We start from the raw sequence: 71,564 nt of genomic DNA, 5'->3' as shown, positions 1-71,564 counted from the left end.
CTTTGGATGCTTCACAAGCAGCCACATATTCTGCTTCCATTGTGGAGTCAGCAATGCAAGATTGCTTAATACTCCTCCACACAACAGCTCCACCATTAAGGATGGACACAGATCCCGAAGTGGATTTCCTGAAATCCTAATCCGCTTGAAAATCGGAGTCGGTATATCCCATCATAGTCAGGTCAGTACCTGAGTATGTAAGCATCAAGTTCCTAGTTCTTCGAAGATACTTAAGAACATGCTTAACACCAATCCAGTGCTCGGGTCCAGGGTTGGATTGGAAATGGCTAACTACGCCAACGGCGAAACAGATGTCAGGTCTAGTGCAAAGCATAGCATACATGAGGATTCCCACGGCAGAGGCGTAAGGAATTTTCCTCATGTCTTCAATCTCTTGTGCAGTCTTGGGAGACTGGTCCTTAGAGAGTGAAACTCCATGCCTAAAGGGTGTTTGACCCTTCTTGGAGTCTTGCATCGAGAAGCGATCCATCACCTTATCAATATAAAATGCTAGAGAGAGCGACAGGGTCCGGGTTTTCCTATCTCAAAAGATTGGATCCCCAGAATGTACGCTGCTTCTCCTAGATCCTTCATATCGAATTGCTTTGCTAGCCAGACCTTAACCTCAAATAACTTACCCACGTCATTACCAATGAGTAGTATATCATCGACATATAGTACCAGAAACACAATTTTGCCTTCGTGTATTAACTTGTAAACACAAGGCTCATCTATTGACTGTTCAAAGCCAAAGCTCTTTACAGTTTCATCGAATCTAATATTCCATGACCTAGATGCTTGCTTTAATCCATAAATGGACTTAAGTAATTCACAAACCTTGGTCTCTTGACCTTCGTCCACGAAACCGTCTGGTTGAGCCATGTAAATGCGCTCATCAAGATTGCCATTCAGGAAGGCTGTCTTGACATCCATTTGCCAGATCTCATAGTCGAGAGCTGCAGCTATGGATAGGAGTATGCGGATAGTCAATCCCTTCTTGTTGGATATAACCCTTCGCCACAAGTCGTGCTTTGAACGTCTCGACGTTCCCATCAGGACCCCTTTTCTTCTTGTATATCCACTTACACCCTATGGGTTTAATCCCTTCAGGAAGGTCTACAAGTTTCCAGACTTTGTTATCATACATCGAGTGCATCTCAACTTTCATGGCGTTAAGACAAAGGTTTGATTCAGAACAAGCCATCGCTTGGCTATAGGAAACATGATCATCCATGTCAGAGACGGCTACGAGAGAGTCTCCATAGGACATGTACCTGTCAGGCTTTTGAGTAGCCCGCCCACTACGTCGAAGTACTACTTGACGAGATTCTGATGAGTTAGGTTGTGTTTCAGTTGGGGTAAGAACAGTTCTTACAAATGAGGTAGAAGCTTCCTCACCCAACTTTTCTTCAAGCACAATTTTGCTTCTAGGTTTTGCATCTTTCATAAAGTCCTCCTCAATGAAACGAGCATTTGTGCTAACGAAAGTCTTATCATCCTCGGGACTATAGAAGATGAAACCCTTGGTTTCCTTTGGATATCCCACAAACAAGCACAATTCTGATCTACTAGCCAACTTGCTAGTCTTTTGCCTTAGCACATGTGCAGGGCAACCCCAAATTCGGATGTCGCCCAAACTTACTTTACGGCTAGTCCATCTTTCATAAGGAGTACCAGGAACCGTTTTAGACGGAACTTGGTTCAGAATATAAGCGGCTATTTCGAGGGCATATCCCCAAAAGGAAAGAGGGAGTGATGAGTAACTCATCATTGATCTAACCATCTCCATAAGAGTTCGGTTTCTTCTCTCTGACACTCCGTTTTGTTGAGGTGTTCCAGGTGCGGTAAGCTGAGAAGCGATACCTTCTTTTTTAAGAAAGTCATCGAACTCTCTAGACATATACTTACCACCTCGATCATATCGAAGGGTTTTGATCACTTTGCCAGTTTGCTTTTCCACTAAAGCCCTAAAGACCTTAAATACGTTAAAGGTCTCGGATTTGTGTTTGAGCAAATAGACAAACCCATATCGTGAGTAATCATCGGTGAAGGTAACGAAGTATTCGTATCCTCCACGTGCCTGTTGGTTGAGCGGACCACATACATCAGAATGTACTAGTTCCAGCAACTCAGTGGCTCTTCGACCCTTATCGGAGAAAGGTCGCTTAGTCATTTTTACTTCTATGCAGGATTCACAAGTAGGTAGTGAACCTATTGCTAAGTCTTGGAGTGGACCGTCCCTCACAAGTCTCTTAATCACATCTAGACTGATATGACCAAGTCTCAAGTGCCAGAGATATGTTGATTTTGTTAGATCGGAGGATTCAGAAAGTTTGATCCTCTTTGGCTCCCTAATTAGATCATTATCTATTTCGGTGGCTAAAATAGAAGGTTGAGTGGGATAGATGTAAAAAAGAGCATTCTTCATACATGCATCAGTGACAAAAGAATTATCAGGAAACGAAATACGAATTCCATTCTGAATGAACTTTAAACAATAATCTTGCTCAAGAAGACGAGGAACAGATATTAAGTTCTTCCCAAAGGTAGGAACAAAATAAACATTATTCAAGTTTAAAGTGCGGTCTTCAAAAGACAGCGTCACGGATCCCACAGCCTTTGCAGACACCAGGCTCCCATCACCCCATTTGAAACAGAACTCGCCTTCCTCTAAGCTTTTGGTTTTCTTTAAACCATTCAAGGAACAACAAATATGGTTAGTAGCAGCGGAGTCAAGAATCCACGTTGATACATTATCAGCTACTAAGCATGCTTCAGTAACTAGTACAATATTATGTTCCTTTGCTTTGAGATAGGCAGGACAGTTCTTTTTATCGGCCTTGTAAGGTCTCTTCACAGTTACAGAGGTGGAGGCTTTTTGCTCAGTAGCATGTGCCTCTCCTTGATTCCTCTTTCTCGTAGTGAGACCTACAGCAGTGTGAAGTTCCTCCATAAGCTTGGTAACAGTGTACTAGCTTGTTAATGGAGTAGTTCATCTTGGAGGTATCAAGAGATGCGGGGAGAGTTTCTAAGATCGCATCTCTGACATTCTTCCCATCAATCTCAGATCCTAGGATTTCCATTTTACTCATATGACTAATGATCAATATCATAAAGTCTTCAACAGGAGTCCTAGCCTTCATGCGATAGTTCATAAATTGTCGGACTGCTTTTTGCCTTCCTTGACGCATTTGCCCTCCAAACATCTCATGGAGATTGGTGAGCATGTCGACGGCAGTCTCGATGTCACGATGTTGTTCTTGCAACACATTTTTCATTGATGCTAAGATATAGCACCTCACAATCTCATAGGAGCAGAGCCAGGCCGTCAAGGCGTCTTTGTCCTCTTGAGTTGAATCATTATTCGTCAGAGGAGGACACGGGGTGGTGAGTACCCATTTGTGCTTGGTAAGGATTATGTCGAGGTTATGTTTCGAATCTACGTTGTTTTCGTTTTCGAGTTTGTTCGAGGAAAGGATGAACGAGAGATGTTTGAGAGACATGTTGCTTATTTAAGTTGAAACAAGTTTATGATTAGTCTTTGGTTTAGGATTTAAGTTTTATTTAAGACTTTGATAAAATCCAAAGGTGTTATAAACCAAACGATAATTTTCTCCCTCAAGAGAAGGCCGCAAAAAATCTCCATTTATAAGTAAATGACACATCATTAATGCTCACCCAAGATGTCAATACATCATTTTTGACTAGCCACCTTGTAAATTGGTTTGATCACTCACATCCTTTCGCAGGGCCTCGAGGGAGGATTACTAGGGATTAAGCCTAAGTGTGCAACCAACCACTTAGTCCAAAAGATTAACTTTGAAAAACAATCCCCCATGGGGAGGCCTTGTCATCATCGTCTCACTCTCGGACGTAGCTCATTGAGCAATGATCGAAGCAAGAACGCCTTGGAGTACTCCCATTTAAGTGAGGGTCGCAAGAGCGGCTCTTAGTCCCACGTTAATTGCTTCTTTCATTAGTGTTGGGGATCACGGGTTACAAACAACAAATATAACCCTCCCACTTAGTTTTTGGAGTTGGTACATCGACTCTTATAAGTTCGGAAACAGATTTCCTAGTTAAAGAGCGACAGAGCGGACAACTAGAAGAGAATCCTAGATCGACATGTTCAGAGCAGTATTAGTGCATAAAGGCACAAGGTACATACTCGATCTTTTCCTATTTTCTATTTCGGGAAAGTGAATGAGGGAAGTGTGAACTTCAACTCACTCGAACACTTGAAAGTTTGAGATTACACATCTTTTTATTTTTCGGCTTGTCTACAAGGACACCTCCCACTCAAATTTTCAAGACCATATAGATTTTGAACATATGTGATATAGATATAGTTTTGAAAATATTTTGAAAATTTATTTGATTTGGATGACAAAATATTTTCCAAGTTTGAAAGTGAAAACGGTTTTTCAAAATTCAAACTAGTTTTGTAAAAACTCAATTTCAATTAATCTTTCAAAAATAAAAACTTTTTAATCTTACACATCATGTTTATAATCTCATAAAAAAAACAATTTTGCTCAAGAAAATTTTCATTAGAGTTCTATAACTCATGGTAGTGGAGCTGAAAATCCGGAATTCTAAAAAACTGGAGTTTCGGAACAGCCACGCACCATGGAGTAAAATCACCATAACTGGTGGCTCCGATGTCCTTTTGACCTGAAACCGGTGGAATTGGACAGAGGACAGACAGAGCTTTAAGTTGTTTTAAGAATCATTAAATTTAGATTTCTGAGCAGAGAGTTATGCCACTTTTAATGCGGGTTTACTCCAGCTCGAAGAAAAAGAAATAATTAAAGCTTGGTCCTTTTTAGGTGCGAAAAAGAATCGAGTGTAACGGAACGTTTTATGAAGGTTGTTAAAGCTTTTATTTGTGTTTTATTAACAAGGTAATAACAAGGCATAAAAGAAATAACAACAAGCATAAAAAGATTCAAGTAAAAATAAGAAACTAGTAAGACAAGAAAACTAGTCACAAAATTTTACTCGAAATTTCTCAAACCTTTACAACACGTTTTTCAATATAAAAAATTAAAAACATTTAGAACTGATTCTAATGTGTTTTAAAAACATCCCAATCTCATAGAAAAACAACATGATATTTAATTTAAAGGCAAGAGCAATAAATTAAAAAAAATCTAATATAACAATTCTAATTTCTCACAAAATTAGTAAACTTTCGAAAACGATTTTCAAGCTCATATTTTTAAATACATGTACATGCTAATCTTTGACCATAGCTCTGATACCATTTGTTGGAATTGATCTAGGGTTTAAGAAAAAGTTTAACGCTTCGCAAAGCGGCGGAATTTTAAAAATTTTCTTTTCAAGTAAAAACGGTTTTTACTAACCTAGACAAAGAGCAAGTACATATAAATAAAAACTATTATGAGCTAAGAAGTTTACTAACCTTTCTTGAAGCTTGAACTTTGAGAAGCTTTTGAAAAGTTGCAAGGCTCGTCTCCCTCGCAGCACGTCTCTCTTTCTTTTCTCGGCAACTCGAGCAACCACGATAGTTTCTATCACTAAATCACTCGAAATAAAAGGAATCAGTGAGTGGGCACTTTTAAACACTACGACTTAAGAACGATTCTTGAAGTCGCAGAGCTAAACTCTAGGTCAAATGAGGACCTAGGTTCCAAAACAATAAAACGAAATTGACTAGAGAGAGAGACGAGAGGGGCGGCCACAAGTTCTAGAGAGAGAGACTCTTAATCTCTAACTTATGTGGAATGAATAGAATGAGAGGAATGAGGGTCCTATTTATAGGAGAAGGGTTGGCCTTGGAAAGAAGTAGTATCCTCTTATTTTCCAAGCCTTAATGAGCAATCTTTTATTTCCCATTCCCATCCAAGATAGGCGCCCACCTCAAGCAGATCCCCAAGGGATTAGTTTCCTCTTTTGTTCTCTCTTGGTTGCCTTGGCCGAAATTCCCTATACAAGTATAGGAAATTTGTTTACTCTTTTCTTTTGGCAAGTATCTTGATACATTTATGCACAAAATATTCTCTCTTCCTATGGGTATGTTGGGCGCCCAAATGGTCTCTACAAGGAGCTTCTAGAAGCTTCTTCATTTGTTCATGACAACATGAGAAAGGCCCGTTAAGAATTTTCAATAAAATTCTTATGAAATGAAATTAATTAACAAGGCCCAATAATCAAGTCATGGCCGAGTGACATTAAGTCATCAAATGAACTTGTTAAAAAAATTTTGACATTCATTTCATCATATGTCTCAAAAGACAAAAATACCCTTTTGACATTTTTCGTTCTTGTTTTGACTTAGCTTCCAGTTTAACTATTCCTACTCGATGTGATTCGTGAAAGTTGTTGTCGGTCCGTTCCGGGTCGACGGCGCCCGCGGGCGTCCGCAGGGTCCCATGGCCAAGGGGCCAAAGATCGGCCTGACGAGCTCGACCTCTGCCTCAGCTCGACCTCAGCCCGACCTCGGCTGGCGGCCTCGACCTCGCCCTCAACTCGACCTCGGCCTCAGCTCGACCTCGGCCTGACGAGCTCGGCCTGGGCCTCAGTTCGACCTCGGCCTGGCGAGCTCGACCTCGGCCTCAGCTCGACCTCGGCTGGCGGCCTCGACCTCGCCCTCAGCTCGACCTCGACCTCAGCCCGACCGTTCGGCCTCGGCCTCACGACCGACCTCGGCCTCACATGCCTATCCTCGGCCCTATGCCATCCTCGGCCGAGCTTATGTTATCCTCGGCCAAGGGGCCCACCAATGACGCCAGCCCATGTTGTCCTCAGCCCAGGGGGACGCCAATGACGCCACCATATGTTATCCTCGGTCAGGGGGCATGTCAATAGCATCAGTCTATGTTATCCCCTGCCGAGCCCATGCTGTCCCCAGCCGAGGGGCCCACCAGTGACGCCGCCCTACACTATCCTTGGCCAATGGCTATCCTTGGCCATGAGCTATCCTTGGCCAATGGCTATCCTCGGCCATGGGCCATCCTCGGCCATGGGCTATCCTCGGCCAATGGCTATACTCGGCCATGGGCCATCCTCGGCCATGGGCTATCCTCGGCCAATGGCTATCCTCGGCCATGGACTGTCCTCGGCCATTTGCTTCACTCGGCCAAGGGGCCCACCAATGACCCCTTGGTCGCCTATAAATACGAGAGGCCCACTCTCTTCAAAAGGTAGTCCATTCTTGAGTACTGAAATGCTGCCGAGCTCGTACCTCGCTCGTTTCTCTCAAGTCTCGGCCTCTAAACACCTAAACCCTCTATATTCCACCTCAATCCCACTAATGTTGAGCGTCGGAGAGGTAAACAGAGGCACCCCCTCTGTTTCCCCTTTTTAGCTCACGGTTCTCTCATCCTTTCCAGGTACCCCGGCGAGCTCAGACACCACCGACAGCCAAGGGAAGACCTGGGCAACCAGGTCCGACACGCTCAAGCCCAGGCGAGGCCACTTGGTCCGGCCTTGGGTCTAACCGCCTGTGGCTTCTTAATCGTTGTCCAAAAAATGGCGACCAGATTTTGGCGCTAGAAGGAGAGGATCTCTTGACCTTGGCGACGCATTCCCTCTACCACTCTTCTTCATCCTTCAACGGCAAAACTCTCGAGAGATGAGTCAATTGCCCGTCACCTCCATGGGCGCCCGAGCGACTAGCTCGAGGCACAACCCCCAAAGTTCTGCGCGCCGTCTCGAAGGGCAACCTCATGATAATGAGAGCCAGCCCCGAGACCCGGAAAATGACCCCGAGGCCGCAGTCCGAGAGGACGCGGCTCGAAGGCTCGCCGAGCTCCTAGACCGCCCCGGCGTCACCGGCGCGCTCGTCGCCGACCTCCTCGACTACAACGACGTCGACGACGTCAACCACGAGGCCAACCTAAACCACGCTGTTCACAAAAGGGGACGCTCGCGCACGCTTCCAAGGGGACACCCTCGGGCGACCTCGCCGAGACGTCAACTTTCTGATGAGCACGCGCACGCGCCCTCGAGGGGACACCCTCGGGCGACCACGCCAAGGTGTCAAAGCTCACGCAATACCCGAGGACGCTCAGTCTCGAGGTCCCGAAAGGGACGTTCCAAGCTCACCATCCGCATCCAAAACCCTTGCGAAGATGACAACGTCGATGGTCGCGGCCTCCATCAAGGGCGTCGCCTGAATAACACGCCCTTGCCAAGGGTGATAGGGACGGCTTCCGGAGACTTGAGAGACCGCATCAGTTCTCAAAGAGAAGGTCACAAGTTCGACTTGAGAGAAAAACTCAACGGCCGACGCGAGATCGCGAGCAAGGCACCCAAAGTGAAATGCGCCGCCACACTCGCCGCATCGGCCGTCGCTCCCAGCTCGCGAAGGAAGAGACGTAGAAAAGGTCGAGCCCCTAATGGCCTTCCCATCCCAATCCCGAAGCAATCCTTCGCCCCTCTCAACACGACGCCCGACCGGATCCTGAGCTTACACCAGGAAAAGCTAGGATCCCCGGCCCCGCTAAAGACGGATCCCGCGACACGGGACATAAGCAAGCAATGTGACTATCACCAAGATCACGGACACGCAACCACTGAATGCTACCAACTTAGGGAGCAAATTGATTCCCTGATTCGAGGTGGGGATCTCAAGGAATTCGTCGCATCTGCTAGCAAGCCATGATTGTCGTTACTTCGACCCTTAAACTCACGACCGAGCTCCATCGACCTCGTGATCGCTTTTATTTCAAAAATATAATTTTCTTTTTTCTGAAAAGAAGGCCAAGTGCCGTGACTACCTGTAACGATCCCCTTTATTGCAGTAAAGAGTTATTGTAACGCACACTTTTGTATACCTCTAACACGAGAGTTTCTTGGCCTTCGTCTCACAAACGCAAGAAACTCGGGGGGCTAACAGGGATCAATGCTAAATAAAAAACAACTCAAAAACAAAAACAAAAGTATAACAAAGTCTCAAGGGGCCGATGGTTAGGCCGGAGGTCCCAAGGAAAGACTTATCACGTAACTCCTCGTGCAGACTCCACGAGTCCTCGAGTTGAGTAACGGATTGTTGGGATTTCGAGCTCGTCACTTCGCCAATTCGAGCTCGCCAGTTCGCCATGTCGAGCTACTCAGTTCGCCGAGCTCGTCAGTTCGCCTAGTCGAGCTCGTCACTTCGCCAATTCGAGCTCGCCAGTTCGCCATGTTGAGCTAGTCAGTTCGCCGAGCTCGTCAGTTCGCCTAGTAGAGCTCGTCACTTCGCCAATTCTAGCTCGCCTCTTCGTCAAGTCGAGCTCGTCAGTTCGCCAAGTCGAGCTCGCCAGTTCGCCATGTCGAGCCCGTCAGTTCGCCAAGTCGAGCTCGTCAGTTCGCTGAGCTCGTCAGTTCGCCTAGTCGAGCTCGCAACTCCTTGTGCAGACCCAACGTGAGTCCTCGAGCTTAGTCCGAGTCCACGAGTTGACCGATACTCCTCGTGTCGATTCTTCATGTAACTCCTCATGCAGGCTCCACGAGTCCTCGAGTTGAGTAACGGATTGTTGGGATTTCGAGCTCGTCACTTCGCCAAGTCGAGCTCGTCAGTTCGCCAAGTTGAGCTCGTCAGTTCGCCTAGTAGAGCTCGTCACTTCGCCAATTCGAGCTCGCCCTTTCGCCAAGTCGAGCTCGTCAGTTCGCCTAGTCGAGCTCGTCACTTCGCCAATTCGAGCTCACCCCTTCGCCACGTCGATCTCGTCAGTTCGCCAAGTCGAGCTCGCCAGTTCGCCATGTCGAGCTCGTTAGTTCGCCAACTCGAGCTCGTCAGTTCGCCGAGCTCTCCAGTTCGCCTGGTCGAGCTCGTCAGTTTGCCTAGTCGAGCTCGCAACTCCTCGTGCAGGCCCAACGTGAGTCCTCGAGTTGAGTCCGAGTCCACGAGTTGACCGATACTCCTCGTGCCGATTCTTCACGTAACTCCTCGTGCAGGCTCCACGAGTCCTCGAGTTGAGTAACGGATTGTTGGGATTTCGAGCTCGTCACTTCGCCAAGTCGAGCTCGTCACTTCGCCAAGTCGAGCTCGCCAGTTCGCCATGTCGAGCTCGTCAGTTCACCGAGCTCGTCAGTTCGCCTAGTCGAGCTTGTCACTTCGCCAATTCGAGCTCGCCAGTTCGCCATGTCGAGCTAGTCAGTTCGTCGAGCTCGTCAGTTCACCTAGTAGAGCTCAGCACTTCGCCAATTCTAGCTCGCCCTTTCGCCAAGTCGAGCTCGTCAGTTCGCCAACTCCTCATGCAGGCCCTTACACGAGTCCTCGAGTCGAGCTCCGAGTCCGCGAGGCGACTGATACTCCTCGCCGACTCTTCATGCAAGCCCTCGAGTCGAGCTCGCTCCTCGAGTCCAGTTCGCTCCTCGAGTTGAGCTCGCTCCTCGAGTCTAGTTCGCTCCTCGAGTCGAGCTCAGAGTTCGCGAGTCGACTGATACTCCTCGCTGACTCTTCACGCAAGTCCTCGAGTCGAGCTCGCTCCTCGAGTCTAGTTCGCTCCTCGAGTCCAATTCGCTCCTCGAGTCGAGATCCGAGTCCGCGAGTCGACGGATACTCCTCGCCGACTCTTGACGCAAGTCCTCGAGTCGAGCTCGCTCCTCGAGTCCAGTTCGCTCCTCGAGTCGAGCTCGCTACTCGGGTCGAGCTCGCTCCTCGAGTCCAGTTCGCTCCTCGAGTCGAGCTCCGAGTCCGCGAGTCGACTGATACTCCTCGCCGACTCTTCACGCAAGTCCTCGAGTCGAGCTCGCTCCTCGAGTCCATTTCGCTCCTCGAGTCGAGCTCGCTCCTCGGGTTGAGCTCGCTCCTCGAGTCGAGCTCTGAGTCTGCGAGTCGACTAATACTCCTCGCCGACTCTTCACGCAAGTCCTCGAGTCGAACTCGCTCCTTGAGTCCGGTTCGCTCCTCGAGTCGAGCTCGCTCCTCGGGTCGAGCTCGCTCCTCGAGTCGAGCTTCAAGTCCGCGAGTCGACTGATAATCCTCGCCGACTCTCCACGCAAGTCCTCGAGTCGAGATCCGAGTCCGCGAGTCGACTGATACTCCTCGCCGACTCTTCACGCAAGTCCTCGAGTCGAGCTCGCTCCTCGAGTCCAGTTCGCTCCTCGAGTCGAGCTCGCTCCTCGAGTCCAGTTCGCTCCTCGAGTCGAGTTCGGAGCCCGCGAGTCGACTGATACTCCTCGCGGACTCTTCACGCAAGTCCTCGAGTCGATCTCGCTCCTCGAGTCCGGTTCGCTCCTCGAGTCGAGCTCGCTCCTCGGGGCGAGCTCGCTCCTCGAGTCGAACTCCGAGTCCGCGAGTCGACTGATACTCCTCGCCGACTCTTCACGCAAGTCCTCGAGTCGAGCTCGCTCCTCGAGTCCAGTTCGCTCCTCGAGTCGAGCTCGCTCCTCGGGTCGAGCTCGCTCCTCGAGTCCAGCTCTGAGTCCGCGAGTCGACTGATACTCCTCGCCGACTCTTCACGCAAGTCCTCGAGTCGAGCTCGCTCCTCGAGTCCGGTTCGCTCCTCGAGTCGAGCTCGCTCCTCGGGTCGAGCTCGCTCCTCGAGTCGAGCTTCGAGTCTGCGGGTTAACTGATACTCCTCGCTGACTCTCCACGCAAGTCCTCGAGTCGAGCTCGCTCCTCCAGTCCAGCTCGCTCCTCGAGTCCAGTTCGCTCCTCGAGTCCAATTCGCTCCTCGAGTCGAGCTCCGAGTCCGCGAATCGACTGATACTCCTCGCCGACTCTTCACGCAAGTCCTCGAGTCGAGATCCGAGTCCGCGAGTCAACTGATACTCCTCGCCGACTCTTCACGCAAGTCCTCGTGTCGATCTCGCTCCTCGAGTCCAGTTCGCTCCTCGAGTCGAGCTCGCTCCTCGGGTCGAGCTCGCTCCTCGAGTCCAGTTCGCTCCTCGAGTCGATCTCCGAGTCCGCGAGTCGACTGATACTCCTCGCCGACTCTTCACGCAAGTTCTCGAGTCGAGCTCGCTCCTCGTGTCCGGTTCGCTCCTCGAGTCGAGCTCGCTCCTCGGGTCGAGCTCGCTCCTCGAGTCGAGCTCCAACTCCGCGAGTCGACTGATACTCCTCGCCGACTCTCCACGCAATTCCTCGAGTCCAGCTCCATCCTATAGTCTAGTTTGCTCCTCGAGTCCAATTCGCTCCTCGAGTCGAGCTCCGAGTCCGCGAGTCGACTGATACTCCTCGCCGACTCTTCACGCAAGTCCTCGAGTCGAGCTCGCTCCTCGAGTCCAGCTCGCTCCTATAGTCCAGTTCGCTCCTCGAGTCCAATTCGCTCCTCGAGTAGAGCTCTGAGTCCGCGAGTCGACTGATACTCCTCGCCGACTCTTCACGCAAGTCCTCGAGTCGAGCTCGCTCCTCGAGTCCAGTTCGCTCCTTGAGTCCAATTAGCTCCTGGAGTCGAGCTCCGAGTCCGCGAGTCGACTGATACTCCTCGCCGACTCTTCACGCAAGTCCTCGAGTCGAGCTCGCTCCTCGAGTCCAGTTCGCTCCTCGAGTCGAGCTCGCTCCTCGGGTCGAGATCGCTCTCGAGTCCAGTTCGCTCCTCGAGTCGAGCTCTGAGTCCGCGAGTCGACTGATACTTCTCGCCGACTCTTCACGCAATTCCTCGAGTCGAGCTCGCTCCTCGAGTCAAGCTCGCTCCTATAGTCCAGTTCGCTCCTCGAGTCCAATTCGCTCCTCGAGTTGAGCTCCGAGTCCGCGAGTCGACTGCTACTCCTCGCCGACTCTTCACGCAAGTCCTCGAGTCGAGCTTGCTCCTCGAGTCCAGTTCGCTCCTTGAGTCCAATTCGCTCCTCGAGTCGAGTTCCGAGTCCGCGAGTCGACTGATACTCCTCGCCGACTCTTCACGCAAGCCCTCGTGTCGAGCTCGCTCCTCGAGTCCAGTTCGCTCCTCGAGCTGAGCTCGCTCCTCGGGTCGAGCTCGCTCCTCGAGTCCAGTTCGCTCCTCGAGTCGAGCTCCGAGTCCGCGAGTTAACTGATACTCCTCGCCAACTCTTCACGGAAGTCCTCGAGTCGAACTCGCTCCTCGGGTCGAGCTCGCTCCTCGAGTCTAGCTCTGAGTCCGCGAGTCAACTGATACTCCTCGCCGACTCTTCACGCAAGTCCTCGAGTCGAGCTCGCTCCTCGAGTCCAGTTCGCTCCTCGAGTCGATCTCGCTCCTCGGGTCGAGCTCGCTCCTCGAGTCCAGTTCGCTCCTCGATACGAGATCCGAGTCCGTGAGTCGACTGATACTCCTCGCCGACTCTTCACGCAATTCCTAGAGTCGAGCTCGCTCCTCGAGTCCAGCTCGCTCCTATAGTCCAGTTCGCTCCTCGAGTCCAATTCGCTCCTCGAGTCGAGCTCTGAGTCCGCGAATCGACTGATACTCCTCGCCGACTCTTCACGCAAGTCCTCGAGTCGAGCTCGCTCCTCCAGTCCAGTTCGCTCCTTGAGTCCAATTCGCCCCCTCGAGTCGAGCTCCGAGTCCGCGAGTCGACTGATACTCCTCGCCGACTCTCCACGCAATTCCTCGAGTCGAGCTCGCTCCTCGAGTCCAGCTCTCTCCTATAGTCCAGTTCGCTCCTCGAGTCCAATTCGCTCCTCGAGTCGAGCTCCGAGTCCGCGAGTCGACTGATACTCCTCGCCGACTCTTCACGCAAGTCCTCGAGTCGAGCTAGCTCCTCGAGTCCAGTTCGCTCCTCGAGTCGAGCTTCGAGTCCGCGAGTCGACTGATACTCCTCGCCGACTCTTCACGCAAGTCCTCGAGTCGAGCTCGCTCCTCGAGTCCAGTTCGCTCCTCGAGTCGAGCTCGCTCCTCGGGTCGAGCTCGCTCCTCGAGTCGAGCTCTGAGTCCTCGCCGACTCTTCACGCAAGTCCTCGAGTCGAGCTCGCTCCTCGAGTCCGGTTCGCTCCTATAGTCCAGTTCGCTCCTCGGGTCGAGCTCGCTCCTCGAATCAAGCTTCGAGTCCGCGAGTCGACTGATAATCCTCGCCGACTCTCCACCCAAGTCCTCGAGTCGAGATCCGAGTCCGCGAGTCGACTGATACTCATCGCCGACTCTTCACGCAAGTCCTCGAGTCGAGCTCGCTCCTCGAGTCCAGTTCGCTCCTCGAGTCGAGCTCGCTCCTCGGGTCGAGCTCGCTCCTCGAGTCCAGTTCGCTCCTCGAGTCGAGCTCCGAGTCCGCGAATCGACTGATACTCCTCGCCGACTCTTCACGCAAGTCATCGAGTCGATCTCGCTCCTCGAGTCCGGTTCGCTCCTCGAGTCGAGCTCGCTCCTCGGGTCGAGCTCGCTCCTCGAGTCGAGCTCCGAGTCCGCGAGTCGACTGATACTCCTCGCCGACTCTTCACGCAAGTCCTCGAGTCGAGCTCGCTCCTCGAGTCCAGTTCGCTCCTCGGGTCGAGCTCGCTCCTCGAGTCTAGCTCTGAGTCCGCGAGTCGACTGATACTCCTCGCCGACTCTTCACGCAAGTCCTCGAGTCGAGCTCGCTCCTCGAGTCCGGTTCTCTCCTCGAGTCGAGCTCGCTCATCGGGTCGAGCTCGCTGCTCGAGTCGAGCTTCGAGTCCGCGAGTCAACTGATACTCCTCGCCGACTCTCCACGCAAGTCCTCGAGTCGAGCTCACTCCTCCAGTCCAGCTCGCTCCTCGAGTCCAGTTCGCTCCTCGAGTCCAATTCACTCCTCGAGTCGATCTCCGAGTCCGCGAATCGACTGATACTCCTCGCCGACTCTTCACGCAAGTCCTCGAGTCGAGATCCGAGTCCGCGAGTCAACTGATACTCCTCGCCGACTCTTCACGCAAGTCCTCGTGCCGAGCTCGCTCCTCGAGTCCAGTTCGCTCTTCGAGTCGAGCTCGCTCCTCGGGTCGAGCTCACTCCTCGAGTCCAGTTCGCTCCTCGAGTCGATCTCCGAGTCCGCGAGTCGACTGATACTCCTCGCCGACTCTTCACGCAAGTCCTCGAGTCGAGCTCGCTCCTCGAGTCCGGTTCGCTCCTCGAGTCGAGCTCGCTCCTCGGCTCGAGCTCGCTCCTCGAGTCGAGCTCTGAGTCCGCGAGTCGACTGATACTCCTCGCCGACTCTCCACGCAATTCCTCGAGTCGAGCTCGCTCCTCGAGTCCAGCTCGCTCCTATAGTCCAGTTCACTCCTCGAGTCCAATTCGCTCCTCGAGTAGAGCTCCGAGTCCGCGAGTCGACTGATACTCCTCGCCGACTCTCCACGCAATTCCTCGAGTCGAGCTCGCTCCTTGAGTCCAGCTCGCTCCTATAGTCCAGTTCGCTCCTCGAGTCCAATTCGCTCCTCGAATAGAGCTCCGAGTCCGCGAGTCGACTGATACTCCTCGCCGACTCTTCACGCAAGTCCTCGAGTCGAGCTCGCTCCTCGAGTCCAGTTCGCTCCTTGAGTCAAATTAGCTCCTGGAGTCGAGCTCCGAGTCCGCGAGTCGACTGATACTCCTCGCCGACTCTTCACGCAAGTCCTCGAGTCGAGCTCGCTCCTCGAGTACAGTTTGCTCCTCGAGTCGAGCTCGCTCCTCGGGTCGAGCTCGCTCCTCGAGTCCAGTTCGCTCCTCGAGTCGAGCTCTGAGTCCGCGAGTCGACTGATACTTCTCGCCGACTCTTCACGCAATTCCTCGAGTCGAGCTCGCTCCTCGAGTCAAGCTCGCTCCTATAGTCCAGTTCGCTTCTCGAGTACAATTTGCTCCTCGTGTCGAGTTACGAGTCCGCGAATCGACTGATACTCCTCGCCGACTCTTCACGCAAGTCATCGAGTCGATCTCGCTCCTCGAGTCCGGTTCGCTCCTCGAGTCGAGCTAGCTCCTCGGGTCGAGCTCGCTCCTCGAGTCGAGCTCTGAGTCCGCGAGTCGACTGATACTCCTCGCCGACTCTCCACGCAATTCCTCGAGTCGAGCTCGCTCCTTGAGTCCAGCTCGCTCCTATAGTCCAGTTCGCTCCTCGAGTCCAATTCGCTCCTCGAATAGAGCTCCGAGTCCGCGAGTCGACTGATACTCCTCGCCGACTCTTCACGCAAGTCCTCGAGTCGAGCTCGCTCCTCGAGTCCAGTTCGCTCCTTGAGTCAAATTAGCTCCTGGAGTCGAGCTCCGAGTCCGCGAGTCGACTGATACTCCTCGCCGACTCTTCACGCAAGTCCTCGAGTCGAGCTCGCTCCTCGAGTACAGTTTGCTCCTCGAGTCGAGCTCGCTCCTCGGGTCGAGCTCGCTCCTCGAGTCCAGTTCGCTCCTCGAGTCGAGCTCTGAGTCCGCGAGTCGACTGATACTTCTCGCCGACTCTTCACGCAATTCCTCGAGTCGAGCTCGCTCCTCGAGTCAAGCTCGCTCCTATAGTCCAGTTCGCTTCTCGAGTACAATTTGCTCCTCGTGTCGAGTTACGAGTCCGCGAGTCGACTGATACTCCTCGCCGATTCTTCACGCAAGCCCTCGAGTCGAGCTCGCTCCTCGAGTCCAGTTCGCTCCTCGAGTTGAGCTAGCTCCTCGGGTCGAGCTCGCTCCTCGAGTCCAGTTCGCTCCTCGAGTCGAGCTCCGAGTCCGCGAGTCAACTGATACTCCTCGCCAACTCTTCACGGAAGTCCTCGAGTCGAGCTCGCTCCTCGGGTCGAGCTCGCTCCTCGAGTCTAGCTCTGAGTCCGCGAGTCGACTGATACTCCTCGCCGAATCTTCACGCAAGTCCTCGAGTCGAGCTCGCTCCTCGAGTCCAGTTCGCTCCTCGAGTCGAGCTCGCTCCTCGGGTCGAGCTCGCTCCTCGAGTCCAGTTCGCTCCTCGAGTCGAGCTCCTAGTCCGCGAGTCGACTGATACTCCTCCCCGACTCTTCACGCAATTCCTTGACTCGAGCTCGCTCCTCGAGTCCAGCTCGCTCCTATAGTCCAGTTCGCTCCTCGAGTCCAATTCGCTCCTCGAGTCGAGCTCCGAGTTCGCGAGTCGACTGATACTCCTCGCCGACTCTTCACGCAAGTCCTCGAGTCGAGCTCGCTCCTCCAGTCCAGTTCGCTCCTTGAGTCCAATTCGCTCCTCGTGTCGAGCTCCGAGTCCGCGAGTCGACTGATACTCCTCGCCGACTCTCCACGCAATTCCTCGAGTCGAGCTCGCTCCTCGAGTCCAGCTCTCTCTTATAGTCCTGTTCGCTCCTCGAGTCCAATTCGCTCCTCGAGTCGAGCTCCGAGTCCGCGAGTCGACTGATACTCCTCACCGACTCTTCACGCAAGTCCTCGAGTCGACCTCGCTCCTCGAGTCCAGTTCGCTCCTCGAGTCGAGCTCGCTCCTCGGGTCGAACTCGCTCCTCGAGTCCAGCTCTGAGTCCGCGAGTCGACTGATACTCCTCGCCGACTCTTCACGCAAGTCCTCGAGTCGAGCTCGCTCCTCGAGTCCGGTTCGCTCCTCGAGTCGAGCTCGCTCCTCGGGTCGAGCTCGCTCCTCGAGTCGAGCTTCGAGTCCGCGAGTCAACTGATACTCCTCGCCGACTCTCCACGCAAGTCCTCGAGTCGAGCTCGCTCCTCGAGTCCAGCTCGCTCCTCGAGTCCAATTCGCTCCTCGAGTCGAGCTCCGAGTCCGCGAATCGACTGATACTCCTCGCCGACTCTTCACGCAAGTCCTCGAGTCGAGATCCGAGTCCGCGAGTCAACTGATACTCCTCGCCGACTCTTCACGCAAGTCCTCGTGTCGAGCTCGCTCCTCGAGTCCAGTTCGCTCCTCGAGTCGAGCTCGCTCCTCGGGTCGAGCTCGCTCCTCGAGTCCAGTTCGCTCCTCGAGTCGATCTCCGAGTCCGCGAGTCGACTGATACTCCTCGCCGACGCTTCACGCAAGTCCTCGAGTCGAGCTCGCTCCTCGAGTCCGGTTCGCTCCTCGAGTCGAGCTCGCTCCTCGGGTCGAGCTCGCTCCTCTAGTCGAGCTCCGAGTCCGCGAGTCGACTGATACTCCTCGCCGACTCTCCACGCAATTCCTCGAGTCGAGCTCGCTCCTCGAGTCCAGCTCGCTCCTATAGTCCAGTTCACTCCTCGAGTCCAATTCGCTCCTCGAGTAGAGCTCCGAGTCCGCGAGTCGACTGATACTCCTCGCCGACTCTTCACGCAAGTCCTCGAGTGGAGCTCGCTCCTCGAGTCCAGTTCGCTCCTTGAGTCCTATTAGCTCCTGGAGTCGAGCTCCGAGTCCGCGAGTCGACTGATACTCCTCGCCGACTCTTCACGCAAGTCCTCGAGTCGAGCTCGCTCCTCGAGTCCAGTTCGCTCCTTGAGTCCAATTCGCTCCTCGAGTCGAGTTCCGGGTCCGCGAGTCGACTGATACTCCTCGCCGACTCTTCACGCAAGCCCTCGAGTTGAGCTCGCTCCTCGAGTCCAGTTCGTTCCTCGAGTTGAGCTCGCTCCTCGGGTCGAGCTCGCTCCTCGAGTCCAGTTCGCTCCTCGAGTCGAGCTCCGAGTCCGCGAGTCAACTGATACTCCTCGCCGACTCTTCACGCAATTCCTCGAGTCGAGCTCGCTCCTCGAGTCCAGTTCGCTCCTTGAGTCCAATTCGCTCCTTGAGTCCAGTTCGCTCCTCGAGTCGAGCTCCGAGTCCGCAAGTCGACTGATACTCCTCGCCGACTCTTCACGCAATTCCTCGAGTCGAGCTCGCTCCTCGAGTCCAGCTCGCTCCTATAGTCCAGTTCGCTCCTCGAGTCCAATTCGCTCCTCGAGTCGAGCTCTGAGTCCGCGAGTCGACTGATATTCCTCGCCGACTCTTCACGCAAGTCCTCGAGTCAAGCTCGCTCCTCGAGTCCAGTTCGCTCCTTGAGTCCAATTCGCTCCTCGAGTTGAGTTCCGAGTCCGCGAGTCGACTGATACTCCTCGCCGACTCTTCACGCAAGCCCTCGAGTCGAGCTCGCTCCTCGAGTCCAGTTCGCTCCTCGAGTCGAGCTCCGAGTCCGCGAGTCAACTGATACTCCTCGCCAACTCTTCACGCAAGTCCTCGAGTTGAGCTCGCTCATCAAGTCCAGTTCGCTCCCCGAGTCGAGCCCGCTCCACGAATCCAATTTGCTCCGCGAGTCGAGCTCGCTCCTCGAATCCAATTTGCTCCTCGTGTCGAGCTCCGAGCCCGTGAGTCGACTAATACTCCTCGTGCCGTCTTTTCACACAGCACCTCGAGTCGAGCTCGCCCCTCGAGTCCAGTTCGCTCCTCGAGTCGAGCTCGCTCCTCGAGCCTAGTTCGGTCCTCGAGTCGAGCTCACTCCTCGAGACGAACTCATTCCTCGAGTTGGGTCCAAGTCCACGAGTCGACCGATACTCCTCATCACGATCCTTCACGTAACTCCTCGTGCAGGCTCTACATGAGTCCTCGAGTTGAGTCCCGAGATCACGCTCGCCGCCCAGCTCGTGCACCGATAGGCAGCAAGTCACAAATGGGTTCCAGAGGCTTGCGCCCGCCGGACGTATCTGGTCTAGCCAGCGTCCACGAGAAACCTCGCCACATGTCTCCTCGTGCAGACTCTACATTAGTCCTCGAGTCGAGTCCCGAATGTGGCACCGCGCTCGCCGCCCAGCTCGTGAGCCGGAAGGCAGCGAGTTACAAATGGTTTCAAAGGTTTGCGCCCGCCGGACGTATCTTGTCTAGCCAGCGTCCACGAGACACCTCGCCACATGTCTCCTCGTCTAGACTCAACATAAGTCCTCGAGTCGAGTCCCGAATGTGGCACCGCGCTCGCCGCCCAGCTCGTGAGTCGGAAGGCAGCGAGTTACAAATGGGTTTCAAAGGCTTGCGTCCACCGGACGTATCTGGTCTAGCCAGCGTCCACGGGAAACCTCGCCACACGAATGTGGCACCACGCTCGCCGCCCAACTCGTGCGCCGATAGGCAGCGAGTTACGAATGGGTTTCAAAGGCCTGCGTCCACCGGACGTAACTGGTCTAGCCAGCGTCCGCGGGAAACCCGGTCACACAAACGTTACGCCAAGGCCCCCCGAGGCCCAAGTCGTGCAAATCGATCACGCCTTCAATGGTAGGTTGAGAAAATAAGCCGCGCACAATAAAGTCGTGCTAATCGATCACGCCTTCATTGGTAGGTCGAGAAAATAAGCCGCGCACAATAAAGCCGTGCAAATCGATCACGCCTTCATTGGTAGGTCGAGAAAATAAGCCACGCACAATAAAGTCGTGCTAATCGATCACGCCTTCATTGGTAGGTCGAGAAAATAAGCCACGCACAATAAAGTCGTGCTAATCGATCACGCCTTCATTGGTAGGACGAGAAAATAAGCCACGCACAATAAAGTCGTGCTAATCGATCACGCCTTCATTGGTAGGTCGAGAAAATAAGCCACGCACAGTAAAGTCGTGCAAATCGATCACGCCTTCATTGGTAAGTCGAGAAAATAAGCCACGCACGATCAACCCAAAACAAAGGCCGTCCCTCGCGACGCACAAAGGCTTTCCCACGCGATGCATTAAAGGCCTTTTTTGCGCCACACTCGCAAACCCGAGAGCGTTCGTCCCGCGTCCACACGGCGGCGTAAGCATTGAGTTTCCACTCGACCTACGCTCGACCGCAAACTCGGGGGGCTAATGTTGTCAGTCCGTTCCGGGTCGACGGCGCCCGCGGGCGTCCGCGGGGTCCCATGGCCAAGGGGCCAAAGATCGGCCTGACGAGCTCGACCTCTGCCTCAGCTCGACCTCAGCCCGACCTCGGCCTGACGAGCTCGGCCTCGGCCTCGGCTCGACCCCGGCCTTAGCTCGACCTCGGCTGGCGGCCTCGACCTCGCCCTCAGCTCGACCTCGGCCTGACGAGCTCGGCCTCGGCCTCTGTTCGACCTCGGCCTGGCGAGCTCGACCTCGGCTGGCGGCCTCGACCTTGCCCTGAGCTCGACGTCGGCCTCAGCCCGACCGTTCGACCACGGCCTCACGAGGTACCTCGGCCTCACAGGCCTATCCTCGGCCCTATGCCATCCTCTGTCGAGCTTATGTTATCCTCGGCCAAGGGGCCCACCAATGACGCCAGCCCATGTTGTCCTCAGCCCAGGGGCACGCCAATGATGCCACCCTATGTTATCCTCGGTCAGGGGGCACATCAATAGCGTCAGTCTATGTTATCCCCTGCCGAGCCCATGCTGTCTCCAGCCGAGGGGCACACCAGTGACGCCGCCCTACACTATCCTCGGCCAATGGCTATCCTCGGCCATGAGCTATCCTCGGCCAATGGCTATCCTCGGCCATGGGCCATCCTCGGTCATGGGCTATCCTCGGCCAATGGCTATCCTCGGCCATGGGCCATCCTCGGCCATGGGCTATCCTCGGCCAATGGCTATCCTCGGCCATTTGCTTCACTCGGCCAAGGGGCCCACCAATGACCCCTTGGTCGCCTATAAATACGAGAGGCCCACTCTCTTCAAAAGGTAGTCCATTCTTGAGTACTGAAACGCTGCCGAGCTCGTACCCCGCTCGTTTCTCTCAAGTCTCGACCTCTAAACACCTAAACCCTCTATATTCCACCTCAATCCCACTAATGTTGAGCGTCGGAGAGGTAAACAGAGGCACCCCCTCTGTTTCCCCTTTTTAGCTCACGGTTCTCTCATCCTTTCCAGGTACCCCGGCGAGCTCAGACACCACCGACAGCCAAGGGAAGACCTGGGCAACCAGGTCCGACACGCTCAAGCCCAGGCGAGGCTACTTGGTCCGGCCTTGGGTCTAACCGCCTGTGGCTTCTAAATCGTTGTCCGAAAAATGGCGACAACAACAGTGACCTCATGGACCCAAATGAACAAAGCTTGAGCTAAACACTTGGACTCAAAAGATCACAAACCTTTTCCAAGTTTAGCTTAATGCCAACTGACTCCACTAAAGAGTTGACACTGAAAATCTCTAGGTTCAAATGAATTTATTTTCTACTCAAGAATTCAACCTAATTATGATGAGCGGATCCACTGAATATTATCTATGTTTACCCTTCATGAATGTTATCAGCTAGTCGGGATTTACTAAATTACATTTTACCCTTCTAGCTGTTATTTCCTCAACTCCTTTGTCGCTTGTGAATAAGTTAGAAACAATGTATTGACAAGGAGCTAACAAGTCACATTGTTTCATCCAAAAGGGTCAGGACTCAATTTGGACACTGGCCAGTTCATTTATTCACACTCCAAGGAACAAAGCTTTAGGTGACGTACATTGCATTTCAGCAATCTTGTACATGAATTCCATATCTATGAGAACTTCACAAAGTTACTCATGACATTCTCACAACTTAGTACTTCACCAATAGGCCCTGTTTGGAATCACATAGTGAGTCCGAACTCTGCCTTTCTCAAATGAGAATACTAAGGTGTGAAATGACATGTCTCATTTCAGGATTAAAGTAAGCACGATGCAATTCATACGTAGTGACTTCGAGACATAAGAGGTTAAATGGTTTGTTCTTATCTTGTCTCTAGAAGTGCACTGGTCAATTCAGTACCTTCGGAAGATACCTAGAAGAACTATAGAGTCTCCAACTCTCAATGCCCCATAACCAGACATCATAGATTCTCCTAACAATCATACTGAGGTCAATAGTCCTTTGACCCTTAGATTGCGAATATATCGTTTTAAGGAAACTACGAAGAGTTTGTTCATGCAAATCTACATTTGTCTCTTCGTAAGTTGTTTAGTTTGTTTATGGACTAAAGACTAATGTTTTATCATAAAGCTTCAAACAAGGAAGATTGAATGAACGTTTCAACTTTTTATTAGTGAATAAGCAATCACAAGCAAGAGTCTTCATGATGTTGGAATCAATCTAGGGTTTGAGAAAATAATTAACGCTTCGGTAAGCGGCGGAATTTTAAAAAAATTTCTTTTACAAGTAAAACAGTTTTACTAACCTAGACAAGTGCAAGTACATGTAATTAAAAACCAATATGAGCTAAGAGTTTACTAACCTTTCTTGAAGCTTGAACTTTGAAGAAGCTTTTGGAAAGTTCGCAACGCTCGTCTCCCCTCGCAGCACGTCTCTCTTTCTTTCCTCGGCACCTCGAGAAACCCCGAAAGTTTCTATCACTAAATCACTCGAAAAGAAGGAATCAGTGAGTGGGCACTTTTAAACACTACGACTTAAGAACGAGTCTCGAAGTCGCAGAGCTAAACACTAGGTCGAGTGATGACCTAGGTGCCAAAACAAGAAAAATCGAAAATAAACTAGAAAGAGAGAGAGAGAGGAGTTCGGCCAACAATGTCTAGAGAGAGAGTCTCTCAATCTCTAACTTATGTTGAATGAATAAAATGAAGGGAATGAGGGTCCTATTTATAGGAGAGGGGTTGGCCTTGGAAAGAAGTAGTTTCCTCTTATTTTCCAAGCCTTTATGAGCAATCTTTTATTACCCATACCTATCAAAATAGGTGCCCATCTCATACAATCCACAAGGGATTAGTTTCCTCTTTTGTTTCCCTTCTTGGTTGCCTTGGCCGATTCTCCTTGTTTCCTCATAGAGGAAATTTGTTTCCTCTTTTTCTTTTGGCAAGTATCTTGATACATTTATGCACAAAATAATCTCTTTCTCTTGGGTATTTTGGGCGCCTATCTCTCATCTAGAAGGAGCTTCTAGAAGCTTCTTCATTTGTTCATGACAACATGAGAAAAGCCCATTAAAAATTTTCAATAAAATTCTTATGAAATGAAATTAATCCACAAGGCCCAATAAACAAGTTATGGCCGAGTGACATTAAGTCATCAAATGAACTTGTCAAAAATTTATTGACATTCATTTCATCCTTTTGTCTTAAAAGACAAAAATACCCTTTTAACTATTTTCGTTCTTGTTTTGACTTAGCTTCCAGTTTAACTATTCATATCGATGTGATTAGTGACAGTGACCTCATGGACCCAAATGAACAAAGCTTGAGCTAAACACTTCGACTCAAAAGTTCACAAACCTTTTCCAAGTTTAGCTTAATGACAACTGACTCCACTAAAGAGCTGACACTGAAAATCTCTCGGTTCAAATGAATTTATTTTCTACTCAAGAATTCGACCTAATTATGATGAGCGGATCCACTGAATATTATCTATGTTTACCCTTCATGAATGTCATCAGCTAGTCGGGATTTACTAAATTACCATTTTACCCTTCTAGCTGTTATTTCCTCAACTTTGCCTTCGTGTATTAACTTGTAAACACAAGGCTCATCTATTGACACTGTTCAAAGCCGAAGCTCTTTACAGTTTCATCGAATCTAATATTCCATGACCTAGATGCTTGCTTTAGTCCATAAATGGATTTAAACAACTCACAAACCTTGGTCTATTGACCTTTATCCACGAAACCGTCTGGTTGAGCCATGTAAATGCGCTCGTCAAGATTGCCATTCAGAAAGGCTGTCTTGACATCCATTTGCCAGATCTCATAGTCGAGAGCTGCAGCTATGGATAGGAGTATGCGGATGGATTTAAGCATCGCGACTGGCGAGAAGGTTTCTTCATAGTCAATCCCTTCTTGTTGGGTATAACCCTTCGCCACAAGTCGTGCTTTGAACGTCTCGACGTTCCCATCAGGACCCCTTTTCTTCTTGTATATCCACTTACACCCTACGGGTTTAATCCCTTCAGGAAGGTCTACAAGTTTCCAGACTTTGTTGACATACATCGAGTGCATTTCAACTTTCATGGCGTCAAGCCAAAGGTTTGATTCAGAACAAGCCATCGCTTGGCTATAGGAAACAGGGTCATCCATGTCGGAGACGGCTACAAGAGAGTCTCCATAGGACATGTACCTGTCAGGCTTTTGAGTAGCCCTCCCACTACGTCTAAGTACTACTTGACGAGATTCTGATGAGTTAGGTTGTGTTTCAGTTGGGGTAAGAACAGTTCTTACAGATGAGGTAAAAGCTTCCTCACCCAACTTTTCTTCAAGCACAATTTTGCTTCTAGGTTTTGCATCTTTCATAAAGTCCTCCTCGAGGAAACGAGCATTCGTGCTAACGAAAGTCTTATCGTCCTCGGGACTATAGAAAGTAAAACCTTTGGTTTCCTTCGGATATCCTACAAACAGGCACAATTCTGACCTACTAGTAAACTTGCTAGTCTTTTGCCTCAGCACGTGTGCAGGGCAACCCCAAATTCGGATGCGGCCAAGATTCACTTTACGGCCAGTCCATCGTTCATAAGGAGTACCAGGAACCGTTTTAGACGGGACTTGGTTCAGAATGTAAGCGGCTGTTTCAAGGGCATATCCCCAAAAGGAAGGAGGGAGTGATGAGTAACTCATCATTGATCTAACCATCTCCATTAGAGTTCTGTTCCTTCTCTCTGACACTCCGTTTTGTTGGGGTGTGCCAGGTGCGGTAAGCTGAGAAGCGATACCTTCTTCTTTAAGAAAGTCATCGAACTCTCCAGACATATACTCACCACCTCGATCGGATCGAAGGGTTTTGATCACTTTGCCAGTTTACTTTTCAACTAAAGCCCTAAAGACCTTAAATACGTTAAAGGTCTCGGATTTGTGTTTGAGCAAATAGACAAACCCATATCTTGAGTAATCATCAGTGAAGGTAACGAAGTATTCGTATCCTCCACGTGCCTGTTGGTTGAGCGGACCACATACATCAGAATGTATTAGTTCCAGCAACTCAGTGGCTCTTCGACCCTTATCGGAGAAAGGTCGCTTAGTCATTTTTCCTTCTATACAGGATTCACAAGTAGGTAGTGAACCTATTGCAGAGGCTTGGAGTGGACCATCCCTCACACGTCTCTTAATCCTATCTAGACTGATATGACCAAGTCTTAAGTGCCAGAGGTATGTTGATTTTGTTAGATCGGAGGATTCAGAAAGTTTGATCCTCTTTGGCTCCCTAATTAGATCGTTATCTATTTCGGTGTCTAAAAGAGAAGGTTGAGTGGGATAGATGTAAAAAAGACCATTCTTCATAGATGCATCAGTGACAAAAGAATTAGAAAAAGAAATACGAATTCCATTCTTTATAAACTTTAAATAATAATCTTGCTCGAAAAGTTGATCAACAGATACTAGGTTTTTCCCAAAGGAAGGAACATAATAAACATTATTCAAATTTAAAGTTCGATCTTCAAAAGATAGCGTCACGGATCCCACAGCCTTCGCAGACACCACGCTCTCATCACCCCACTTGAAGCAGAAGTCGCCATCCTCTAAGCTTTTGCTTTTCCTAAAACCAGTCAAGGAGCAGCAAATATGGTTAGTAGCAGCGGAGTCAATAATCCACGATGATACATTATCAGCTACTAAACAGGCTTCAGTAACAAGTACAATACCTTTTGCTTTGGTTTTGAGGTAGGCAGGACAGTTCCTACGCCAGTGACCAGGCTCGTTGCAGTGGTGGCACTTGTCGTTAGACTTGTCCACCTTCGGAGCCTTTGGCGCCTTCTTCTTCGTGTGAACCTTAGGTTGGTTCTTCTTCTCGGCGTTGCGAGGTCTCTTCTTAGATCCAGAGGTGGAGGTAGTAGCATGTACTTCTCCTTGAGCCCTCTTTTTCTTAGTGAGTGCCTCAGCGGTTTGAAGTTCCTTCATGAGCTCGGTAACAGTGTACTCCAGCTTGTTCATGGAATAATTCAACTTAAAGGGATCAAAGGTTTCGGGGAGAGTTTCCAAGATCATATCTATTTTAGTCTCCCCATCAATCTCAGATCCAAGAATCTCCATTTCGTTTAGATAGCTAATGATCAGCATCATATGATCTCTAACGGGAGTTCCAGCCTTCATACGACAGTTCATGAATTGTCGGACCGCTTGTTGCCTAGCTTGACGTCCTTGCCCTCCAAACATCTCATGGAGATTGTAGAGCATATCGGTGGCAGTTTCATAATCACGATGTTGTTGTTGCAACACATTGTTCATCGATGCCAAAATATAGCATCTCGCAATCTCATCGGATCGAAGCCAGGCCGCCAGGGCGTCTTTCTCCTCTTGCGTCGAATCTTCATTCATTTGAGGACAGGGGGTGGTGAGAACCCATTTGTGCTTGTCGACAGTAAGGACTATGTCGAGGTTACGTTTCCAGTCGACGTAATTGTCGCCTTCGAGTTTATTCGAGGAAAGAATTGTAGAGAGAGGGTTGAGAGACATATTGCCTATAAAAGTTGAAACAAGTTTATGATTAGTCTTTGGTTTAGGATTTAAGTTTTATTAAGACTTTTGTAAAATCCAAAGGTGTTATAACCCAAACGATAATTTACTCCCTCAAGAGAAGGCCGCAAAAAATCTCCATTTATAAGTAAATGACACATCATTAATGCTAAGCCAAGATGTCAATACATCTATTTTGACTAGCCACCTTTTAAATTGGTTTGATCACTCACATCCTTTCGCAGAGCCTCAAGGGAGGATTACTACAGATTGAGCCTAAGTGTGTAACCAACCACTTAGTCCAAAAGATCAGCTTTGAAAAACAATCCCCCTAGGGGAGGCCTTGTCATCATTGCATCACTCTCGGACGTAGCTCATTGAGCAATGATCGAAGCAATAACGCCTTGGAGTACTCACATTTAAGTGAGGGTCGCAAGAGCGGCTCTTAGTCCCACGTTATTGCATCTTTCATTAGTGTTGGGGATCGTGGGTTACAAACAACGAATATAACCCTCCCACTTAGTTTTTGGAGATGGTTCATCGACTCTTATAAGTTCGGAAACAAATTTCCTAGTTAGAGAGCGACAGAGCGGACAACTAGAAGAGAATCCTAGATCGACATGTTCAGAGCAGTATTAGTGCATAAAGGCACAAGGTACATACTCGATCTTTTCCTATTTTCTATTTCGGGAAAGTGCGTGAGGGAAGTGTGAACTTCAACTCACTCGAACACTTGAAAGTTTGAGATTACACATCTTTTTATTTTTCGGCTGGTCTACAAGGAGACCTCCCACTCAAATTTTCAAGATCATATAGATTTTGAACATATGTGATATAGATATAGTTTTGAAAACATTTTGAAAATTTATTTGATTTGGATGACAAAATATTTTCAAGTTTGAAAGTGAAAACGGTTTTTCAAAATTCAAACTAGTTTTGTAAAAATTCAATTTCAATTAAACTTTCAAAAATCAAAACATTTTAATCTTACACATCATGTTTATAATCATATGAAAAACATTTTTGCTCAAGAAAATTTTCTCATTAGAGTTCTATAACTCATGGTAGTGGGGTTTGAAAATCCGGATTTCTAAAAAAACTGGAGTTTCAGACAGCCGCGCACCGCGGAGTAAAATCGCCATATCTGGCGGCTCCGATGTCCTTTTCAGACGAAACCGGTGGCATTGGACAGAGGACAGACAGAGCTTTAATTTGATTCAAGAATCATTAAATTTAAATTTCTGAGCAGAGAGTTATGCCACTTTTAATGCGGGTTTACTCCAGCTCGAAGAAAAATAAATAAATTAAAGCTTGGTCCTATTTAGGTGCGAAAAAGAATCAAGTGTAACGGAACGTTTTAAGATGTTGTTTAAACCTTTTATTTGTGTTAATAACATAGAATAAAAGAAATAACAACAAGCATAAAACGAATACGGTAAATAAAAGAAACTAGAAAGACAAAGTACCTAGTCACAAAATTTACCGAAATTTCTCAAACCTTTAAAACACGTTTTTCAATATAAAAAATTAAAAACTTTTAGAACTGATTCTAATGTGTTTTAAAAACATCCCAAACTCATAGAAAATCAACATGCTTTTTAATTTAAAGACAAGAGCATTAAATTAAAAAAAATCTAAGATTACAATTCTAACTTGTCACAAAATTAGTAAACTTTCGAAAACGATTTTCAAGCTCATAATTTTAAAAACATGTACATGCTAATCTTTGACCATAGCTCTGATACCATTTGTTGGAATCGATCTAGGGTTTGAGAAAATAATTAACGCTTCGGTAAGCGGCGGAATTTTAAAAATTTTCTTTTACAAGTAAAACAGTTTTTACTAACCTAGACAAGTGCAAGTACATGTAATTAAAAACCAATATGAGCTAAGAGTTTACTAACCTTTCTTGAAGCTTGATCTTTGAAGAAGCTTTTGGAAAGTTCGCAACGCTCGTCTCCCCTCGCAGCACGTCTCTCTTTCTTTCCTCGACACCTCGAGCAACCACGAAAGTTTCTATCACTAAATCACTCGAAAAGAAGGAATCAGTGAGTGGGCACTTTTAAACACTACGACTTAAGAACGAGTCTCGAAGTCGCAGAGCTAAACACTAGGTCGAGTGATGACCTAGGTGCCAAAACAAGAAAAATCGAAAATAAACTAGAAAGAGAGAGAGAGAGGAGTTCGGCCAACAATGTCTAGAGAGAGAGTCTCTCAATCTCTAACTTATGTTGAATGAATAAAATGAAGGGAATGAGGATCCTATTTATAGGAGAGGGGTTGGCCTTGGAAAGAAGTAGTTTCCTCTTATTTTCCAAGCCTTTATGAGCAATCTTTTATTACCCATACCTATCAAAATAGGCGCCCATCTCATACAATCCACAAGGGATTAGTTTCCTCTTTTGTTTCCCTTCTTGGTTGCCTTGGCCGATTCTCCTTGTTTCCTCATAGAGGTAATTTGTTTCCTCTTTTTCTTTTGGCAAGTATCTTGATACATTTATGCACAAAATATTCTCTTTCTCTTGGGTATTTTGGGCGCCCATCTCTCATCTAGAAGGAGCTTCTAGAAGCTTCTTCATTTGTTCATAACAACATGAGAAAAGCCCATTAAGAATTTTCAATAAAATTCTTATGAAACGAAATTAATTCACAAGGCCCAATTAATCATATTATGGCCGAGTGACATTAAGTCATCAAATGAACTTGTCAAAATTTATTGACATCCATTTCATCCTTATGTCTCAAAAGACAAAAATACCCTTTCGACAATTTTCGTTCTTGTTTTGACTTAGCTTCCAGTTTAACTATTCCTATCGATGTGATTCGTGACAGTGACCTCATGGACCCAAATGAACAAAGCTTGAGCTAAACACTTGGACTCAAAAGTTCAGAAACCTTTTCCAAGTTTAGCTTAATACCAACTGACTCCACTAAAGAGCTGACACTGAAAATCTCTCGGTTCAAATGAATTTATTTTCTACTCAAGAATTCGACCTAATTATGATGAGCGAATCCACTGAATATTATCTATGTTTACCCTTCATGAATATCATCAGCTAGTCGGGATTTACTAAATTACCATTTTACCCTTCTAGCTGTTATTTCCTCAACTCCTTTGTCGCTTGTGAATAAGTTAGAAACAATGTATTGACGAGGAGCTAACAAGTCACATTGTTTCATCCAAAAGAGTCAGGACTCAATTTGGACACTGGCCAGTTCATTTATTCACACTCCAAGGAACAAAGCATGAGGTGACATACATTGCATTTCAGCAATCTTGTACATGAATTCCATATCTATGAGAACTTCACAAAGTTACTCATGATAGACTCACAACTTAGTACTTCACCAATAGGCCTTGTTCGGAATCACATAGTGAGTCCGAACTTTGACTTTCTCAAATGAGAATACTAAGGTGTGAAATGCCATGTCTCATTTCAGGATTAAGGTAAGGATGACGCAATTCATACATAGTGACTTCGAGACATAAGAGGTTAAATGGTTTGTTCTTATATTGTCTCTAGAAGTGCACTGGTCAATTCAGTACCTTCGGAAGATACCTAGAAGAACTATGGAGTCCCCAACTCTCAATGCCTCATAACCAGACATCATAGATTCTTCTAACAATCGTACTGAGGTCAATAGTCCTTTGACCCTAAGATTGCGAATATATCGTTTTAAGCAAACCATGAAGAGTTTGTTCATACAAATCTACATTTGTCTCTTCGTAAGTTGTTAAGTGTGTTTATGGACTAAAAGACTAAGGTTTTATCATAAAGCTTCAAACAAAGAAAGAATGAATGAACGTTTCAACTTTATTAATGAATAGATAGGCAATTACAAGCAAGAGTCTTCATGAGACTTTATTACATCAAATGTACAAAATAAAGACTACAACTCTTCTTGTGGGCACCATTGACAACACATGAGACTATATTACATCAAATGTACACAAGTAGACACTACTACTCTTCTTGTGGGCACCATTGACAACAACATCTTCTTTGAGTCAAGTGGGAGTTTGTTGTCAATGGTGCCCACAAGAAGAGTTGTAATCTTTATATTGTACATTTGATGTAATAAAGTCTCATGAAGACTCTTGCTTGTAATTGCTTATTCATTAATAAAAAGTTGAAACGTTCATTCAATCTTCCTTGTCTGAAGCTTTATGATAAAACCTTAGTCTTTAGTCAATAAACAAACTAAACAACTTACGAAGAGACAAATGTAGATTTTCATGAACAAACTCTTCGTAGTTTGCTTAAAACGATATATTCGCAATCTAAGGGTCAAAGGACTATTGACCTCAGTACGATTGTTAGGAGAATCTATGATGTCTGGTTATGGGGCATTGAGAGTTAGAGACTCTATAGTTCTTCTAGGTATCTTCCGAAGGTACTGAATTGACCTGTGCACTTCTAGAGACAAGATAAGAACAAACCATTTAACCTCTTATGTCTCGAAGTCACTACGTATGAATTGCACCGTGCTTATCTTAATCCTGAAATGAGACATGTCATTTCACACCTTAGTATTCTCATTTGAGAAAGTCAGAGTTCGGACTCACTATGTGATTCCGAACAAGGCCTATTGGTGAAGTACTAAGTTGTAAGAATGTCATGAGTAACTTTGTGAAGTTCTCATAGATATGGAAGTCATATACAAGATTGCTGAAATGCAATGTATATCACCTCATGCTTTGTTCCTTGGAGTGTGAATAAATGAACTGGCCAGTGTCCAAATTGAGTCCTGACTCTTTTGGATGAAACAATGTGACTTGTTAGCTCCTCGTCAATACATTGTTTCTAACTTATTCACAAGCGACAAAGGAGTTGAGGAAATTACAGCTAGAAGGGTAAAATGGTAATTTTGTAAATTCTGACTAGCTGATGATATTCATGAAGGGTAAACACTGATAATATTCTGTGGATCCACTCATTACAATTAGGTTGAATTCTTGAGTAGAAAATAAATTCATTTGAACCGAGAGATTTTTAGTGTCAACTCTTTAGTGGAGTCAGTTGACATTTAGCTAAACTTGGAAAAGGTTTGTGAACTTTTGAGTCCAAGTATTTTAGCTCAAGCTTTGTTCATTTGGATCCATGAGGTCAATGTCACGAATCACATCGATTAGGAATAGTTAAGCTGGAAGCTAAGTCAAAACAAGAACGAAAATTGTCAAAAGGGTAATTTTGTCTTTTGGACATAGGACGAAATGAATGTCAATAAATTTTTTGACATTGTCATATGATGAAAGATGATTTAAACCACTCGGCCATATTGATGAATTTGGGCCTTGAGGATTAATTTCATTTCATAGAATTTTACTTGAAAATTCTTAATGGGCTTTTCTTATATTGTCATGAACAAATAAAGAAACATCTAGAAGCATGTTCTAGAAGGCCAATTTCGTGCATACCCTAGAGAGAAAGAGGAATTTATTTTGTGCATTGATGTATGAAGATACTTGCCAAAAGAAAAAGAGGAAACAAATTTCCTATACAAGGAAAGAGGATTTTGGCCAAATGGGTCAAGGGAGAAGCAAGATAAAAGAGGAAACAAATCCAAGGACTTGCTCCTATAGCTTGCACGTCCAAGATAGAGAAAGGGAAGCCAATATTTGCTCATGAATATGTGATATTCTATAGAAGAGGAAACTACCTTGTTGAAGGTTATCCATCCCCTATAAATAGAGGCCTCATTCTCATTGTTTTCTCATTCCAAAGTTTTAGAGATTGAGAGCTTCTCTCTCTAGACTTGGCCGATCCTCTCTCTCTCTCTCTCTTCAATTTCGTTTTATTGTTTTGGCACCTAGGTCCTCATTTGACCTAGATTTTAGCTCTGTGACTTCAAGACTCGTTCTTAAGTCGTAGTGTTTAAAAGTGCCCACTCACTAATTCCTTTTATTTCTAGTGATTTAGTGATAGAAACTTTCGTGGTTGCTCGAGGTGCCGAGGAAAGAAAGAGAGACGTGCTGCGAGGGAGACGAGCGTTGCAACTTTCCAAAAGCTTTTCAAAGTTCAAGCTTCAAGAAAGGTTAGTAAACTTCTATGCTCATAATAGTTTTTATTTATATGTACTTGCTCTTTGTCTAGGTTAGTAAAAACTATTTTTACTTGAAAAGAAAATTTTTAAAATTCCGCCGCTTAACGAAGCGTTAAACTTTTTCTTAAACCCTAGATCAATTCCAACAAGTTTCTATCACTAAATCACTCAAGAGAAAAGGAATTAGTGTGTGGGCACTTTTAAACACGACGACTCAAGAACAAGTCTTGGAGTCGAAGAGCTAAAACACTATGTCTGTTGTCGCAGTTTTTCGGACAACGATTTAGGAGTCGCAGACAATCAGACCCAAGGCCGGACCAAGTGGTCTCGTCTCGACTCGAGCGTGTCGGACTTGGTATCCCAAGTCGTCCCTTAGCTGTCTGTGGTATCTGTCTCGTCCAGGCACCTGAAAAGAAAGCAGGAAAGGTGTGAACTACAAAGGGAAAACAGGGGGGTTGCCCTTGTTTACCTCTCCGACGCTCAACATTAGTAGGATTGAGGTGGTTTGTAGAGGGTTTAGTTGTTAGGGGTCGAGACTTGAGAGAAACGAGCGAGGTACGAGTTTGGCAGCGTTTCAGTACTCAAATTTCGGATTACCTGGACTAGGGGAGCGGCCCCTGTATTTATAGGCGGCCAAGGGGTGTTTGGGGAACCCCTTGGATTGGCGCCGGCCTTGGACGAGAGCCGGCCTTGGCGAGCGCCGGCCTTGGCGAGTGCCGGCCTTGGACGAGTGCCGGCCTTGGATGAGCGCCGGCCTTGGACGAGTGCCGGCCTTGAATTAGCGCCGGCCTTGGACGAGTGCCGGCCTTGGATGAGCGCCGGCCTTGGACGAGCGCCGGCCTTGAATTAGCGCCGGCCTTGGACGAGCGCCGACCTTGGACGAGCGCCGGCCTTGGACGAGCGCCGGCCTTGGCGAGCGCCGGCCTTGGATGAGTGCCGGCCTTGGATGAGCGAGTCTTAGGACGGCCGCCAGCGTGGCCGTCGTCGATCTACCGGGCCGAGACGGACCGGTAACATTAGCCCCCCGAGTTTATCATCGATTGTAAATCGCGTGGTAAACTCAAAGTCCAACGTCGGCCCATCGGAGAAGCCCGCCGCCAAGAGGTATGCTCCGATGTCTTTTAATAATATTTTTATTTTTTGTCGATCATGCTTGCCTCGTTATTCGCGCCCATGGACCCCATTGACCACCTATCGGGGCGTGGGACCATTGAAGGTGATTTGTATGACTTGTTTGAGGACAACCACGTGGACTTGGATGTTTTTTGGACTCAATTTTCGCCCCCACCAACGATCCCCGATACACGGCATTCGTCACATTCAATCAACGCTATCGAGATGTCCGGAGAGGATCTCTCATTGGTGGAGGCGTGGCTGGCCGACGAGGGAGAGGGCGCGCGAGCCGGAGACGGCCAACGTCGGTAGGAGGACGCCGGGGATAGCGCGCGTGCCGGAGGAGGCGCCTGGGCTCGGGGTGGCGCTGGCGGCGCCGGAGACGTCGGGGAGGACCCGCCCAGACCGGGGAACGATGCCCCTCTACCTGCCAGTGGCCTGGGCGACGCGCGAGTGCCAGAGGCGGCCACGCATGGAGGCGGCCCCTGCCCCGAAGAAGCCCTAACCCGACTGGGCCGGGCCGACCAGGCGCTCACTAGGCGCGCCGACGAGGGGGAACGCCCGGGCGGCGTGAGCGACCCCGGGGTGGACGCGCGCGACGAGGTCGGCGCCGAGGGGGGCGCGCCGGCCGACCTCGACGTCTTCTGGGCCGGTCCTGACGCGGGGGAGGCCTCTGCTCGGCCGGTGGCGGCCGTCGGGTTGCCTGCAGATCGCGCGCGGGAGGACAGCCCCCTGGGCCTGGCCGTGCCGGAGGTGGCGCGCGCCGCTGGGGGATCGCCGGTGCCGGGCGACACCGCCCAGGGAGGGGCCGACGCCGGGCAGGGGGTGGCACCGCCGGGTTGCATCGGCCAAGGGGCGGCCACCTTCCCAGCCCTAGGGCAAACCCTAGGCCCTATTGGGCCGGGCCTGGGCAAGGAGAGCGCAGCCGGCTAGGAGCCGGGCCGGGCTGGTGCGCGCGAGGAAAACCCAACCGGCTGGAGGCCGGACGGGGCCGCCGGGCGGTGTGCGCGCGAGGAGGGCCCAGCAAACCGTGAGCTGGGCCGGGCTGGTGGGCCGGACGTGCCTGGGACGAGTGCTGGGACGCCCGGGCAGGGCTCATGGGCTGGAGACCCGACCGGCCGAGAGTTGGGCCGGGCCGACGGGCCTGACGCGCGCGTTAGAGGCCGGAGGTCGCCTGGGCCGGGCCCGCGAGTGGAGGAGCCACCCAGCCAGGAGACGGGTTGGGTCCTCGGGCTCGACGTGCACACAGGAGGGAGCGCCGCCGGCCACAGGATGGGCCGGCCTGACGGCGGCGACCCGGCCGGTCAGCAACCAGTCGAGCGCTTGGGTAACGTCCCGGACTCCGAATGCTCCGGTGACTCGTCGAGCCGTCGCGTAGCACCTGCGGCGAGGGTACTTTCTTCCACTGCGAGGGAGGAAACGCGGACCTCAACCTTCCCGATAGGAGAGTCAGTCGTGCGGGGCAACCTCGACTGCTCGGGTGTCGATGTCCCGAGCTTGATATCCATCGCCAGCCTCAAGAGCCTGAGGAAACGCTACAGCATCCCAGAATCTGTGTCAATCCTCAGACCGTTGCCTGATGATCTTCCGTCCCGCCCTCGAAGGGGGTACGCCGCGGTCCACAAGGCGAGCCTTCGCGGAGGACTAAGGTTGCCTTTTCAACCGGTTATCCAGGAGTTGTTAGTTCGACTGGGGGTGCACCCTTTACAGATGTCCCCGACCTTCTACCGACAGGTCGCGGCGTGTCATATTATGCTTTATCGGGCGAAGAAGAGGGCCGTCACTGCCGACGACATCCAGGACCTCATGACGATACGAGGGGTGTCGGGGAAGCCGCGCTTCTACCTAGCATTACACCGTAAGCGCTTCGCCATCATTAGCAGGGTTAACTCGAAGCACAGATATCCTTGGATATGGGTGTCTGAGTCAGCCTTCGGGGTCGCGCCTCTCTTCTTCGGTCCCGCGGCCGATTTTCCACCTGTGGGCGATATCGAGGGTTCTGAGCTTAACGCGGTGATCAGGGCGGTCCCAGAATCAAGGCGGCAAGGGCCGCACTTCGAATCCCCAGACCTAATGGCAAGGACTGGGTGGTTCACGCCTGGAGACGACGCTCCCTCATGCCCGGGTCTCGACGCGGAGGCTACGGAAGACCCTGAATCGGAGGCGGGGGGCTTGTCTGCTCCTCCCCCTGACGTGGGGGGTACTAACCACACATATGCTTCCCGTTAGTGCACGTTCCATTGTATTGCATTCTAACCTGTCGTCTCTTTATCTTTTTCAGATACCATGACCCGGCGACATCGACCGCGCACGCAAGTACCGAGGGCGGCGCTCGACGTCGAAGCCGTGACTGCGGCTCAACCACAAGCTGAGGCTCGCCATGGAGGGCTTCCAACGCGGGTGAGGAACGAGGCGAACTCCTCGAACAAGCGACCATCGTCGACGACCCTCCCTGGCTCGTCCTCCGGCCACAAGCGTGCCCATACGTCGGCGGCGCCAGACGGCATGGAATCGATGCTCTTAGCGGAAGCGGCGGAGCTGAGGGATCAATGCTCTAGAGGGATCCTTGAAACCTCTCTGCGGGATTTCAAGAGTCTCCTGACGGCGAGCGACCTCGAGCATTTCCAGAGTGAGATCGGCGATGCCCGAAAGGTACGATTTGCTTGCTTGTCTTATGTGCAACCATTATGCTTATTTCGATCGTACGTATATTGTTTGTTCCCACAGATGCTCGCGCGCCAAGAACGGAGCGACCGTATCCTCCGGGACTTGTTGCGTCGCATGCAAATCATGGAGAAAGACAAGGAGAGCACGGTGGCCGCCCATGCTGCCACTCTGGCGGGGGTCCGCACTGTCCAAGAGTTTCAAGCGCTCGAGGAGGAACTGAAGCGAGCTCGCGAGAAGGCGGCGGCCGAGAAGGCGTCTCGGGAGAAGGCTGAGCAGGCGGCTGACACTTTCTTAGGGGAGACAAAGAAACTCCAGGCGGCGCTCTCGAGCCGAGACGAGGAGCTGAACATCGTCCACGCTCGACTGTCGGCGAGTGAGATCTCCCGGGTCAAGGCCGAGAGGGAGAGGGAAACTTTATGAGCGGAGGTGCAGACCCTTGTCGAGGCGAAGGACGACGCCGTGCGATCCAAGACGGAGTTGGAGGAGGACTGGGATCTCTCGCTGGAGGTGGCCCGTTACGAGGTGGCCATGCGGGTAAAAGACGCGACCGCGGAGGAGAACGCGTCTCGCGGGATCACATTTTCCTTTTTTGACGCCATGTTTCCTCCTCTGGATGACGAGTTGCCAGAGGACGACCTGACTCCCGAAGTTCCTGCGGAGGCCGCCCAGTCGTCAAACTGTCGGTCCGGTGGAGAAACCGTTGGCGGGCCGGGCGCCCCTCGCCCCGAAGACGACGAAGAGCAGATCGACTACGGCTCAGAGTAGCCAAGTTTTCTTTGGTTTTCTGCGCACTTGTCTAGCGCTTGCTTTACGTTTTCTTTCGGATTTTTGTTATGTTTGACATGTGTCGCACTCTCGTACTTTTCTCGTCGGGTTGTTTGTGCAACATTGTTTTGGTTTGATTGAAGCTTTCTTTTTATTATGCGTCTTATTTTCTCGACTTGCTATGCTTAGTGTAATCGATTTGCGCTATTTGAACAATGCGTGACTTACGAACTCGGCTTACTATGTCTAGCGCAACCGATTTGCACGGCTTACTGCCGCCTTTGGCGGCGAAGTTTCCCGCGGACGCTGGCTAGACCAGTTTCATCCGACAGGTGCGATTCTCGGCCATCCCTTCACGACTCGCTGCCCATCGGCGTGTGCGAGCTGGGCGGCCGTCGCACCCATCTTCTGGCGAGTACGCTACCTATCGGCGTGCGTATCGGGACGAGCTTGCAGTTCCCAGTGAGCGTGGTACTTGTTGGTACGCGTGTCACGTTTTGGGTTTTGACTGCCGAGATCGACGACCCGGTGCGCGGACGTGATCCATCGATGCCTTACTGCCTATCGGTGTGCAAGGCGCAACGTTGCGCGAGAATGTCGCAGCGAAAGACGTGCGAGGTTGGAGGTCCGGTGCGTGGATCCAACTTGTCGACGTTTCGCTATCTCTCAGCGCGGGGTCGGAGGTCCGGTGCGCGGATCCGATTTGTGGACGTTTCGCTACCTCTCGGTGCGTGAAAGGTGGAGTGTGAAAAACGGAGTAAATGAGCTTGTTACCCTCATTCTATCCTCCTTAGCCCCCCGAGTTTCTTGGGTGCTCGTAGAGGAGACTAGAAATTATAATACAATGCTTTGAAGCGAAATGTAATTCATTATATTGTTGAAATGGTTGAAAAATTACATCCCAGGCCGTTGGCCGAACTTGAAATTTAAAATTGTCTTTGCTAAAAATCGAAAACAACATGAAAACAACAAATCGTAGAGTGAACGAGTGAACATCTATTGGTAGTATTGCCGAAGGTGCTCCGCGTTCCACGGGTGGGTGAACACGAGCCCCTCCAGGTTCTCGAGCTCGTACGTGCCGTTGTGGATGGCTCGGCGCACACGGTACGGGACTTCCCAGGTGGGGCCTAGAACTCCCGCGCCTTGCACCTTGGTGTTTTGGAACACCCTTCGAAGAATGAGGCTCCCGTCGGCGAATTTTCGCAGCTTGATCTTGGAATTGTAGTACTTCTCGACCTTCCTCTTTTGTGCAGCAAGCCGGGTGAGTGCGTCCGCCCTCCTCTCGTCTATGAGGTCTAACTCGAGCCTGATTGCGTCGTCGTTGGTGGCTTCTTCGTACTCCTCGATGCGCAAGGTCGGTAGCTTGGTCTCGACGGGTACCACGGCCTCGACGCCGAACGCGAGAGTGAAAGGGGTTTCGCCGGTCGCGTTTCGAGCGGCGGTGCGGTACGCCCATAAGACCATAGGGAGCTCGTCGGCCCAAGCCCCCTTTCTTTCCTCCAGCTTCTTCTTCAAGTTCTCTTTGATTGTCTTGTTAACCGCTTCGACTTGACCATTGGCTTGAGGATGGCGGGGGGAGGAGAAAGTTTTGCTAATGCCTAGTTGTTCGCACATTTCTCGGAGGTGCGCATTGTCGAATTGTTTCCCATTGTCGGTTACAATTGACGCGGGGATCCCGAAGCGGCAGATGATGCTTTTCCAAATGAAGCTCGTCGTGTTCGCCTCGGTGATCTTCGCTAGCGGCTCAGCCTCTACCACTTTGTGAAGTAATCGATGGCCACGATCGCGTGCTTGTATTGCCTTGGAGCCGTAGGTAGCTCACCGATGAGGTCGATTCCCCACTTTGCGAAAGGCCGCGGCACAATGATTGGACACAATGGGGCCGGTGCTTGACACGGGATGTGGGCGAACCTTTGGCACTTATCACATTTTTTGGCCCACTCGTGGGAGTCCTTTTTCAAGGTCGGCCAAAAATATCCAAGTCTTAGCAGCTTCAATGCCAAAGATTGTCCGGCGGCGTGGTTTCCGCACACCCCCTCGTGCACCTCGTGGAGCGCCTTCCTTGCCTCGACTTCGGTCAGGCAGCGGAGGAGGGGCATAGAGTAGCCTCTCTTGAACAAGTTGTCCTCCCTCATTGTGTACTTCGGCGCCAAGCTTCTCAGCTTTCTGGCCTCTTCTTTGTCTTCGGGGACGACTCCTCGCTTAAGGAATTCCACGAGTGGAGTCATCCATGAGGGAGGCGGAGTCTCGTCAACTACCCCTACGTCGCCTCTCGAGACGTAGGGTCGGGTCAATACTTCGATCGGGACGCTGCCTTCGCCCTCCTCGTCTATCCCAGACGCGAGGCGAGCCAGGGCGTCAGCATCAATGTTCGCCTCGCGAGGAACTTGGACTATCTCAAACCACGATAGGGCCTCCAGATTCTTTTGGGCCTTTGCCAAGTACGCGATCATGTTTGGCTCTTTAGCGGCGTAGTCGCCCCTGACCTGATTCACAATCAACTACGAGTCGCAGTGGATGCGCAGGTTTTGGGCGCCTAGCTTGTTCGCTAGCTCCAAGCCAACGATCAGAGCTTCGTACTCCGCCTCGTTGTTGGAAGCCTTGAACTCGAACCGCAGGGCGTATCTCAATTTTTCCCTATCGGGATTCGTGAGCACGACGCCAGCGCCAGCCCCCCGGGCGTTTGACGCGCCATCCACGTGTAAGTCCAAGACCGGCCCTATCGGGCTGTTGGTCCTCTTCTTTTGCGACTCGCTGTGGTCGCCCTCCTTGTCTTTCGTGCTCTTACTACCCTCGTTGCCCTCGTTGGTTGGGGGCGCGCTTGTGAATTCGGCGATGAAGTCGGCGAGGGCCTGGCCCTTGATGGCGGTTCTCGGTTGGAACTCGACCCCGTACTCGCCCAGCTCTTGGGACCATATCGCCATTCGAGAGGAGGTCCCTTTTGAAGGGCCTTCTCGATGGGATGTCCCGTGCGGACCACAATGGGGTGCGCTTGGAAGTAGGGCCGGAGCTTTCTCGCGCTCATGGCGAGGGCGAGGGATAGTCTCTCGATTTCCAGGTATCGGGTTTCGGCGTCGAGGAGCACCTTGCTAACGTAGTAGACCGGCCATTGTACCTTGTCTTCTTCGCGTATGAGGACCGCGCTCACGGCCCTATCGGAAACCGCGAGGTAGAGGTACAAGGTTTCGCCATTCTTCGGCTTCGCGAGGAACGGGGGAGAGGTGAAATAGGCTTTCATATCGCGGAATGCTTCCTCGCACTCCTCCGTCCATACGAACCCGTCGGTCTTCTTCAGTGCCTTGAAGAACGGTTGGCACCTATCGGTGGCTTTGGAAACGAATCGCGTCAGGGCGGCGATCCTTCCCGTCAAGCTTTGAACTTCTTTGACTTTTTGTGGTGACCTCATCTCTAAGATCGCCTTAATCTTCTCAGGATTGGCTTCGATCCTGCGACGGCTAACCATGTAGCCCAGAAACTTTCCAGACTCGACCCCGAAAGTGCACTTGTTGGGGTTGAGCTTCATCTTGTAACGTCGCAGGATCGTGAACATCTCCCTAAGGTCTCGAATGTGGTCGTGGGCTTTGAGGCTTTTGACAAGCATGTCGTCCACGTAGACCTCCATGGTTTTGCCAATTTGATTGGCGAACATGCGGTTTACCAACCTTTGATACGTTGCCCCCGCGTTTTTGAGGCCAAAGGGCATGACCTTGCAACAATAAAGTCCGCGGTTCGTAACAAAGGTGGTCTTGATCTGATCTAGTTCGTGCATGCGGATCTTATTGTAGCCTGAGTAGGCATCCATGAAGCTTAGCAACTCGTGGCCTGCTGTGGCGTCCACGAGCTGCTCGATCCTCGGGAGAGGGAAGCTGTCTTTCGGGCAGGCTTTGTTAAGATCTTTATAATCAATGCAGATCCGCCACTTCCCGTTTGGCTTCTTGACCATCACCACATTGGACACCCCAAGTGGGGTGCTCCACCTCCCTGATGAAGTCGGCGGTGAGAAGTTTGTCAACTTCTTCACCAATGGCCTGGTACCTCTCACCGCTGAACGCCCGCCGCGGTTGAACGCGCTCAGTTACTCTCTTGTCGTCGTTAAGACGATGAACCATTATTTCGGGGTCAATTCCCGGCATGTCGGCGTGCGTCCACGCAAAGACATCTTTGTGCTCTCGGAGGAAAGCGGCGAGCTCGGTTTGGACTTCGGACGGGAGTTGGGCGCCTACCTTGACTACTTGGTCAGGCTTGGCGTCGTCCAACATGACGGGAATGAGGTCATCCGGTGTCTCCACCTTTCGACGCTCGACATCGTCCCTTTGGTCTAGCTCTCCGAAGGTGCCTCCCTCCTCTATCTTGCAGGGGAATTTGTCCCCGAGCTGGAAGACGATGCTTACCACCATTCCTTTCCCTTTTCCGTCCACGCCCTGGATGTAGCACATCCTCGCCATTGACTGGTCTCACAGCATTACGGCGATCCCCTTCTCGGTCGGGAATTTCATCATCAGATGGTACGTGGACGTTATAGCCTTCAACCGATTGAGAGTCGGGCGGCCGACGATGATATTGTATGCCGAGGGCTGATCCACGACAAGGAACTACACGATGTGGGTAACCTCGAGCCCCCCCGGGGTACCGAAGGTAACCGGGAGGTCGATAGTTCCCTCCGTCATGACCCTCTCCCCGGAGAAGCCCAAGAGCGGGGTCGAGATTGGGGTCGGTCTCATCCCGGATAGCTTCATCCTGTCCAACGCCGACTTGAAGATTATGTCGGCGGAGCTCCCATTGTCGATTAGGATTCTCCGGACGAGGTTATTGGCGACGGGGGCAGAGACGACTATCGCGTCGTTGTGTGGATGGAGCACTCGTGCCGCTTCTTGGCCGGTGAAGAACATGGATTCGAACGGGACCGGAGGAGGGGCCTCGTACGTGTGGTTGATGTAGTGTGCTATTTTCCCTTGGGAAACTTCGCGCACGTACTTCTTCCTTTGCGTGGCCGAGTCTCCAAACTCCGGGCCGCCCAAGATTGCGCCCACGACGTGAAGTTGCGAGCTCTCCGGTTCTTCGTTTGCCGCGCGGTCCGTGACGGTCACCGTCGCCGGACCTTTCTTTTCTTGCCGCGGGCGGCCTCCGTGTGCCGCGGCCGTCCCTATAGTTCTGAGGACGTATTCTTTCAGTTTCCCATCTTGAATCAGGGCCTCGATCTGACGCTTGAGTTGATAGCATTCGGACGTCAGATGCCCATGATCTTGATGGTAGTCACAGTACTTACTTTGATCCCTCTTGGCGGGATCCTTCGTGAGAGGGGTAGGACTCCCCAACTTGTCACGGTGCAGAGCCAGGATGCGCTCCGGCGAAGTGTTCAGAGGAGTAAATGTCGAGAACTTTCGGAAGCTATCGACATGTGGCGGCCTCGGCCCGGGGAGGGAGCGGCCGTTATGGGCCTAGCTTCCCTTATTCCTCCTCTTTCGAGGGTCGGGGCGATCTCCGTCTTGATCGTCACGGCGGCGACTCCCCTGTCCTCCTGACTTTCGGCCATCGAGATAGTCCTCGATTCCCATATATGTGCGGGATCTCGCCATTAGCTCCGCCATGTCTCGTGGGACTTTGCCAACAATAGACTTGAGGAAGTCGCTCGTGCGGACTCCCTCAGTGATCGCCGTGATGGCGTCCCTATCGTCGAATCCTTCGACCTTGTGAGACTCCTCGGTGAAGCGAGCGAGGTATTGTCTCAACAACTCGTCCCTTCCTTGCCGGATAGAGATGAGGTGGGTCTTTGGTTTCTTTTGCACCACAAGGGTGGCGAATCGAGCGAGGAACGCCTCTCGCAAGGCCCGGAAAGACGAGATGCTCCCCGGCCTCAAACTTCGAAACCACTCAAATCCCGACCCTGTGAGGGTCAGGCTGAAGGCTTGGCAGAGGGTGGCGTCTGTCTGCCCTTGCATCGTCATCCACGTCTCGTAGTGTTGGACGTGGAAGTGGGGGTCCGTCCGTCCATCGTAAGGGGGAATGGACGGTAACTTGAAGTTTCCCATGCAAGGTTGCGCGAGGACTTGTGCGGCGAAGGGAGAGTATGATTCCTCGATCCCTCCTTACGGCCTTTTCCTCCATGACTCCCTCATCTCGATGATTTGATTTTGGAGGCTCTGAATCATCGTGACCATGTCAAGCCCATTAGCAGGGCCGACTGTCGGGGCCACGGGAGTCACCGGTTGGCGCTCGTTGGACGCTTGGTCCACGGCATTGGCCTGAGGCCGGTCGAGAGTTGCGGCGGGAAGCGCGTCCCTCCGAGAGTTGAGCCTTTGGCGGAGATCCTCCCCTCGGGAGTTTCTCTGCACCGTCAGGCGCTCTCTAAGGTCCACGCTTAGTGCAGGACGAGGCGAGGTCGCCCTTGGTCGAACCGTCCGGCGAGCGCTTCGGCTATCGGCCCCATCATCTACCAGAGTCGCTCTCTCCTCGGCGAGTGGCCGTGTCCGGCCGCCTCTTGAAACCGAGGGGGCGAGTCCCCGGGAATGTGACCGCGCCTGCTGTCGCGCCAGGTGCGACGGCCCGGCCAAAGCATCGTTAGACCTTTCGGGCCGCGAGGGGGCACGGCTAGGCGTTGCCTCATCGGTCCTCGACTCCCCCCACATAGTCGGGGTCGGAGTCGTCTCGGGCGGACCTATCTTCAATGTCATAGCGGAGGAGATTGGCTATGAGCGTACCGTCGACGCCGGGACGGTCAAGGAGCTCCGCAAGCCGCCGGGCCGTGTCCTCTCGGAGCACGGCCTTGGGGTCATTCATCGGTTCTTGGGGCTGGCTCTCGCTATCGCGAGGTTGCCCTTCAAGACGATGTGCGAGGCGTCGAAGGCCGTACCTCGAACTCGTCGCTCGGGTACCCGCGGAGGTGGTGGGAATATGACTCATCTCCCGAGAGTCGTGAGAACGAGGAGAGAAAACTGGTAGAGGGAATGCGTCGTCAAGTTTGAGAGATCCCCTCCTTCTAGCGCCAAAATGTTGTCGCAGTTTTTCGGACAACGATTTAGGAGTCGCAGACGGTCAGACCCAAGGCCGGACCAAGTGGTCTCGTCTCGATTCGAGCGTGCCGGACTTGGTATCCCAAGTCGTCCCTTAGCTGTCTGTGGTATATGTCTCGTCCAGGCACCTGAAAAGCAAGCAGGAAAGGTGTGAACTACAAAGGGAAAACAGGGGGGTTGCCCCTGTTTACCTCTCCGACGCTCAACATTAGTAGGATTGAGGTGGTTTGTAGAGGGTTTAGTGTTTAGGGGTCGAGACTTGAGAGAAACGAGCGAGGTACGAGTTCGGCAGCGTTTCAGTACTCAAATTTCGAATTACCTGGACTAGGGGAGCGGCCCCTGTATTTATAGGCGGTAAAGGGGTGTTTGGGGAACCCCTTGGCCGAGCGCCGGCCTTGGACGAGCGCCGGCTTTGGCGAGCGCCGGCCTTGGATTAGCGCCGGCCTTGGACGAGAGCCGGCCTTGGCGAGCGCCGGCCTTGGCGAGCGCCGGCCTTGTACGAGTGCCGGCCTTGGATGAGCGCCGGCCTTGGACGAGTGCCGGCCTTCAATTAGCGCCGGCCTTGGACGAGTGCCGGCCTTGGATGAGCGCCGGCCTTGGACGAGCGCCGGCCTTGAATTAGCGCCGGCCTTGGACGAGTGCCGGTCTTGGAAGAGCGCCGGCCTTGGACGAGCGCCGGCCTTGGCGAGCGCCGGCCTTGGATGAGTGCCGGCCTTGGATGAGCGAGTCTTAGGACGGCCGCCAGCGTGGCCGTCGTCGATCTACCGGGCCGAGACGGACCGGTAACAAGGTCAAATGTGGACCTAGGTGCCAAAACAAAAACGAAATTGACTAGAGAGAGAAAGAGAGGAGTCGGCCAACAATGTCTAGAGAGAGAGTCTCTCAATCTCTAACTTATGTTGGATGAATGAAATGAGAGAAACAAGGGTCCTATTTATAGGAGAAGGGTTAGCCTTGGAAAGAAGTAGTTTCCTCTTTTTTTCCAAGCATTCATGAGGAAATCTTATTTCCTCTTTTTTCCCTTGCTTTGCACGTCCAACATAGGCTTCTAGAAGCCTTGGATTTGTTTCCTCATTTAATTTTGCTTCTCTCTTGACTCTAGTTGGCCGAAATTAACTTTTCTCCTGGGGAAAATTTGTTTCCTCTTTTTCTTTTGGCAAGTATCTTCATACATTTATGCACAAAATAAACTCTCTTTTTCTCTATTGGGCTGCACGAAATTAGTCTCCCATTCTCTTGGGTTGGACGGCCAAAGGGCTTCTAGAAAGCCTTTCTAGATTTTTCTTTACTTGTTCATGACAACATAAGAAAAAGCCCATTGAGAATTTTCAAGTAAAATTCTATGAAATGAAATTAATCCACAAGGCCCAATGAACACATCATGGCCAAGTGATCTAGGCCATCATATGACCATGTCAAAAAAGTTTATTGACATTCATTTCATGCTATGTCCAAAAAGACAAATTTACCCTTTTAACAATTTTCGTAAAACTTGTCTCGTTCTTATTTTGACTTAGCTTCTAGTTTAACTATTCCTACTCGATATGATTTGTGACACTGACCTCATGGATCCAAATGAACAAAGCTTGAGCTAAACAGTTGGACTCAAAAGTTCACAAACCTTTTCCAAGTTTAGATTAATGTCAACTGACTCCACTAAAGAGTTGACATTGAAAATCTCTCGGTTCAAATGAATTTATTTTCTACTCAAGAATTCAACCAAATTATGATGAGCGGATCCACTGAATATTATCTATGTTTACCCTTCATGAATATCATCAGCTAGTCGGGATTTACGAAATTACCATTTTACCCTTCTTGCTGTTATTTCCTCAACTCCTTTGTCGCTTGTGAATAAGTTAGAAGCAATGTATTGACGAGGAGCTAACAAGTCACATTGTTTCATCCAAAAGAGTCAGGACTCAATTTTGACACTGGCCAGTTCATTTATTCACATTTCAAGGAACAAAGCATGAGGTAATATACATTGCATTTCAGCAATCTTGTACATGAATTCCATATCTATGAGAACTTCACAAAGTTACTCATGACATTCTCACAACTTAGTACTTCACCCATAGGCCCTGTTCAGAATCACATAGTGAGTCCGAACTCACTTTCTCAAATGAGAAAACGTAAGCTGTGAAATGGCATGTCTCATTTCAGGATTAAGGTAAGCACGATGCAATTCATACGTAGTGACTTCGAGACATAAGAAGTTAAATGGTTTGTTCTTATTTTGTCTCTAGAAGTGCACTGGTCAATTCAGTACCTTCGGAAGATACCTAGAAGAACTATAGAGCCTCCAACTCTCAATGCCCCATAACCAGACATCATAGATTCTCCTAACAATCGTACTGAGGTCAATAGTCCTTTGACCCTTAGATTGCGAATATATCGTTTTAAGCAAACTACGAAGAGTTTGTTCATGCAAATATACATTTGTCTCTTCGTAAGTTGTTAAGTTTGTTTATGGACTAAAGACTAATGTTTTATCATAAAGCTTCAAACAGACAAGGAAGAATGAATGAACGTTTCAACTTTTTATTAATGAATAAGCAATTACAAGCATGAGTCTTCGTGAGACTTTATTACATCAAATGTACAAAATAAAGACTATAACTCTTCTTGTGGGCACCATTGACAACACCTACTTCCTCTTCACCGACAAAAGCAATGACCTTTCAAGCTCCCAAAATCTATGCAACCGAATCGAAGTTAGTTGGTGCGCCACATGTTCGCCATTCGTATCATGCTAAGCTTGAGGGCACCCAAAACAAAGATCCATTCATGGTGGCGTACTCGATTCTCCACGGGAGAACACCGTATTTTGAATAACATCGACTTCACGTCGGGCCAAAGACGATAAATCAAGCACTTCTCGGGAGGCAACCCGAGGTTTTTATAAGTTTTATTTTTAATTTTTTTTTATCATAATATTTTGTTGTTTGTTTCTAAAAAAAAAAAAAAGGGGCAGTACCGCGGTACAGATCTCTTGTACCGCGGTCTGCTCAATTTTCTGAAAAATTCCTCTCTGTGTACCGCGGTACAGCTCTATTGTACCGCGGTACAGCCCGTAAAAAAAACTATTCCTCTCGTTCTCGAGTTTCTTGAGGTGCTCCACTATGGCGAGCAGCTCTAGGGAGACCTTGTAACACCATGACAGAGTTTCGCTCCGCCGAGTTGCACAATCATTCCACCATCACCATGACAACGTTTCATCGAGGGAGTTTTTCATTTCGTTACACTTTGATTTTGTGCTATATTTTCACATCGAGGACTATGTGTGTCATAAGTGTTGGGGGGGAGGGGAGGGGGGGAATAACTCATGTATATTATTCTGTTTTCTAGGGTGACTTCTTTATTTTCTCGTTTTGTGCGATTTTGAATCTCAAATACTTGCTCAATCTTGGCTCTACAGTTTTTCAAAAAAAAAATATTATTATCGGAATCGATCCCAACACAGCTTGAACTCAACTTACTAACTTGTTTGATATGCGACTTGTTTTTGCTCGAAACATCATTCCCTTGAATACTTTATCATGGACAGATAACTAATGTTCCGTGAGTGTTACTTGTCAACTTGTAATATACAAACTTTTGCAACGCTCGACTTGTGGATTTGAATAAAATAAACGAGCTCCCGTTTGTTACAATTATGTTTTGAGTGAATGATGGACGTATAAGTTTCCCGAGTTAATTTAAAATATATTAAGGTAAGGAAAAATCTCGGAATAAATAAAGGAATTATCGAGTTTATCTCGACTAATAAATTATTTCCGAGGAAATATTCCGGAAATTAATTTAAGAAATAAATTCTCAAGGACGAGAATTAATTCCGAGAAACCTTAAATATATTTTAATTAATTTAGAACGAACGAGAAAATTCTCGGTTCGAATCATATAATTATAATCCCTTCGGTTATGGGTTTAATTAAATAATTATATGAAGAGGACTTGGTTGTGATGATTTTTAAGGGACCCATTTGAAAGAAAACAAGGAAAAGAGATTGGTTTGTGAATAATAGGATAAGGATTGCCACGTGACGTTCTTATCCCCTCTTTCTCTTATCTTCTTCACGTGCACTATATCTTCTCTTCTTCTCCTTCTTCACGCGGTCACCTGCAAAGGATAACAAAGAAGAAAAAAAAAATTCAAGCAACAAAAGCTTCAGTCATCTTCAAGCTTCACCAAGCCTTACCTTCACCGCCATCTTCTCTCTCTCTTCTCCTTCCTTTCTCCTCTTCGCGCGCTGTCGGCCGAGCTCTCCATCGCCGCGCGTTCCAGCTGAGGAAGAACGAGGTCGCCGTGAGTTGTGTGGACACCGGAGCTAGCGTGACCACCGGAGAAGGGTTGAGTAAGGACCGGAGAAGCTTATTTCGTGATTGAAAGTAAGGAATTTCTTCTCCTTGGTTTGTGTTGTTGGCCCGTCTAGGGCCAACGGGAACAAGGTCATCTCTTCGACCCACATGGCTGGTACGAGATCTTGGGCGGCGAAACCCTGACTCAACCAGGAGCCGGCCCAAACCAATGGCCAAGTCAAAACCCAGCCACGGGCCGAGTCAATGGCTCACCCGGCCATTGGCTGGGTCAAATGGCTCACTCGGCCATTGGACAGTTCACTCGGCCAATGGCCGAGTGAACCCCTCAGCCACCAAGACAGTTCACTCGGCCATTGGCCGAGTGAACCTTCCAGCAGTTCACTCGGCCAATGGCCGAGTGAACCCCTCAGCCACCAAGGCAGTTCACTCGGCCATTGGCCGAGTGAACCTTCCAGCAGTTCACTCGGCCAATGGCCGAGTGAACCCTTCAGCCGCAAAGACAGTTCACTCGGCCATTGGCCGAGTGAACCTTCCAGCAGTTCACTCGGCCAGTGGCCGAGTGAACCCTTCAGCCGCCAAGACAGTTCACTCGGCCATTGGCCGAGTGAACCTTCCAACAGTTCACTCGGCCAATGGCCGAGTGAACCTCCCTGCTGCCTCAGCAGTTCACTCGGCCATTGGCCGAGTGAACCTCGGCCGGCCCAAGACCTTCACTCGGCCAATGGCCGAGTGAACCTCACCACCATGTTCACTCGGCCATTGGCCGACCCAACCTCCTCCAATGCCGACCCAAGCATTCTCACTCGGCCAAGGGGTCTTCAAACCACCCCTTGGCTGCCTATAAATACCAAGGCACCCCCCTTGGTCCAGTTAATCCATTCTTGAGTACTGAAACGCTGCCGAACTCGTACCTCGCTCGTTTCTCTCAAGCTTTGGCCTCTAAACACCCCTAAAACCTCCATACTCCACCTCAATCACACTAATGTTGAGCGTCGGAGAGGTAAACAGAGGCAACCCCTCTGTTTCCCCTTTGTAGTTCACGTGTTCTCTACTCCTTTTCAGGTACTCTGACGAACTCAAGGGACATCCACAGCTAAGGGACGACTTGGAATACCAAGTCCGACACGCTCGAGTCAAGACGAGACCACTTGGTCCGGCCTTGGGTCTAACCGTCTTTGGCTCCTAAATCGTTGTCCGAAAAACAGCGACAACATTTTGGCGCTAGAAGGAGGGGATCTCTCGACCTTGGCAACACATCCCCTCTACCAGTCTACTTCTCACTTCTACGACTCTCGAGAGATGAGTCGTAGCCCCGCCACCTCCGTGGGCGCCCGAGCGACTAGCTCGAGGCGCGACCTCCAAAGTTCCGCGCACCGTCTCGAAGGGCAACCTCATGATAATGAAAGCCAGCCCCGAGACCCGGCGAATGACCCCGAGGCCGCAGTCCGAGAGGACACGGTTCGAAGGCTCGCCGAACTCCTAGACCGCCCCGGCGTCATCGGCGCGCTCATCGCCGACCTCCTCGACTCCAACAACGTCGGCAACATCAACCACGAGACCAACCTCGACCTCGCTATTCACGAAAGTGGACACGCGCGCACGCCTCCAAGGGGACACCCTCGGGCGGCCGCGTCAAAACGTCAACTTTCTGGTGAGCACGCACACACGCCCTCAAGGGGACACCCTCGGGCGACCACGTCAAGGCATCAAAGCTCGCACAATGCCCGAGGACGCTCGACCTCGAGGTCCCGAAAGGGACGCTCCAAGCTCACCATCCGCGTCCAAAACCCTTGTGAAGGTGACGACGTCGATGGTCTCGGCCTCCGCCAAAGGCGTCGCCTGAGTGATGCGCCCTTAACAAGGGTGATAGGGACGGCCTCCGGAGACTTGAGAGACCGCCTCAACTCTCAAAGAAAGGATCCCGAGTTCGACTTGAGAGAAAAGCTCAACGCCCGACGCGAGACCGCGATCATCTTGGGGCAGCAACCACCCAACATTGATCGAGCACTCGATCAAGAGCACGCAGCCACGCTTGTGACGCCGGCCGTTGGTCCCGAGTCACGAAGGAAAAGGCGCCGGAAAGGTCAAGTCCCTAACGACCACCCTTCTCCAGCCCCGAAGCGATCCTTCGTCCCGCTCAACACAACGCCCGACCGGATCCTGCGCTTACGCCGCGAAGAGCTGGGAAGCCCCGCTCCACTCACAAAAGACCCCGCGAAGCGAGATCGAAGTCGGTTCTGCGAATACCACAAAGATCACGGGCACGCGACGGTCGAATGCAAGCAGCTCAAGAAGCGAATTGATTCCCTAATTCGAGTTGGGAATCTCAGGGAATTCGTCGCATCTACTAGCAAGCCATGATGGTCGCGACTTCGACGTTCACGCCCGAACTCGATCGGCTTCGTGGTCACTTTCATTTCAAAAGTGTAATTTCCTTTTTTCAAAGAAGGCCAAGTGCCATGACAAGCTGTAATAACCCCCTTATTGCAATAAAGAGTTATTTTACACATGAAAAAATGCTATTGCATACCTCTAACGCGAGAGTTTCTCAACCTTTGTCTCACAAACGCAAGAAACTCGGGGGGCTAACAGGGACCAACGCTCAATCAAAACGCTCAATCAAAAAACAATTCAACAACAACTCAAAAAATAAAAATAAGAGAGACTCTTCACATGTCTCCTCGAGATGAATTCATTCCTCGAGTCGAGCTACGAGTCCGCGAGTCGACCAATACTCCTCGCGACGACTCTTCACGAAACTCCTCGTGCAGGGTCTACGTGAGCCCTCGAGTCGAGTTCAAGTCCACGAGTCGACTGATACTCCTCGTGCCAACTCTTCACATGTCTCCTCGAGATGAATTCATTCCTCGAGTCGAGCTACGAGTCCGCGAGTCGACCAATACTCCTCGCGTCGACTCTTCACGAAACTCCTCTTGCAGGCTCTACATGAGTCCTCGAGTTGAGTCCCAAGCCCACAAGTCAACTAACTATTCCTCGTGCAGGCTCTACATGAGCCCTCGAGTTGAGTCTTGAGTTCGCGCTCGCCGCCCAGCTCGTCGGCCGAAAGGCAACGAGTTACAAATGGGTTCAAGGCTTGCGTCCGCCAGGGCGTATCTGGTCAAGCCAGCGCCCACGGGAAACCTCGCCACACAAATGTGGCATCGCGCTCGCCGCCCAGCTCGTCGGCCGAAAGGCAACGAGTTCCAAATGGGTTCAAGGCTTGCGTCCGCCAGGGCGTATCTGGTCAAGCCAGCGTCCACGGGAAACCTCGCCACACAAATGTGGCATCGCGCTCGCCGCCCAGCTCGTCGGCCGAAAGGCAACGAGTTACAAATGGGTTCAAGGCTTGCGTCCGCCAGGGCGTATCTGGTCAAGCCAGCGCCCACGGGAAACCTCGCCACACAAATGTGGCATCGCGCTCGCCGCCCAGCTCGTCGGCCGAAAGGCAACGAGTTACAAATGGGTTCAAGGCTTGCGTCCGCCAGGGCGTATCTGGTCAAGCCAGCGTCCACGGGAAACCTCGCCACACAAATGTGGCATCGCGCTCGCCGCCCAGCTCGTCGGCCGAAAGGCAACGAGTTACAAATGGGTTCAAGGCTTGCGTCCGCCAGGGCGTATCTGGTCAAGCCAGCGCCCACGGGAAACCTCGCCACACAAATGTGGCATCGCGCTCGCCGCCCAGCTCGTCGGCCGAAAGGCAACGAGTTACAAATGGGTTCAAGGCTTGCGTCCGCCAGGGCGTATCTGGTCAAGCCAGCGTCCACGGGAAACCTCGCCACACAAATGTGGCATCGCGCTCGCCGCCCAGCTCGTCGGCCGAAAGGCAACGAGTTACAAATGGGTTCAAGGCTTGCGTCCGCCAGGGCGTATCTGGTCAAGCCAGCGTCCACGGGAAACCTCACCACACAAATGTGGCATCGCGCTCGCCGCCCAGCTCGTCGGCCGACAGGCAACGAGTTACAAATGGGTTCAAGGTCTGCGTCCAGAATAAAGACGCGCAAATCGATTATGCCTTCGTTGGCAAGTCGAGAAAAGTAAGACGCGCACAAAACAAACAAAGACGTGCAAATCGATTATGCCTTCGTTGGCAAGTCGAGAAAAGTAAGACGCGCACAAAACAAACAAAGACGTGCAAATCGATTATGCCTTCGTTGGCAAGTCGAGAAAAGTAAGACGCGCACAAAACAAAAAAGACGTGCTAATCGATTATGCCTTCGTTGGCAAATCGAGAAAAGTAAGACGCGCACTAAACGACGAAGACGTGCTAATCGATTATGCCTTCGTTGGCAAATCGAGAAAAGTAAGACGCGCACAATACGAAAAAGACGTGCTAATCGATTATGCCTTCGTTGGCAAGTCGAGAAAAGTAAGACGCGCATGACACAAAAAAGACGTGCAAATCGATTATGCCTTCGTTGGCAAGTCGAGAAAAGTAAGACGCGCACTACACAAAAAAGACGTGCAAATCGATTATGCCTTCGTTGGCGAGTCGAGAAAAGTAAGACGCGCACCACACAAAGAAGACGCGCAAATCGATTATGCCCTCATTGGCAAGTCGAGAAAACAAGACGCGCACAACACAATAAAGCCGTGCTAACCGATCACGCCCTCATCGGTAGATCGAGAAAATGAGCCACGCACGATCAACCCGAAACAAAAAGTCGTCCCTCGCGACGCACAAAGGCCGTCCCTCGCGACGCGCGAAGGCCATTCCTCATGGCACGGACCCGAGAGCGTTCATCCCGCACCCGTATAAAGGCGTAGATTTTGAGTTTCCACTCGATCTACGCTCGACCGGAAACTCGGGGGGCTAATGTTGTTGGCCCGTCTAGGGCCAACGGGAACAAGGTCATCTCTTCGACCCACATGGCTGGTACGAGATCTTGGGCGGCGAAACCCCGACTCAACCAGGAGCCGGCCCAAACCAATGGCCAAGTCAAAACCCAGCCACGGGCCGAGTCAATGGCTCACCCGGCCATTGGCTGGGTCAAATGGCTCACTCGGCCATTGGACAGTTCACTCGGCCAATGGCCGAGTGAACCCCTCAGCCACCAAGACAGTTCACTCGGCCATTGGCCGAGTGAACCTTCCAGCAGTTCACTCGGCCAATGGCCGAGTGAACCCCTCAGCCACCAAGGCAGTTCACTCGGCCATTGGCCGAGTGAACCTTCCAGCAGTTCACTCGGCCAATGGCCGAGTGAACCCTTCAGCCGCCAAGACAGTTCACTCGGCCATTGGCCGAGTGAACCTTCCAGCAGTTCACTCGGCCAGTGGCCGAGTGAACCCTTCAGCCGCCAAGACAGTTCACTCGGCCATTGGCCGAGTGAACCTTCCAACAGTTCACTCGGCCAATGGCCGAGTGAACCTCCCTGCTGCCTCAGCAGTTCACTCGGCCATTGGCCGAGTGAACCTCGGCCGGCCCAAGACCTTCACTCGGCCAATGGCCGAGTGAACCTCACCACCATGTTCACTCGGCCATTGGCCGACCCAACCTCCTCCAATGCCGACCCAAGCATTCTCACTCGGCCAAGGGGTCTTCAAACCACCCCTTGGCTGCCTATAAATACCAAGGCACCCCCCTTGGTCCAGTTAATCCATTCTTGAGTACTGAAACGCTGCCGAACTCGTACCTCGCTCGTTTCTCTCAAGCTTTGGCCTCTAAACACCCCTAAAACCTCCATACTCCACCTCAATCACACTAATGTTGAGCGTCGGAGAGGTAAACAGAGGCAACCCCTCTGTTTCCCCTTTGTAGTTCACGTGTTCTCTACTCCTTTTCAGGTACTCTGACGAACTCAAGGGACATCCACAGCTAAGGGACGACTTGGAATACCAAGTCCGACACACTCGAGTCAAGACGAGACCACTTGGTCCGGCCTTGGGTCTAACCGTCTTTGGCTCCTAAATCGTTGTCCGAAAAACAGCGACAACAGTTTGATTCATGATTAGGGTTCATAGATCCATTTTTTGGGGTTTTTGAATCCGAGTTGAATCTGAGATTTTGGTTGGTTTTGTTTGTTCTTTGAGCTTGGTTGTTGTTGATTATGAGATGAATTTGATGATTGAACTCGTTTTCTTGTGTGGTTTGATTTTGGACGAAATCTGAGAGTAAATGGACGTGGACAGATCAGTAGCGGTTTAATTTGGATTTGTTGATATTTTTCCTGGATAGTAGACGTTATGGGCTTTCTAAAATGACCAAGAACGTTAAAATCCATTGAGTATTGATCTAGTTATGAATTTTTGAAATCTGGTATGCAAAGCTGTGAACTGCTGAATTCCAGAACAGCGACCCAATATTGCGGGCTGTTTTTGATGTAGCTATTCTGTTCATATGTAGGCTTATAATATATCGTTAGAAAGGTACGGAAGTTAGTTACGTTCTGAAACTGGAATCGTTGGATTTCGAGTTGTATAGCTCGAGTTATGATGCATGTTTTAGTCGCTGGTCAAACCAGTCCGATTATGTGCAAATTTTGATTATGGGTTTGAATCGGGGACTTGAGTCGAGATTGTGCAATTGTTTGTGTATGTTTGGCATCGATGAGGATATGATGTGCCTTGTGTTTGAATATGGATACGAGTGTTTGTGCACGTTTGGTTGTAGGATTGCTCGTTGCGTCTCCGGAATTGTTTGGTTGTGTGACTTGCTTAGGTCCGGATTTTGAATAGAGTATGTTTCCGGGATCGTTGAATTGTCTCGAGGAATTTAGTTTTGATTTCGGAAATTTATGGGATTTTGGAATCATGAATTTGACTAGTTATCGGATTCCACGAAAGGGATTACAGAATTAGACGGACGAGTGGGAACCGACAGAGTCAGGCAACGAAGCAGGAATTTGAAGTTTCGAGGAAAGTGTTATCGATGTTAAAACTCGATTAACTCTTCCTTTGATGTTTCGACAAGTGTCAAGTATTCCGGAGAACGTGAAATGCAAGACATCGCTGGAAGTTGTCGAACTTTCTGTCGAGCTGTTCCAGGTAAGCGTGGAGACATAAGTCAACTACTTACCAAGGGAATAATCCTGTTTACGTGCATTTTCGTGTTAATAATAATAAAGGGTAGGAAAAGCCTTAAAAGACACAAACATTGAAGATTAAGGCTTCGGCCACTCTTTATGGAAAATTTTAGTCGGGTTTTTACCCATAGGTTCAAACGCTAACTTGAACCAGCCACGTTGCTACTTTGTTGTAGTTAGATCCCTCTGCTAACCATAGGCTTTGGCTAGATCTGAGGTGACAGGAGAGCAAGTTGGACTCTCGGATTCGAGCCGAGGGTAGAAGTACCAGGAGTCACGTCCTGAGTCTTCAACCTAAAACACTTAACGAGCATGAAAGGGAAACAATAATTCTTTCGGGATTTAACCCGAGACGCTCTCCTGTATATGCTTAGTTGTGTACTCTATACGCTAGAGTACCCAAAGATTAAAAACGTTGTCGGTGGTACCTACAAGTCACTGACTTGTATGAAGCGGATTTAGAAATCCGTGCGCTGAGTACTCTTTACGCAATGGGTGAAGGTCGCGATTCGCGAGCTCATTGTGGGACTGGAGACTCGACGGTAGCTAATGCAGGAACCGTACGGCGGAATGGGTGAAGGTCGCGATTCGCGAGCTCATTGCCGGCAAGAGCCCAGTAGGCGCGGACGTCCTAATGAGAAGGAAATGGTACCACTAGTGGATCCCAGACAAAACGAAAACTCTAGGCTAGCGGAAGACGGCTGCTCGAAGTCTGAAGTTGGTCTCTTGCCATTCCGGAGGTTAGAACATAGAAATGTATGACCTTGCGGAGTGACAAGTGTTAGCTAGGATGTGATCACACATTATGCATGCTAGAGAATTAGCGGAAATGGCATCCTGCATTCTTATGTGATTGTTTGCACGTCACATGGCTCTGCATTAGATGTTTTACTTTCATAGGTTCGACTCCCGCTTACTGAGTCAATCGACTCATAGCTTTATGACCCTTGGTAATGTAGATAAGGGTAAGGCGGCGATGTGAGCAATGGAAACGAAGATCGAAGACCGAGACCGAGCACGTATTGCCTTGACCTATGGGCTATGGGGTTTCTTAACCGGGGGTTAGTATCTTTTGTTAAAACATTCCGGAATGTATTTGTATAGGAGTCGCTATAAGACTCTAAGTTATAAAAGCGAAAAATTTCCCCGGATTTTCGCAAACTATTTTAATATATATAAAAGTATTATGATCTATTGTTTAATATGTATGATATTGGAGTTGATCGGTCGCGGGTCGTGGGCGAGCTGAAGCTCGCGGTCGTGACAGATTTTGTGGTATCAGAGCCCCAGGTTTAGCCGTTTCTGTAGACTTGGGATACGTGTTCTCGGTATAGGTCACGAGTATGCCATGTGATAGTGTTTTGCTTAGAGTCGACCTGTCTAGAGATAGGTTTGACATGATGCAGGATGAGTTGCTATGAGTTAGATCTCTCCTCCCCGATGAGATTCATATTTATAACGATGCGGTCACGCAAATTGCTCCGACTGCAAGTACGTTCAGTGTCGTGAGAGGCACCACCACATAGGGGCCGGTGGATCGGTTTGACTTGTGAGTGGATGAGTGTCGTCTCGACGCTTCACTGCTTTCGTACGAGTATCGCGATGACCCCTCCTTATTGGCCAACGTTGAGTCGATGAACTTGTTTCACCGTTGACGACAATGTCAGCCGATATTGGAAGATGTTCCAAAAGGTGATATCATGCACGTTCGGGGCCAGGGGAGAGGGACAAATGGGAGGAACAAGCTTACGGATTCTACTAGCTCGGGTTGGAATCGGTTGTCCTATATGGAAATCGATTGTCCAGGAGATTGTGGACCGATGTCCAATGTGCTCGAGTATAGACTCCAGCGAGGTATCGAGTATTGGGAGCTGTGTGTAAAGCTCCAATATCTGACGCTGGAATCTGATTGTCCCTCGTATGTTGTCTTGCAATAGCAGACTGAGTTCCTCGTCATGAAGCGATGTGGTATATGAGTACCATACCCCCGATGAGATTATTTTTATGGTGGTTGTTCCGCATGATGACGAGAGGGTTGAATTTGACGAGGGAGATTTCGAGGAGGATCCCGCTGAGCCTTTGGCTGACCCAGTTGCATAGACGTTTGCTTGTCAACCACGAGAGTGGTTGCTTTGTGTGTGTAACAAGAGAACTAGCGTTTTGTGTTTAAGTCTCTCGTTGGACTAGGCCTTGAGAGGCTAGTTCGTCTTGGTTATGCATTCTCGTTATGGTTGATTGTGATGCTCAACCATGCCCATCCTCTTATATGTGAAAATAAGAAGGAAGTGGGGTCTAGACGAGGTACGTCTAATACCGAGAATGTTTCAGCTGCGGATCTCACAGAGATTAGACGCATCCTTAAAAGTTTGAGTTGACGCTACTCGATGAGATGAGCATAAAGAGCGTCAAACTCAAGATCTGCTCAACGGATAGAGCAGCATAACCGCACGATTGCGGATGTCTTGACGAGATTGAATGCGACACCCCAGCCAAATCCTGAACCTCCAGCTTAGGGCGAATGATGCGAGAAGCTACCACAAGTGCATGTGGATCCTCTGGAAGAATTGAACTTGAGTTACCAGACGTTGTCCCTTCGATTGGTGAGCCGGTGTATGAGAGGTTTCGAAAGCAGAAGCCTCCGACCTTTGATGGCAACGTCGACCCGGCTGTAGCTGAGAAGTGGCTGAAGAAGATCCAACAGATATGTAGCTACATGCAGCTGACAGACACAGAAAAAGTGGCGTGTGCCGTGAATCAGCTGGAGGATGAGGCCAGGAGTTGGTGGGCGATAGTGGCGTCATACGAGGATGTTCATTCTATGACGTGGGTACATTTCCTTAATCTGTTTCATGGGAAGTACTTAAGCGAAGCCAATTTATCGAACAAGGTACGTGAGTTCATGACCTTGAGTCAAGGTTCGATGTCTGTCGCTGAGTACACTACGAAGTTTGATTTGTAGGCAAGGTTCGCTCCTTCTATGGTACCCACAGATCAGACTCGTAAGATGAAGTATATGCACGAGCTTAACGTGAATGTTGTGAATCACGTGGATAGTGGAGATGTTGGGCCCCGCACTTATGCAAACGTCGTGCAAAGTGCTTTGCGCGTCGCGGGTTGGAATGGCAATGAGCATGCCCCTGCGCCGAAATCAACTGCCACAACACCTTCGGAGTCCGCTGATGCGAGTCAAGGTAGTTCGCGGAAAAGAGCGAAATTTCAGCAGAAGTGGCAGGATCGGCAACAGCAAGGAAGAGGAACGAGGTCCCAACAAAGCTCCAGTAATCGGTTCCAAGCGAGTTCGGGGAACCGTTCACGTTCGGTGAACTAGGAAAGGAACCGTGGGAACAACAAACGTTCAGGGTCATCTATGAAGAAGACCCAATCTGCTGGTGGATCACAACCGTCCCAATGCGGTAGATGCGGGATAACGCACGTAGGTGAATGTTTTTCCCGTAATCTGGTGTGCTACCGTTGCGGGAAAAAGGGTCACCTGTCGCGAGTATGCAAAACTCCGGAAGAAAGGATCCCTGCCTCGAAAAAGCCATCGAAGGCTAATGCGAGAGTGTTCTCTATACGTGAAGAGGAAGTTCGAGCGGGATCGTCCACCATCGTTGCAGGAAGAAATTCTCGTATCCGTTTGTGACGGTTACGCTTTTCGGAAATAGATATCAGTCGATGTACTGGTATGAGAATGTGCCGATTCAGGTACAGGATCGGATACTGAAGGCGACCTTGATCGAACTGGAAATGGTAGATTATGCTGTGATCCTTGGGATGGATTGGATGAGTAACTTCCATGCACTCATTGATTGCCGGAAAAAGTCGGTTTTGTTCAAAAGCCCCGGACTTGAACCGTTCCAGTTCCAAGGTTCTTCTCGGAAATCAAGTTTTCCGGTTATATCGGCGCTAAAGGCTATAAAGATGATGCATCAAGGACGCATGGGATATCTTGCAAGTATGGTAGACGTCACGAAGACGGTTAGGTCACAGCTGCAAGATATTCCAATCGTTAAGGATTTTCTTGACGTTTTTCCCGAAGATCTTCCCGGCCTGCCTCCTGATCGCGAGGTGGAGTTCAATATTGAACTCATCCCAGGTACAGCGCCAATATCTAAAACCCCATACCGTATGGCTCCAGCAGAGTTGAAAGAACTCAAAATACAGCTTCAGGATTTACATGATAAGGGGTTCATTCGACCGAGCCATTCACCATGGGGAGGGTCAGTCTTGTTCGTCAGGAAGGCAGATGGCTCCCTACGGCTCTGTATTGACTACCGTGGTCTGAACCAAGTGACAGTCAAGAACAGATATCCACTGTCGCGCATTGATGATCTTTTCGACCAACTGGCTGGAGCAACTGTTTTCTCCAAGGTCGACTTGCGTTCTGGGTACCATCAGTTGAAAGTTCGAGACGAAGACATCCCGAAAACGGCATTTCGTACTCGTTATGGTCATTACGAGTTTTTAGTGATGTCATTTGGATTGACTAACGCGCCAGCAACGTTCATGAGCTTGATGAACCGAGTGTTAGAGGATTTTTTGGATAAGTTTGTGATCGTGTTCATCGACGACATTCTAATCTACTCGAAGACTAAAGAAGGGCACGAACAGCATCTAGAGCTAGCACTAAGCAGGCTGAGGGAAAAACAATTGTATGCCAAGTTCTCCAAGTGTGAATTTTGGCTGGAGCATGTTGTTTTTCTCGGCCACGTGGTCAGTAGCGCAGGAATCATGGTAGATCCGGCCAAAGTGGAAGCTGTGAAGCAATGGAATCAGCCGAAAACGATGACTGAAATAAGAAGTTTCTTGGGCCTAGCGGGCTACTATAGAAAGTTCGTGGAGGGATTTTCTAAATTAGCCATGCCATTGACCCAATTGACTCGTAAAGGACATAAGTTCATCTGTTCGGAAACATGTGAGAAAAGTTTCCAAGAACTGAAAACTCGGTTGACAACGGCGCCAGTGCTCACAATTCCATAGGGAGAAGATGGATTCTCCATCTATTGTGATGCGTCTAAACAAGGTTTGGGTGCAGTACTGATGCAACATGGGAAAGTCATCGCATACGCCTCTCGACAGTTGAAAGATTATGAAACTCGGTACCCCCCTACACACGATCTAGAGCTTGCAGCTGTCGTTTTTGCTCTGAAAATTTGGAGACACTATCTGTATGGAGTGCATTGCGACATCTATACGGATCATAAGACGTTGAAATATCTCTTTACTCAGAATGAGCTTAACATGCGACAAGGACGTTGGATGGAACTTCTGAATGACTATGACTTTGATTTGCATTATCATCCTGGTAAGGCAAATAAAGTCGCAGATGCACTTAGCCGCAAATCTGTAGCGTCCTTAGCAAGTTTAGTTGAAACATCTCTTCAACTGAAGGACGATGTTTAGCAACTAGAACTTCAGCTGATCACTGGGAGATTAGCTGCTCTTAGCGTACGTCCGATGTTGCTGGAACAGATCAAAGATGGTCAGTACGCCGACGAATATCTTCTTGGGAAGATGTTTGAGGCTCAAAATGGTAACGTGGGTGATTTCAAGTTAGATGAGAACGATGTTTTAAGATGTAATGGAAGAGTTTGTGTGTCATCTAACGAGGAAGTCAGAAAGCAGTTAATGGTGGAAGCTCACGGGACACCATATTCGGTACATCCAGGTGTGACAAAGATGTATCAAGACTTGAAAAAGGTATATTGGTGGCCAGGAATGAAGAAAGATGTAGCTGAATTTGTTCAAAAGTGCCTAACTTGTCAACAAGTTAAGGCAGAGCATCAAAAACCAGCTGGACTGCTGCAACCACTTGAGATTCCACAGTGGAAGTGGGAGCGGATAACGATGGATTTCGTGTCAGGTTTGCCAAAAACCACAACTGGTCACGACTCAGTATGGGTCATTGTCGACAGGTTGACCAAATCAGCTCATTTTCTGCCCATCAAGACCACTCACACCGTGGATAAACTCGCTGAACTTTACATCAAAGAGATTGTTCGTCTACATGGAGTTCCTAGCTCAATCGTCTCTGACCGTGATGCTCGTTTTACGTCCAAATTTTGGAAGAGTGTACAACAACATTTGGGGACGTGACTGAAATTCAGCACTGCATTTCATCCCCAAACTGACGGTCAGAGTGAACGCACGATCCAAGTGTTAGAAGATATGCTCCGAGCGTGTGTTTTGGAGTTCCACGGCTCGTGGAGTCGTTATCTTCCCTTGGTCGAGTTTTCGTACAACAACAGTTATCAATCGACGATCGGGATGGCACCTTATGAAGCACTTTATGGGCGAAAGTGTCGCTCTCCAGTTCATTGGGATGAAGCTGGTGAGAGCGAGTTCATCGGGCCTGAATTGCTCGAGCGGACCTCCGAAACGATCAAGAAAATTCAAGCCCGGATGAAGACCGCACAAAATCGTTAGAAGAGCTACGCAGATAAGCGTAGAAGACCTCTAGAGTTTGAGGCAGGAGAGAAAGTCTTTTTGAAAGTCTCTCTGATGCGTGGTGTCATGAGATTCGGGAAGAAAGGGAAGCTCAGCCCGAGATTTGTTGGACCTTTTGAGATTCTGGAACGAGTAGGCAAGGCAGCGTATTGCCTAGCCCTACCGCCGTCTATGTCCAACCTTCATGATGTGTTTCACGCATCGATGTTGCGGAAATACATGTCTGATCCTTCACATGTACTGCAAGAGCAAGAGGTTGAGATTTCTCCTGACATCAGATATGAAGAACCAGCTGTTGAAATCCTAGATCGCAAGGAGAAAGTCTTAAGGAATAAGACTATACCTCTAGTCAAAGTACTATGGAAGAAACACTCCACAGAAGAAGCTACATGGGAGCTTAAGAGTAAAATGCAAAAGAAATACCCCGCCTTGTTCTAAGTTTCGAGGACGAAACTCTTCTAAGGGGGTAGGGATTGTAATATACAAACTTTTGCAACGCTCGACTTGTGGATTTGAATAAAATAAACGAGCTCCCGTTTGTTACAATTATGTTTTGAGTGAATGATGGATGTATAAGTTTCCCGAGTTAATTTAAAATATATTAAGGTAAGGAAAAATCTCAGAATAAATAAAGGAATTATCGAGTTTATCTCGACTAGTAAATTATTTCCGAGGAAATATTCCGGAAATTAATTTAAGAAATAAATTCTCAAGGACGAGAATTAATTCCGAGAAACCTTAAATATATTTTAATTAATTTAGAACGAACGAGAAAATTCTCGGTTCGAATCATATAATTATAATCCCTTCGGTTATGGGTTTAATTAAATAATTATATGAAGAGGACTTGGTTGTGATGATTTTTAAGGGACCCATTTGAAAGAAAACAAGGAAAAGAGATTGGTTTGTGAATAATAGGATAAGGATTGCCACGTGACGTTCTTATCCCCTCTTTCTCTTATCTTCTTCACGTGCACTATATCTTCTCTTCTTCTCCTTCTTCACGCGATCACCTGCAAAGGATAACAAAGAAGAAAAAAAAAAATTCAAGCAACAAAAGCTTCAGTCATCTTCAAGCTTCACCAAGCCTTACCTTCACCGCCATCTTCTCTCTCTCTTCTCCTTCCTTTCTCCTCTTCGCGCGCTGTCGGCCGAGCTCTCCATCGCCGCGCGCTCCAGCTGAGGAAGAACGAGGTCGCCGTGAGTTGTGTGGACACCGGAGCTAGCGTGACCACCGGAGAAGGGTTGAGTAAGGACCGGAGAAGCTTATTTCGTGATTGAAAGTAAGGAATTTCTTCTCCTTGGTTTGATTCATGATTAGGGTTCATAGATCCATTTTCTGGGGTTTTTGAATCCGAGTTGAATCTGAGATTTTGGTTGGTTTTGTTTGTTCTTTGAGCTTGGTTGTTGTTGATTATGAGATGAATTTGATGATTGAACTCGTTTTCTTGTGTGGTTTGATTTTGGACGAAATCTGATAGTAAATGGACGTGGACAGATCAGTAGCGGTTTAATTTGGATTTGTTGATATTTTTCCTGGATAGTAGACGTTATGGGCTTTCTAAAATGACCAAGAACGTTAAAATCCATTGAGTATTGATCTAGTTATGAATTTTTGAAATCTGGTATGCAAAGCTGTGAACTGCTGAATTCCAGAACAGCGACCCAATATTGCGGGCTGTTTTTTATGTAGCTATTATGTTCATATGTAGGCTTATAATATATCGTTAGAAAGGTACGGAAGTTAGTTACGTTCTGAAACTGGAATCGTTGGATTTCGAGTTGTATAGCTCGAGTTATGATGCATTTTTTAGTCGCTGTTCAAACCAGTCCGATTATGTACAAATTTTGATTATGGGTTTGAAACGGGGACTTGAGTCGAGATTGTGCAATTGTTTGTGTATGTTTGGCATCGATGAGGATATGATGTGCCTTGTGTTTGAATATCGATACGAGTGTTTGTGCACGTTTGGTTGTAGGATTGCTCGTTGCGTCTCCGGAATTGTTTGGTTGTGTGACTTGCTTAGGTCCGGATTTTGAATAGAGTATGTTTCCGGGATCGTTGAATTGTCTCGAGGAATTTAGTTTTGATTTCGGAAATTTATGGGATTTTGGAATCATGAATTTGACTAGTTATCGGATTCCACGAAAGGGATTACAGAATTAGACGGACGAGTGGGAACCGACAGAGTCAGGCAACGAAGCAGGAATTTGAAGTTTCGAGGAAAGTGTTATCGATGTTAAAACTCGATTAACTCTTCCTTTGACGTTTCGACAAGTGTCAAGTATTCCGGAGAACGTGAAAAGCAAGACATCGCTGGAAGTTGTCGAACTTTCTGTCGAGCTGTTCCAGGTAAGCGTGGAGACATAAGTCAACTACTTACCAGGGGAATAATTCTGTTTACGTGCATTTTCGTGTTAATAATAATAAAGAGTAGGAAAAGCCTTAAAAGACACAAACATTGAAGATTAAGGCTTCGGCCACTCTTTATGGAAAATTTTAGTCGGGTTTTTACCCATAGGTTCAAACGCTAACTTGAACCAGCCACGTTGCTACTTTGTTGTAGTTAGATCCCTCTGCTAACCATAGGCTTTGGCTAGATCTGAGGTGACAGGAGAGCAAGTTGGACTCTCGGATTCGAGCCGAGGGTAGAAGTACCAGGAGTCACGTCCTGAGTCTTCAACCTAAAACACTTAACGAGCATGAAAGGGAAACAATAATTCTTTCGGGATTTAACCCGAGACGCTCTCCTGTATATGCTTAGTTGTGTACTCTATACGCTAGAGTACCCAAAGATTAAAAACGTTGTCGGTGGTACCTACAAGTCACTGACTTGTATGAAGCGGATTTAGAAATCCGTGCGCTGAGTACTCTTTACGCAATGGGTGAAGGTCGCGATTCGCGAGCTCATTGTGCGACTGGAGACTCGACGGTAGCTGATGCAGGCACCGTACGGCGGAATGGGTGAAGGTCGCGATTCGCGAGCTCATTGCCGTCAAGAGCCCAGTAGGCGCGGACGTCCTAATGAGAAGGAAATGGTACCACTAGTGGATCCCAGACAAAACGAAAACTCTAGGCCAGCGGAAGACGGCTGCTCGAAGTCTGAAGTTGGTCTCTTGCCATTCCGGAGGTTAGAACATAGAAATGTATGACCTTGCGGAGTGACAAGTGTTAGCTAGGATGTGATCACACATTATGCATGCTAGAGAATTAGCGGAAATGGCATCCTGCATTCTTATGTGATTGTTTGCACGTCACATGGCTCTGCATTAGATGTTTTACTTTCATAGGTTCGACTCCCGCTTACTGAGTCAATCGACTCATAGCTTTATGACCCTTGGTAATGTAGGTAAGGGTAAGGCGGCGATGTGAGCAATGGAAACGAAGATCGAAGACCGAGACCGAGCACGTATTGCCTTGACCTATGGGCTATGGGGTTTCTTAACCGGGGGTTAGTATCTTTTGTTAAAACATTCCGGAATGTATCTGTATAGGAGTCGCTATAAGACTCTAAGTTATAAAAGCGAAAAATTTCCCCGGATTTTCGCAAACTATTTTAATATATATAAAAGTATTATGATCTATTGTTTAATATGTATGATATTGGAGTTGATCGGTCGCGGCTCGTGGGCGAGCTGAAGCTCGCGGGTCGTGACACAACTATTTGTTTAACTGTTTTCGGTTCATTTGTTCTCACCAGGGCCAGTCTAGAATTCATCTTCGGAACCGTTCAAAGCGCGATGTGCGATCGTGCCAATGCTTAGAGAATGATTGAGGCAATTAGGATAATAACACCATGGCCAAATCGACCAAGTTCCCTCATCGATGCTATGCGAGAGCATCCCAATAGTAAGCCCCTCTGAGCCTTTCACGCTATAGCCGTTTTCTTTTGAGCCATCCACATGACCAAGCCACTTAAAAATAATTCCCCTCCAAACCCTTGTTCATGAGTGATTTTGACGTTTTAGGGTGTTACTTACCTATAAATTAGGGTTGAGAGACATTTTTCTTGGTATTAAAGATGTTTTATAGGATTCGGACATTATTTCCAACTTGTGTAGTTATTTTGAAAAAAAAAAAAGTCTGAATTCCGGGAGTTGAGGTGCTAAAAATGATTGAGTTGAAAGAGATGCTGCGAGAAATACTCTTGTGAAATTAAATTATAGTTGTAAAAAAAAAAGAGAAGAAAAAAAAAAGAAGTCGGTCATTACAAAAGATCAGGTGTCCTTGTTGCTGCAAAATAGTGTTTGGTTGGGTATCAGTGCTTCGAGAGACATTGGGATTTGGAAAATGGGTAAAAAGCTCCTTAGCGTCAAATGAACTCGTGAACCTTCAGAATCCCAAATTCCCTCCGTTACTTAGCTCGCATTTAACCCCATGGCCCCATTACAACCCTTGAAAGACCTCATGACTTCGAGCAGACCCTTCGTTCAGTGGAGACGGTTTCGGAGTTTGAGCATATCATCTGGTCCTTTCAAGATACAAACTAAAACCGGGGGCAGTGGGTAAGCGAGTTGACATGCTCATTTTGCAAAAGATATACCGGGTAAAGTGATTCATTCTCATTTCCATTCGAGCAAAAAACAATAAGTACATGTGGAGCACTTTAGGAACTTGTATTTCGAGAGGTATTGGGTCGTGTGTTGGAATTGATCTAGGGTTTAAGAAAAAGTTTAACGCTTCGGTAAGCGGCGGAATTTCAAACATTTTCATTTACAAGTAAAACAGTTTTTACTAACCTAGACAAAGAGCAAGCACATGTAAATAAGACTAATATGAGCATAATAAATTTACTAACCTCTTTAGAAGCTTGAACGTTGATGAGCCTTCGGAAGGTTGAAAACGTTCGTCTCCCTCGTTGCACGTCTCTCTTCCTTTCCTCGTTAACTCGAGCAACCACGAAAGTTTCTATCACTAAATCACTCAAGATAAAAAGGAGTTAGTGTGTGGGCACTTTTAAACACTACGACTTAAGAACGAGTCTTGAAGTCGCAGAGCGAAACACTAGGTCAAATGAGGACCTAGGTGCCAAAACAATAAAAACGAAATTGAATAGAGAGAGAGAGGACAGGGGCGGCCAAGTCTAGAGAGAGAAGCTCTCTATCTCTAAAACTTTGGATGAATGAAATGTGTGGAATGAGGCTCCTATTTATAGGAGTGGTCTCACCTTCAATAAGGTAGTTTCCTCTTCTATAGAATATCACATATTGATGAGCCAATTTCCTCTTTTCTTTCATGAGGTACACGGCCAAGGCTTGCCAAGCCAGTCCTTGGATTTGTTTCCTCTTTTATTTGCTTCTCCCTTGATTCCTCATGGCCGAAATTCCCTATGCATGTCTGGGAAATTTGTTTCCTCTTTTTATTTTGGCAAGTATCATGATACATTTATGCACAAAATATTCTCTCTCTCTTTGGGTATGTTGGGCGCCTAAACCATCTAGAAAAGGCTTCTAGAAGCTTTTCCATTTGTTCATGACAACATGAAAAAGACCCATTAAGAATTTTTAATAAAATTCTTATGAAATGAAATTAATCCACAAGGCCAAATAAATCTAATTTTGGCCGAGTGTTACTTGTCATCAAATGACCATGTCAAAAAATTTATTGACATTCATTTCATCCTATGTCTCAAAAGACAAAAATACCCTTTTGATAATTTTCGTTCTTGTTTTGACTTAGCTTCCAGTTTAACTATTCCTACTCGATGTGATTCGTGACAGTGACCTCATGGACCCAAATGAACAAAGCTTGAGCTAAACACTTGAACTCAAAAGTTCATAAAACTTTTTCCAAGTCTAGCTTAATGTCAACTGACTCCACTAAAGAGTTGACATTGAAAATCTCTCGGTTCAAATGAATTTATTTTCTACTCAAGAATTCAACCTAATTGTAAGGAGTGGATCCACAGAATATTATCAACGTTTACCCTTCATGAATATCATCAGCTAGTCGGGATTTACGAAATTACCATTTTACCCTTCTAGCTGTTATTTCCTCAACTCATTTTTCTCTTGTGAATAAGTTAGAAACAATGTATTGATGAGGAGCAAACAAGTCACATTGTTTCATCCAAAGGAGTCAAGACTCAATTTGGACACTGGCCAGTTCATTTATTCACATTCCAAGGAACAAAGCATGAGGTGATATACATTGCATTTCAGCAATCTTGTACATGAATTCCATATCTATGAGAACTTCACAAAGTTACTCATGACATTCTCATAACTTAGTACTTCACCAATAGGCCTTGTTCGGAATCACATAGTGAGTCCGAACTCTGACTTTCTCAAATGAGAATACGTAAGGTGTGAAATGACATGTCTCATTTCAGGATTAACGTAAGCACGATGCAATTCATACGTAGTGACTTCGAGACATAAGAGGTTAAATGGTTTGTTCTTATCTTGTCTCTAGAAGTGCACTGGTCAAGTCAGTACCTTCGGAAGCTACCTAGAAGAACTATAGAGTCTCCAACTCTCAATGCCTCATAACCAGACATCATAGATTCTTCTAACAATCGTACTGAGGTCAATAGTCATTTGACCCTTAGATTGTGAATATATCGTTTTAAGCAAACTACGAAGAGTTTGTTCATGCAAATCTACATTTGTCTCTTCGTAAGTTGTTAAGTTTGTTTATGGACTAAAGACTAATGTTTTATCATAAATCTTCAAACAGACAAGGAAGAATGAATGAACGTTTCAACTTTTTGTTAATGAATAAGCAATTACAAGCAAGAGTCTTCGTGAGACTTTATTACAGCAAATGTTCAAAATAAAGACTACAACTCTTCTTGTGGTCACCATTGACAACATCGTGATCGGTATGTTCTTTCACGTCATCTAACTGTTGAGATATGGATTTAGATTTGAGTATTTCGGATTCTGTTTTTAGTTAGCTTCTTTTTCTATTTGTTTTATTTTGTTAATTTTTAGGATTTAATATATGAGTTTGTACGAGGACGTACAAAACGATAGTGTGGGGGGATTTGATAAGTGGATAATTCTTGTTATTTTGTGATCATTCTTCACCACGTTATTCATCGTAATCACTTAAAATCACGTTTACAATTGAACATCTTATGATTTGAGTGTTTACATGTGTTTGGGTGAATCCGGGGGAGTTCGGAGCTAAAATGTCAATTTTTGGAGGCAAACGGATCAGCGCACTGAAGAGGAGCAAAGCAGTAGTTGTACCGCGGTACAGCAGTCTAGTACCTAGGTACATGAGTAAGAATCAGTGGCAGTACCGCGGTACAGAACACGGGTACCGCAGTACAGTTCCGTTAAAAGCCAAATACGACTCAAGTAAATCCATTCGGAGTCCAATTAAAAAGGGATTTCGGGATTTTGACCTAGCACACCGAGACTACGATTTGGAGAGCAAAAGAAGAGCCGCAAAGACTATGAAGAGAGAAGAGGACTTTCGGCGACAATTAGACTACGGACGGTTTCCCCGTGGAGACCGTCCCGACTCCAAAACTCGTTCTATCTTCTTTCTTTTTTCTATTGCTTGTATTGTTTTTTTATTTAATTATGTCTAGTTAGGTTTTGAATGGTTAAGGGAATTTCAATCCCAAAACATGAATTGAAGATCTTGATGTAGACTTTGCTTTTTACTTCTAGTATTGAAGTTGTTATTTATTTTCCCATTGTTCAGTGTTCATGAATTGTTGTGTTTCTGTTTGGATTGATCACCTAGATAGGAATATATTTATTCATAGCCATACTCGCAATTTTAATCCGTAATTGTTAGGATTGCTAGTAATTAGTGGTGCGACTACGGGTACTGGTTTCACAAGGATCTTGTGCACGTAGTGAAAAGAGTAACCGGAATTAATTGAATCACGCGTGTTGAATTTATATTGTTCTGTGCGTCTCGCTTTCTGAATTCATTGCTGTTGTTAGATTAAATCTAGGCGCGTGTTCATTAGGTTATTTAACAATTAGGGCACTTTATCGGCACAACGTCATGATTAGCTAATATAAAAGGATTGCGGAGATTATTGACCGTGTGTGTCGATTTTCTGTGGACGTTGATTTTATACGAGTTGTGCGAGTATTGTCGAACCAAGATTGAATATGATTGTTGCGGGAGCGAATGAAACCTTAACCGTGTCTTTTTGCCATTTGGTTTTCTTTGCTAAATTTATAATTTCCAAAAAAAACCCCGATTCTTTCACAATTATTTTTCCTGAAATTAGTTAGTCATTTAATTAATCTAGGTCCTTGTGGGTTCGACCCTTATTTGCTGCTATACTTGGTATTCAATTAAGGAATTTATTTTTGATCGCGGAACGACACGCATCATAGAAATACCCAGATTCTACAACGCTTAGCCATAAGCGTTGTAGAAACACCCAAATTCTACAACGCTTAGCCATAAACGTTGTAGAAACACCCAGTTTTCACAACGCTTATGGTAAGCGTTGTAGAATCCCTAGTTTCTACAACACTTATTTTAAGCGTTGTAGAAAGTGGGTTGTATAATCCAACATTTGTAGTTGTGATACATATCAAATGTTTTTTTAGGGTAGTAATGTTACCAAAGCATAAATTCCCACATTTGACACACGGACATGGAATTCGCTCTATGTTTTCACATATGGTAAGACAATGATCCAAGAACTTTCTCACACCATCCACATATTGGTTTGAATCTCTACGAGCCGACATCCATAACTTATCCATAATAACGCTATATAAAAAAATTAAACCCAATTTAAAAAACAAAGAAAAAAAACATTTAAACTACTTGTAAACATAACATATTTGATCATCTCAACACAACAAAATTCACACACAATTCACGTGCAACAAAGAAAAAGCGACGTTTAAAGTCTAGCTAAACGTCTACTAGTAACATAACATATTGATACCTATATAAAAAATACAAAAAATAATAATTTTATATTCTCTAGTGACACACAGTTTTCAAGCGACGCTCAATATAATGTGTAAAAAAAAATGAGGGGCTGAAAATATATAACAAATAAATAAAAAATCAATACCGGACGGCGACCGGACAGAGAAGGAGCGGTGGGGGCGGCGGCGATAACGGGCGCCTAGGGCGGCGGAAAATAACAACAAATCTATGTCCTTCACATCGGCTACGGACAAAATCAATACAAAAAACTAAGATTCTTTACTCATAACATTTTGAAATCAAAACCCAAAAAAAATAAAAATAAAAAAAACCGTAGAAAT

General features: G+C 48.7%; 2 long non-coding RNA genes across 5 annotated transcripts; both read left to right on the top strand.

The window, feature by feature from the left end:
- Positions 1–48,687: 48,687 nt before the first annotated feature.
- LOC149407960 (uncharacterized) lies at positions 48,688–57,188 on the top strand. Of its 2 annotated transcripts, XR_016297623.1 has the most exons (3): positions 48,688–48,960; positions 55,672–55,872; positions 56,870–57,188. It is a non-coding gene; the product is annotated as an uncharacterized LOC149407960 (long non-coding RNA). The 2 variants fall into 2 exon arrangements; XR_016297629.1 differs by lacking the exon at positions 55,672–55,872.
- A 5,069-nt stretch (positions 57,189–62,257) lies between these two features.
- Positions 62,258–66,471, top strand: LOC149407959 (uncharacterized). Of its 3 annotated transcripts, XR_016297606.1 has the most exons (4): positions 62,258–63,640; positions 64,510–64,710; positions 65,708–65,809; positions 66,059–66,471. It is a non-coding gene; the product is annotated as an uncharacterized LOC149407959 (long non-coding RNA). The 3 variants fall into 3 exon arrangements; XR_016297612.1 differs by lacking the exon at positions 66,059–66,471 and having other exon boundaries at positions 62,267–63,640; positions 64,491–64,710; positions 65,708–66,023; XR_016297600.1 differs by lacking the exon at positions 66,059–66,471 and having other exon boundaries at positions 62,294–63,640; positions 65,708–66,023.
- The last annotated feature ends 5,093 nt before the right edge of the window (positions 66,472–71,564 follow it).

The sequence above is a fragment of the Urtica dioica genome, chromosome 1, assembly GCF_054948205.1.
Source record: "Urtica dioica subsp. dioica isolate 48M chromosome 1, U.dioica_male_clone48M_v1_H2, whole genome shotgun sequence".
NCBI lineage: Eukaryota > Viridiplantae > Streptophyta > Magnoliopsida > Rosales > Urticaceae > Urtica > Urtica dioica.
This window is presented reverse-complemented; position numbering and strand designations above follow the sequence as displayed.